The 72,089-nt window shown below is 41.1% G+C and overlaps 1 protein-coding gene and 1 non-coding gene across 2 annotated transcripts; one reads left to right on the top strand and one right to left on the bottom strand.

Moving 5' to 3' along the window:
* The first annotated feature begins 1,184 nt into the window (after positions 1-1,184).
* Positions 1,185-57,502, top strand: dpysl5b (dihydropyrimidinase like 5b). Its single transcript, XM_078213736.1, has 12 exons — positions 1,185-1,647; positions 12,340-12,498; positions 21,860-22,039; positions 22,328-22,396; positions 26,103-26,147; positions 26,246-26,321; positions 30,622-30,778; positions 34,209-34,350; positions 39,189-39,331; positions 44,289-44,496; positions 56,126-56,288; positions 57,010-57,502. Exons 1-12 carry the CDS (start codon positions 1,387-1,389, stop codon positions 57,093-57,095), a joined length of 1,689 nt encoding a protein of 562 aa, XP_078069862.1. The 5' UTR covers positions 1,185-1,386; the 3' UTR covers positions 57,096-57,502.
* LOC144494544 (U2 spliceosomal RNA) lies at positions 38,072-38,271 on the bottom strand. The gene has a single exon (XR_013498095.1). It is a non-coding gene; the product is annotated as a U2 spliceosomal RNA (small nuclear RNA).
* Positions 57,503-72,089: the final 14,587 nt, after the last annotated feature.

Raw genomic sequence — 72,089 nt, forward strand, 5'->3', positions numbered from 1 at the left:
CGACACATTTTAATATCTGCAAGACCTTAAGGAATGGATGGATTTTGGGTCTAATTCCCATGGTCTTTACCTGAGCCTAGCCAGGATAGCCACCCACAGTTCCAGGTTGGATTTAGTCTGCGACATGGTTGTCCCAGCTGTCTTCCTCTCTTTTTAGCTTTGTCCATACCTGTTGACCCTGAAGGAGGAGTACACAATGTCCATCTGAATGCTTGACGTTTTCCGCAGTGGGTACTACAGGCGTTGGAGTGTGTATAGTTGACTTGGTGGAAACATAATTTGTTAAGTTTCATTTGACTATGATTTACATTGTGCCGTTCCAGAAAGCGTTCACTTTTCTTACATTTTCGCGTGTGAGTGACACTGAAGCAACCCAGTGTATATTTATGGGTGGGTTCGAAAAAGCAATGAGGAATAAAGCTCAGCACAGTCAACTTGGTGGTGAGCGGGGGTGGAGATGAGATGGACGGGATGACGCGAAATGAGGATGTGCAATCCAAGGTACACGGATCAGCGACACATTTTAATATCTGCAAGACCTTAAGGAATGGATGGATTTTGGGTCTAATTCCCATGGTTTATAGATATTGTATGTGACAGTCCACTTCAATTGCACCTTAAATAGGAAAAAGCAACAACCCTCCTTAATCGTGATATCCTGTAAGGAGGATTTATATTCAAAAATGTCTCCCTTAGAGTATATGTGAGAAGCAGCTGAACTCAGAAACATGGACAACTGAAAACTGTTGGTGTGCGAGTCGAGGGATCGTAATGTATTTCAATTGAGAATGCATTTCAATTTAAAGTTGCATTAAACATAATTTTTAAAAATACAAAGTTTTCCTGTTGGCAGGATTATTTGGCAATTGATCTGTGCAATATTGCAAACAGCAAAAAAATGAAAGCGGTCAGCGTTGCTGTAGCAGAATGGGTGAAGCTGAAACAATGCTGTGCGATGCTCGCTCTAGCGCTTTCCCTGGACCTGATTCCAGGACCACGCCAATGTGGCGCGAGGCGAGCTGGGTGCTGGAGTCCGCTGGCCCGGTCTGTCTCTGTGTGTCGGGAGGGGCGAGGACTACAGCTCCCGGAGTGCACCGCGCGGCGCTGTCCGCTGGCTCCCTCCATGCGGATTGGCTGACTGGCGACAATCGCGCGATCCGGGCGGCGGGGGGCGCGCGGTCGCCACTTGCCAACGGTCGCCGAGACGAGAGGACGGAGAGGGAGCGATCGGGGCTTTCGTCCAGCTCAAATATTAATTAGGAGAAGGGAAGCCTCCCCCCCCCCGACATCCCCACACAACCGAATTGTCATTAGCCGGGTTAGCGGGCAGGAGCTAGTGTTTCGCGGTGTGAGTTTGAGGGGGGGGGGAAGCTTTGTTGGAGAACAATGCACGCGAGCGCCAGCGCCCTGCGGACCCTCATCAAGGGGGGCCGGGTGGTCAACGATGACTGCACCCAGGAGGCCGACGTCTACATCGAGAACGGAGTCATCCAGCTGGTCGGCCGGGAGCTCATGATCCCCGGCGGGGCCAAAGTCATCGACGCCACCGGCAAGCTGGTCATGCCGGGTGGCATCGATACGAGCACCCACTTCCAGGAGACCTTCATGAACGTGACCTCGGTGGACGACTACTACCACGGCACCAAGGTAAGAGGAGGAGGCAGTGAAGGAAGCCCCGAGTATTGTATCCAAAAAAAAACACCCCCACAAGGAAACTTCGGGAACCGTGGGGGGGAGGAGGACCTGCCAACTCCACCGTTAGTTCGCCCGATATTAATTCGAAGCTCTCGGTTCGCCCCCTCGCCACTTTTGAGCTTTTGTTGACCAGCTCGCCGCCGATTTCACCGGCTTGCTGGGTGGAGCCGTCCACAGTTCATCTGACAATGATAGTGGGGGGAGGGGGCTGAAGGAGAGCAGGTGGATTGAGTGGGAGAAGGATCGCATTGGCAAAGGAAGTGAATGCAGTGCTGTGGGGAAATGTGGTTGGATTTGAGGATGCAACCAATCTTATGCGGTAAGAGGAGGCGTGAGCAATGGTTTTTACTTCCACCGCCTCCCCCCCCCCCCCCCAAATTTTGAGTGGGGAAGCAAGTTCCCACTTTCGATGGTGCTGAGCACAAGGGATGCAATGTTGTGTCGTGGAGAGAGGTTCATTTATGCTGTGCCATTTTGTATCAATGTGATCATGTAACTGCAGTCTTATATAAAGAAGGGTATGCATATTGTATTTTCATAAGTTACATTGATTTAGATGCTTTAAAAGGCACACATTACACGTCGATTTTTGAAGATTTACGAGGAGCCAATTGTCAGGAATTACATTGCTTATGTGATCAGTTTGCATTTGGGAAGATATGGTGTATTTCTTTGCTCTGCGAAAGCCTTTGTTCTATTTCTTGGACCAGTTCATAAATGGTGCAAGTGAACCTTCATAGATTTTTTTAAAAATTGCTCTTGGATGGATGAACTAAGATGGGCATCTGTGATGATCTTGTGATGGAAAAGATCACAATTCAGAACATTATTTACACGTTTTAAGCAATTTTATCTGCAGGGTCATTTCTTTCAGCCAATAATGGATGTTGGAACCCTTGAATTGGACTATTGTTAATACTGATGAGGTATAAACTATTCATTTGAACGTGACTTACTTTGAAAAAGTCCATAACATTCGAAGAAACTTCAGATTATAACATGACCACCAACGACAATGTTGAATCCCAAAAAAAAGAACTGATCTAAATGAGTTCACCTGGGTGGCACAGTCACACAGTGGTTGGCACTGCTGCCTCACAGCGCCAGGGACCCAGGTTTGATTCCTGGCTTGGGTCACTGTCTGTGCGGAGTCTGCATGTTCTCTCCGTGTCTGTGTGGGTTTCCCCCGAGTGCTCCAGTTTCCTCCCACAGTTTGAAAGACATGCTGGTTAGGTGCATTGGCCATGCTAAATTCTCCCTCAGTGTACCTGAACAAGCGCCGGAGTGTGGCAACTAGGGGATGTTCACAGTTGCGGTGTTAATGTAAGCCTACCTGTGACACTAAGAAATACATTTTAAACAGACTGATTCCTGGGGTGACACGATTGTATGAGGAGAGGTTGGGTCAGCTAGGTGGTATTCACTGGAATTTAGAAGAATGAGAGCGGGTCTCATTGCAACAAATACAATTCTGACAGGGCTGGACAGACTGGATGGAGGGATGTTGTTTCCTCTCTCAGGGAGAGAGGTCTAGAACCAACAATTCAACATTGATCAGCTGAGCTGTTAATGGGAGGTCACGTCTGACCAACTTGATTGAATTTTTCAATTGGTGACCAGGTGTGTCAATGAGGGCAATGCAATTGGCGTAGTCAACTTGGACTTCAGCACGGCTTTTGATAAAGTCCCACATGGAGACTGATAGAGAAGGTAAGAGTCCATGGAATCCAAGGAAATTTGGCAAATTGGATTCAGAATTGGCTGAGTGACAGGAAGCAGAGGGTGATGGTCGAGGGGTGGTTTTCAGTCTGGAAGCCTGTGTCTAGTGGGGTCCTACAGGGATCAGTGCTTGGGCCCTTGCGGTTATGTAAATGATTTAGACTTGAATGTAGGGGAGTTGATCAGTAAGTTCATGGATGATACGAAAATAGGTGGGGTGCTAAATAGTGAAGAACTTAGCCTTAGAATACAGGAAGATATAGATGGACTGGTCAGATGGGCTGATAGGTGGCAAATAGAATTCAATCCAGATTTGGCAGGACAAACAAGGCAAGGGAATACATGATGAATGGAAGCATCGGAGATACCGTGGTGTGCATGTACACCAACCCCTTAAGATAGCAGGACAGGTGGATAAAGTGGTTTAGAAGGCATATAGTATACTTGCCTTTATTAGCTGAGGTATAGAGTTTATGAGCAGGAAGGTTATGCTAGAATTGTATAAAATATTGGTTAAGCCACAGCTAGAGTGTTGAGTGCAGTTCTGGAATCCACATTATAGGAAGGATGTGATAGCACTGGAAAGGGTGTAGAAGAGATTTGTCAGGATGTTGTCTGGGCTGGAGAGTTTTAATTATGAAGAGAGATTGGATAGACTGGGGTTGTTTTCCTTGGAACAGAGGAGACTGAAGTGTTTAAAATTGAGAGGCATAGATAGAGTAGACAGGAAGAAACATTTCCCCTTGGTGGAGGGATCAATGACTGAGGACATAGATTTAAGGTGAGGGGCAGAAGATTTAGACTGGATGTGAGGAAAAACTTTTTCGCTCTGTGGGTGGTGGGAGTCTGGAACTCACTACTAGAAAGGGTGGTGGAGGCAGAGACCCTCATGACATTAAAGCAGTATTTAGATATGCACTTGCAATACCAAGGCATACAAGACTATAGGCCAAGTGCTGGAAAATGGAATTGGAATAATTAGGTGGTTGTTTCGACTGATGCAGATATGATGGGCCAAAGGGCCTTTTCTGTGCTCTAGATCTCTATGACTCAGAGACATACTTGTTAGCTAATATAAATGTGCCTTTTCATAGCAAATTGAGAAGCTGCCTTCTCTTGGACCTGAGTCACTAAATACTGATGGTGTTTTAAATTATTTATTCTCCAAGCCTGAAAGTTTTTCTCATGTGTCGCGCAGCCGTCAAATACATAGCTCAGATATTCAGGATCTAATTGTAAATTCAGTCTTTCTGGTGCCAAGTAACAAAGTTATTGCATCAAAACAGTGGGAAAAACTTTCGACTTAAGACAGGAAATGGGCAGCTCATATATACCCCATCCAATTTTCCATCCAGTGAAGTAAGTAGCAGGGAAGTTAGGCAGATTATATAACAATGACCTTTACGCTGCTGGCAGGTATGCAATTGTTAATCTGGAGAATAAATCACGAAAATGTTTTAATTGGAATTGATTTTCATACTGTTGAATATCAAACCGTTGATAAATTTATGAAAGTTTTACCATGTAACCACTGCACTTCGGTTTATTTTTAATAATGAGGAGGATTAGAGAGGCAGTTAAGTATTTGACTGGGATGTACTGCTCACATAGATGAGCTGGAAGTCATCTTGTATATGACTATCATCGACATCCTTTAAAGAATTACTGAACTGATAATGTTTCTGAAAGGGATCAGGCAAAGGGGCAGCTCCATCTGCCATATTCTACCCTAGAATTAACTGACACTTGACTGTGATGTGCCTAGCAATGCTATTGTGTCAAGATACAATATTTCAAAGGGTTCAATATGAGTAAAACTTATGAAACACTGATCTTATTTATTTTATGTGTATTTTGACTTTTTAAAAATTCATTTTGGTGGTGATGTTTGTTTAGATCATCAAAGGTTGTGGCTCATCAGTCTACATATTAGAGTACTCCAATGGTGGTAAATATGATCTTTCCTAATTGAATCTTCCTAGTCCTATTTCTATTCAGTAAAATACTTCAAAAAAAGCTGTTTAATCAAGAACATTGTTTCAGTCCATAAAATGGCCACGAGGTTCGCATTGTTTATGCTGCTTGGAATGCCTGGCATGTTCATTCTTGTTGCTGGTAGAGGGCAGAAACTGTAGGATGTACAGTTACTGAAATATCAGAAACAATAAATATAGTGTAATTGTATCTGCTATGTGTTCTCAAAAGAATCATTTTCAACAAACTGATTTGATATGCATTGGTTGATCTGAGGGGGATAGAAATCAGCCAACTGTTTTCTTTTGTCAGAGTTGAGTAGCTTGGCCAGGATATATCTGCCACCCAGAGCATGAAAATCCCCAGCCAAATGCTGTATTGGCATAACCAAGTGGATAGGATTGGGGTAAACATGATTTACAACTCATTCTCATTTAATGGTATCGATATTGATTTGAGCTCATCATTGATGTTAAAATTATAGATCGGTTCCTGAAAATGTCTTGTGGGCACATCACCCAATTCTAATAGTTTAATTTCTGCTTTAAAAGAAGCTGTCAGAAATTAAAATGAATGTTGAGCAGGGCTGCAGAGCCATCTTGAGTGGTTTATGATGTCGTCATGATGCAGTTTACCCGTGCTCTTTAGCCTACTTTGCCTCTACCTAATTGCTCTAAGGATTGGAAATGTACCAATTTTACTCAATTGTTAATCTCTAAGATCAGTAGTGAGCATGTGAATTTTTCATTTGTTCGTTTAATACTAATTCTGCAGGTCAGAAATAAAACTTCAGGCAGGGATGATCCAGAAAAGTCTGGCATGAAGGCGACAGCAGCAGTGTTGAAAAAATATTGACCAATAAATAGATCAAAGGAAAGAAGGTTAAAGTAAATGAAAGTTTAAAAAATGCATTTGTTTCTCATTTGTGACCAGTAAGCTGAGAGATTTTCATAATGGGAAATATTCCTCTGTTTTTACCTGCTTGTTCTCAGCATTCCTGGTCCACTAGTACTACAGTGATGCAGAATTTAACTTGCTGTACTCTGCCCTAAACAATTAGTTTTAACTCCAAATTCATCCCTGATGGTGTAATACTGCTGGGATCCTTGGACCTGCGTGGGAGATTGCCCATAATTCTGCACAAAAAGACAGTCTTTTGATGTCGCTCTGTATGCAGTCTAAATGGGTTTAAAATGGTCAAACTTGAAGAGACAAAAAACAGACTTCACTTGAATCTGTTTGAACACAGTCCCAGAGATCTGAAGCCCCTGTGCAAATCCATTGTTATCCAGTAGTAGTGTATTTGAACATTCATTGAAGGTTAGCTCTTATGGTAAGATATGCTATCTATGATCATTCAAATACATTATAGTTTGACATGCTCTGACAGTTTTATTTTGTTTCCACTTGAGAGATTTTCTGTTCCCTTTTTCTGGCCCTGATGCATGAGGGAAGATGATTTGCCTTTCTCTTCCTGCACCTGCAAGCCACTAACAGTTTTCTAGCAAAGTCCCCCCTCCCCATCTTCCAGTGGGGAAAGAACTGAGCTCTTCGTGATGCTACTTATCATAATGGTATTTTTTGACATTCGCTTTCACTACGTCATGGCTGTCTTTGCTCCAGTGTATGTACTGAGTTTTATTTTGGTTTATTTGCCATTAGGAAATTGAAGATGCAGTTGCAAGTCACTTCAGCTTATATTTGATATACCTTTTTACACAGGCCCAATTGTATAGTGCAACATTTTGTGATAATGTACAAGCTTGTCTCTAGTTTTTGTTTCACCAGGAGAAGGGAGTGAAAAAATGGGGTAATTTGTCACTTTCCAATGAAATTATTATGGACTGAGAAACAAAACCTCTCTAGAAATGTTGTTTTGTTGTTAGCAGATTGGACAGAGGAGAGAGATCATTTTTAAACAGACAAGAGAATTCTGTTCTACTTTGATAGCAATCCGGCTGTCTTTTAACAAAGGTTCACTTCTATTCTGGTGATTAAATAGCTGTCAGCTGCCTTCTATTGTAAGAGGGGCAGTACTTCAATGAATGGAGAGGTTGATGACAGCTAAGTTTAAAAAAAAATAAGGGCTTCACCTCCTTATTTTTGTATAAGTTGATCTGGTTTTCTGGTGAACCTTAGTCATGTTAATTAAAAATATGCGTAATTTATTAATTTGGTTTTCTTGTGCTATGTAATATTGGCTGGAAACCTGAAACCGTCTGAGCTTGTTTTCAAGCTAACTTGAACTGCTTACCTTAAAACAATAATGGTGATGATACAGTTAGCAGCATATTAGTGGTTCAGTTATCGGTGACATCCTAAAATATAGTTTGTGTTTTCCATTGCAAACATCTCACCTGTGATATGTATTAGATTGTAGAACATTTTGTTAATGACAAATCAGCGCTTTGGTCATTCAATATTCTTTTTAATCTGTAAAGTTTTGAAAGTTACACAAGGTTCTTCAGTAGGATACCTTTTTGCTTATTAAAATTAAATATTACTGAAAAAAGACATGCTGTTGAAGCTTTTCTTCTTGCACTATCAGCAAAGATGCAAGAATACTAAATCTAAAAGGAAACAATTTATACTGCCGAGAAAAAAGGGGCACTGAATGGTTGGCAAGTATGTTCATTTTGGTCAACATGTTGCCACGCAAGGAGCTATTCCTCCCATGCTTTTGCTTTTTTTTAAAAAAGGTGCACTGTCCTTTTCTTTGCAGAGGACAGGTCCCTACATAAGAATATATGTAGCTTCTCGCAAGTGTAAATGTGCTACATCGCAAGTTTGACTGATAATAATTTGATTGTTAGTGTAATTCTTGGCGCACTCTGGATGGTCAGCAAGTGCTATCCACTCGCAGAATCACATCCAACATTAGACACGTATCAACAGACTCAAGAACAGCTTCTTCTCTGCTGTCATCAGACTTTTGAATGGTCCTATCATATTAAGATGATCTTTCTCTTCACCCTATCTGAAACTGCAACACTATATTCTGCATCCTGTCCTTTCCTTTTCCCTTATGTACTCTATGAACAGTATGTTTTCCCTATATAGCGCAAGAAACAATACTTTTCACTGCATCCCAGTACATGTGACAATAATAAATCAAAACATTATGTTCTGAGTTTTGCAAGCACGGGTTGGTTGAATACGGTTAACACTCTTCCTATTACAAACATCTCAAGGGATGTGCTGTTTGAGACGCTCCACCAGTCATTGGGATGCTCAACCTACGTACCTGACATCACACTTGCATGAAAATTAATTTACCACTTTACTTATTTGTGTGGTAGATTGCATGTCTTCTTGGCTTGAAGGCAGCATCCTGTTAGTGGAAAACACCACTTGTGTTGCCACTGCATAGTAGCAGTGTGAAATCTGTTTCACTTATTGCTCAAATTTACGTATGAGGCTAAGGAGTAAATGTGGGGTGCATAGAGGGGGCATGAGGAATATGAAGTGGCATGGGGGTATGGAGGCAGAAGATGAGTTGGGAATATTAGGGGACTTGAGATGGGAGTGAGATTTTGAGGTTCTGACATTCATCAGTAAAATTGGGCCAATGTCAAGGCAGGCGTCCCAGCCTGCAAGCATAGCCATCTACCTGCCTGTGTTGTCACCTTGGGCCTGCCTCTATTGTCGGTGGGTCCAACTCCATCCTGCCCAACGTCCCCAGAATGAAAAAAGGCAGACTGGAGACTTTTTAAAGGAAACAAACCGATCTGCCGGGTTGAGAGCTTTCCTGACTTAACCTTACCGCCAACTCTATGAAAATCCATCCCAAAATTTTGATTTTGGTGTTTCAGCACTATAGGGTGTTCACGCATCTCACCTTCAAGGCAATCGTGCTGTTCACTATGAATTACTTAATTTTGTTTTGCTACTTAATTGGTCACTTGAATTTTCTTCATGAAATGTCAGTCTTCCATTGTTACTTTAAATTCTATTTTTAACCAAATTAATGCTCTCTCTCAGTTGAGGCCTGATTTGCTGGAAAGGTTGAGCCACAGAACTCTGAAGTGGTTGGCATGGCAGTTTTAAAAGGAATGGCGGCACGGTAGCACAGTGGTTAGCACTGCTGCTTCACAGCTCCAGGGTCCCGGGTTCGATTCCCGGCTCGGGTCACTGTCTGTGTGGAGTTTGCACATTCTCCTCGTGTCTGCGGTTTCCTCCGGGTGCTCCAGTTTCCTCCCACAGTCCAAAGATGTGCAGGTTAGGTTGATTGGCCATGCTAAAATTGCCCCTTAGTGTCCCGGGATGCGTAGGTTAGAGGGATTAGTGGGTAAATATGTGGGGGTAGGGCCTGGGTGGGATTGTGGTCGGTGCAGACTTGATGGGCCGAATGGCCTCCTTCTGCACTGTAGGGTTTCTATGTTTTAAAAGGAAACCTAATTCTGTGATTTTGTTGAAAGTGCAGTAAAGCTGAGAGCTGTTCATTAAGCAGTGCTGAAATGTGTGCACATTAACTGTGGGCAGATGCAATTTACGACTCTCCTGGGATAACATGGCTGGATTTTCATGTTTTAGGTGGAGCCATAAATTAAAGTGAAAGACTTTGTGCATGGAATCCAACCCAAAGTGTAATTTCATGTTGTGCTTTTTGAGGTGTTCTGTCTAAATTTTGTGTAGCTGCACTAACTAGTAAAAATGTTATTTTGCAATTTTGTTACGTGCTTATTTATTCATTCAAGAGATGTGGACTTTGCTGGCTGGGCCAGCATTTGTTTCCCTCCCTAATTGCCCTTGAGAAGGTAGTGGTGAGCTACCTTCTTGAACCACTGCAGTCCATGCGATGTAGGTACACCCAAATTGCTGTCCCTGGATTTTAATCCAAGATTTTGTTTACATAACCTTTTCGTTAGCTTTTTGTGAACAGATGTTTTTAAAAAAGCATATGAGTCTGACAAAGCTTAAGTTCTTGAATTTTAACAGCCAAGAGCGACAGATATAAATAGAATATGTCACTACCAACAATTCAGTTGTAGATTTGATTTTCATAGATTGCTAAGATTGTTGCTTCTGGCTTGTAAAGTCTACGTATTAGTGTCTTATCTGGTGCAGGAGAAATGGAGATAATGATTTCAAATTCAGATTAAGATATAAGGCACAAATAGCTTTCTGTGTTTATTTTTATTTGTGAACAGTCAGGCATTAGGCTTTTTATCTTTTTGAAATGTTGGAAGAATTTGAGCACCATAACACACTACTGGAGCAATTAAAATGCTTTGTTAAATGAACAACATTTGAGATCACTGACTATTCTTGCATAAGTAAAAGCTGCTGTGTAACAGTGAAGTTCCACAAATCAATCAGATAAATTCCTAGTTCATCTGTTGTTTTATGTGATGACAATGGTTGAGAGAGGAATGTTGGCCAAGGCTCCGAGAGAAAATGTAGTGTGAATAGTAACATCACACTATAGGGACGTCTGTTTAATGTCAAGCTTTATGCAAATTATAAGTGATGTGTATATAATCTGCGTTTTAGCGTGTTTGACAGAACAGCAAATGTTGAGCAAAAGCGCAGTTAAATTATGTTGGTGCAGATTCAGCTTTAATGTGTTTTGATAATACAGATCTTAATATTTTTCCAATTTTGGAGTGCTGTCTAATGCAGATCTTAATTTAGTTATGAATCCTAATTCACTTCTGAGTCTAAGAATATTAGCCTTTCTTGTTTGCTTTTGTACTGCATACAGAATTGTGTATCTGGATTGTTTGTAGATTTTTGTTGTGGTTTGTGTAAACCATGTTTCTAGAAGTGGTGATGGCAGGGAGGGAAATGTCTCGTCCATTTCAATTGCAAGTGCCCTGCTGCCTCTTCATAGATATCAAAATAATTTCTGGGGAAATAGGAAGGAGAATGTGTAACATGTAAAAAGCAATATTCTCCAGATATCCGAGGTGGCACACAGCCAACTAAATTTGTCAAACTGCATTTTTGTGTAAGTGTAACAAAGCCTCTTTTTAAAAAAAAAACAAGTGACCAGTTTAGCTCCGACAGGAGTTGGTCAGAAAAAAAGACATTTGAAAGAGGAAAGTTAAATAATTTTGTTCTTGCCCAAAATTACTTAGTTTATTTTTTCAAATTATCTTCCCAATTGCTGCTCTTTATTAATGTAATAGTGACTAGTCCTGTAGACAAAGAAGGTAATAATGATTTAGTCTTGTCATTGTCAAAGGAAATTTAACAGAGCTTTGAAAGCTATATACCTGAATCATTAATATAATGGTCTTTTTAGGATTTGCATGAAGAAACAAACCAATCTGTAAACCTAGACAGCTACACATTACGCACAATTAGTGTACTGTGTAAAATATTTTCTGTTTTACTCCTGGCATGTAGGCATAGCTGTCAATGCTGGAATTTATTGCCCATTTTTAGTGGTTTACTGGCCACTTTTGACAGTCCACCATATTGGTGTGGTACTTTAGTTATATGTAGGTCAAACCAGGTTTTTTTGTGTGTGCGCGCACGTACATGTGTGCATGCGTCACAAATTTCACACCAACAGTAAATGCTGAATGAAGTCAGGCTTGTTTTCTCATATCACATTGATACAAAATTTGCGCAGAGCCAGAGTGCAAAGTGTTGAGTGCGTTTGCAGACTGGAAGGAAGTGTGCTTGGCAGTAGTAGAGCTGTCCATAAGTGCCCGATCCTCCTCCATGTCATAACTCAACAGGCATATCATAAACAAAAAAAAAAAATTCTTCAAAGCCTCTGTTAAAGATGATGAAATAGAACCAGTGGAAAACCAGGAACCTCCATTAATAACTAATAGAAATTTATGATTATTAAATATTTGGATTTCCTCTTTGGACTATGCATTTTATTGTAAATGTTAAGATGTCTGCCTTAAATGCATGAAGTATATTGGTTTTATTGTCCTAAATATGCCCTCATTATTAAATGACACAATATTAAAAGCTTCTCTTTTTCTTTAGGCTGCTCTGGTTGGAGGAACAACAATGATAATTGGTTATGCATTGCCTGAAAAAGAGATTTCACTTCTGGAGGCTTATAAAAAGTGTAGGAATCTAGCAGATCCTAAGGTCTGCTGTGACTACTGCCTTCATGTTGGTGTAACTTGGTGGGGACCACAGGTAGGGGTGCATTTTACAGTCTCTATTGTTTTGCTTTTGAAAAAATGTTTTTGCCTGTTTGTTTATTTAGCTGTCCTTCATTTTGGGAAGCAAAGCTAATGCTGGAAATTAGCATCAGAATATGAAGATGGACTTCATTCAGTGAACAAATGAGAGTATGTGACATGATTAATAAGGAAGTTGAATCAATTAAAAGTAAAAGCTGAAGTGGGTTTGAGTCTGTTAATGTAATTAAGTCTTTCCTCTTGACTTGGGATGTAGCAAGAGGCAGCCAACATCTTGGCTTGGTAACAGTATTTCAGATATTTGTTTTGGGTTCAGTGATTTAAACTCGCGTATCCATATTTCTTTGCATGTTATCTGGGTAATTTGTAGTAAGCTGAGGTACCGAACAGAAAGCTTATTAGTTCTTTCATACGCATTTAGGTTAACTTAGAAATCCAGTAAAGACTGGCTTATAGCTGGATATAAGAGACTTAAGAAATGGGAAGTGACAGATACCAAGAATTAGTCAGACACTGGAAATCCTGCTAGATAGAAAGAAAACCTACATGCAATCCATTTAAAAACAAAAATCACAAAACAGATTCAAGCGATGACGGACCTAGTTTTTCTTTAATACCTAGCAAAATAACGGAGTCAATTATCAGACATAAACTTCAGGATTACCAATACAATCTCAATAACCATAGAAGTTTGCAGTACACAATGAAACCATTCAACCCACGGTGTCTGTATTAGCCCTTTGTTATAGCAATCCAAAAGTAACATCACTGCCCTTTGTTCTCCCCATATTATTATATATTCTCAATTCAAGATGATCGTCCCAATTTCTTTTAAAAGATGGAGTAGTCTCTTCCTGAGCTGTTTCCTTTTACAAAACATTACTTGAAATCTTAAACCCACCTGGTTTTCTTATTAAAATTTTAAATTGACATATCCCAATGAAAGAAAATAGTGACCACGATTCTCCCATTGCGACCCGCAACTTTTCTGGCGGGTCGCGGTGGGAGATCCACGTCACCGGCCTTGTTCCAGGATTTGTGCATGCACCAGGAAAGCATGCGCATCTCCCAGAGCCAGCGAACAGTCGCCACGTTGGAAACCGGCAGGAAGGCAAGTAAGTCATTTGAACCTTTTTTTAATATGTTTTAAATGTATTTTAAATCTAATTATCAGGAACTTTCCGGTCCTGATTGAATCTCCCACCCCGCCAGGAGTAACTTCATTCCGGCGGGGTTTAGACTAGCTCACCACATTCAGGGAACTAACCGGAGACCCCACTGGAATGAAGGGGGGGCAATCGGGGCCCTCCAGAGGTTTGGGTGGGGGGGGGGGAGGGGGAGGGTGGTGGTGCCCCCTGGGCATGGGCACCCTGGCAGTGCCAGCCTATGCCCCCAGCACTGACCAAGGGGCAAGGTGCCCACGCCCAGGGCCTAGGAGCGATCGGTGGGGGTGGGTGGTCCAACTGCCACTCTGCACACAGGATCGGTCTGGGATGGAGGGAAGGCACGATTTGTTGGTGGGGGGGGGGGGGGCGGGGGTGGAGGCTGGACATCGGGGCGCTCCAGGAGGGGGGATTCAAGACTGGCCTGGGAGTTGCTGTGGGGGTCGTGTTCAGGCTGCGGAGCACACCTGGAGGGACAGCCCTGCAGGGGTCCCGGGCTGGCCAGCTCAATCGTTGGCCAGCAAACGGGGAGTCTGACAGATCGGGGCCACTGTGCATGTGCAGAGTTCCAGAGCTGTCAGACTCTGGCACGAATAGGCCCCGCCCTCCTGGGTTTTTAATGATATTCACGATTGTGACCTCTGCAGTGCACAGAGTGGGGAGATTCGGGTGAGAAGCTGAACTAAGAAAACAGTCGGGATCTAGAACAGTTTTCCCGCCAATTCAGCGCTTTTGGGAGAATCGTGGCCAGTATTTCCATATTGACTGTAATAAAGCCTGTGCTAGTTTTGAAATTTCCTCATAACCATTTCTATTCAAGTGGAGAGAGTCCCAGTATCTTGTGCCTCTTATAACAATTGTAAACATAGTATTGAAAGAAATATCCTGCCTGGTCAATCTATTTTCACAAATTCTCATTCTAAGGCAAAAAGTTTTGTAGTGCAATGTATCTAGACTTTCAAAAAACCTTAGCAAAGTTCAGAAGGAAAAATTGTTACTCGAATTTAAGGGAAAAATCTAGAAGTAGAGAAGAAATTGACTGAAGAGTGGCAAGTTTGCTTGCTGGTTAGCAAACTGATGACAGGAAAGTGAAGAAAAAGGGTTCCGTGGATCTGTTTTTGGAATCTTACTATTTCAAATTAATTTCAACAACTTGTTTGGAATGCATTGAAAGCTGGCTAAATTTTCTGATGGTGCCAAAATGATGGCAAGGAAAATGAAATGTGGAAAATCAGTCATAGTACTATTGGGTGGTAATTCCATGCAGATTCTCACACACACCAGCTGTGTTTAGCAGAGGAGGCCTGCCATTGGCCAACTTGGGCTCTTGCGATCCAGCTGCTGTCAATGCAGGGGGGGGTCGGCAGTGGCGGCGGGACCAGATAATCCTGCCCATTGTTTGAGGTAGCTGAATTCTATGTTGGCTGGTGAATAACATGTGAGGTTCAGTACAAATGAAATTAAAATGAAGACCACCAACATGCAGATTAAAGTTAATAGCAGACCTAAACCAATTTAAGAACAAAAGATACCTATTCATAAGCTGTCATGCTAAAATTCCTGGTACCGCAAACTCATTTTGATCTTTTTAAAGCACTTGCATTTTTTCCAGACAGCTCTGGGATTAATCTGCATTGTTTTGCTTCATGATCAAAAGTGTGCCTGCAATGCATCTGAGTCTTGGTGGGACAGGCTGGCAGCAAGGATATTGGATGTCACAGAGCAGGGCATTGTTCAAATTGCCCTTGGCTTGCCACAAATTTCATCCCTCTCCTCATTTGCTGTCCAGAGCCGACCCAGATTGATTCCAGACCTGTGTGCTGTTTTAAACTGGAGCCGAAATTCATAACCATCTTGAAGATCATAGGCCTTGCCAAATCTCTTGCCTCCATATAACTATACAAATACTTTAATTCTTTGTCCCCTATTCTCCACTATTCATAAATTCAAAATACTTCAGGCTGTATTTGTTCCCTCTCAACCATGAACCCTGTTGTCCCTGACCTACTCTGACTACCATCCCCAAAATATCTAATTTAGCACACAGCTCTTTAAATCCCTGCACCTCTTGCCTCCACTGTAGTAAGTAGCACAAAGTTCTGCTTGACAGAGCACTTAGTTGACTTGGGTAATTTGACAAGTGAGGGAATCCAGTACAGAGAAGGACAAGGTGCTCTTTTGGTCTTTTGCAAAATCGAGTGGTCTGAGAGAGGGATTGGGTGACAAATAGGACCTGAGAACTGAAATGCAGAGGCACTAAATTAAGTTAGCAGGTAATTAGTTGGTGAATTTTATTTTTCTCTAAACTTGGCCTGTAATTTAAACTAGGATTGGGAAAGTATAAGTACTGTATTATTAAAAACGATTAGAATTATAGCTTAACTAGTTAAACTGCTAAATGAAACATTATACTGTTCTTTGGTGTCTCGTGGTTAGGATTCGGCGCTTTCGCCACCATGGCCCAGATTTGATTTCCGGTCAGGAAAGTGTAATCTTGTTACACCAGCTTTGTAGAAGTGTCATACAAATAATAATCGAGTAAAGACTTTAATTAATTGAATAAATACAATAAGGCAAGTCAGAGATGCAGACCAGGTTGTATGTCTGAACTGCAGAATTTATGGGTTGGACGATGATATTGTCCTGAGTGAATACATCTGCAGGAGATGTCTCCATCTCAAATCCCTTTGGTTCAGAATCATTGAACTCAAGTGCAAGTTGGAGACACTCTGAAATATAAGGGAAGGAATTTCTGGACAGTTTTCTCCTGAATGCGCTCTCACCCCAGAGGAAAGCAAGTCCAGGAAAGATTGGATGTGACTGATAGAGAGCCAGAATTGAGGATTTAGGAGAGGTTTCAAAGGAGGCCAAGCCTCCTGAAGTCTGCTCCTGTCCAACAAATAGAATGTATTTGCTATCTCTGAGGTGAAGGAAAAAGCCTGCAGAGAGGACAGTCGCAATGCAAACCATGGCATGCGGACTCAGAAGGGGAGAAGAGCAAAATAAATATATGGTAGTAATATGGGTCTCTATAATTTGGAGGAGAGGTAGTGTCCTCTGCCGCCAAGAATGAGAATCCTAAAGGCTGTGTTGTCTAACCAGTGCCAGGGCAAAGGATATCTCTTGGTGGTTGGAGAAAAACTTGGAAATAGATGGATTAAATCCAGTTGTCATGGTCAATGTTGAAACAAATGACATAGGTATGAACAGAGGGGAGGTCCTACTGTAAGGGTATCATGAGTTTGGATCTAATTTAAAAAGCAGGTCCTTGAACATAATTGCTGGATTATTTCCCAAAATACTTACAAATTGGCATAAGAGCAGACAAATCAGGAGAGATAACACAGCTCAAGGGCTAGTGTGGGAAAGAGGGGCCAATTTTCATGGGATGCTGGCACCAGCTCTGGGATAGGAAGGAACTCTATCAATTCAGGGTGCACCTGAGGCAGGATGGAACCCGTGTCCTAGCAAAAAAGGTAAATAGGGCAAAGGCTTTAGTAAAATGACAGGAGGGACTTGAAAGAAATGTAAGCAGTTTAAATTTAAACAAACCAGGACAAAAAGCAAAGGAAATAATGAAAATATTGATGGCATGGCAATAAATAGAGTTCTGGAACAGGAGTTAGATGGTTAGACATGAAATGTGAGGAAGTCCTATTAAACATTTGTTAAAATGTCTATGCAACAATGCACTCATTGTCCTTAAAACTTAATTGCTAGAGGCAATTCTACATTGGGACGAGTTAGATATAGTAGGGATTACTGAGACCATAGCTACAGTGGTCATTTGCAGGGCATAACATTTAGAAAAGAGAGGGGGAAAGTGGAGTAGCTGTACTTTTAAAGGATAACAATGGCAGTAGACAAAGATACAGCTATTAGCAAGAAAAAAATAATATCCATACAGATAGAGATAAAGCCTAATGAAGAATCAGTTACACTGATAGGTGTAGTCTTCAGGGCACTTCATAATGGAAGGGAGATGTAGGAAGTAACATGGAGACAGATTAGGGAATTGCATAAAAAACATGCGGTGGAATTTTCCCTGAATTGCAATAACCACAGTAGCGAGTGGGGAAATCAGTGCTGATTCTGCCGGCTGCAATGGCAGTTTTTCGTGGCAAATCGCCCCTGCCCCACCTCATTATGCATTCCCATGAAACCTGCTGGATCACTTGTGGGTCAGCCTCAGGTTCACTGGCCCTGATGTGACCTCACTGCTTCCTCAATGTGGGTGCCATATTTAAAAGAGCCAGTGGCATAGAAGTTGAGTGCTGCTTCAACTTCACAGGTACTGATAAAGAATGTCCTCCGAGTCCATGTGGCACCAATTCATCCAGAATGTGGCAAATGTGAGTTACCAGATCCCTGGACTTGCTGCGGCGTTGGTTCTCAGCCATCTGCAGATAAGACAAGTGACATTGGTACGCCCTCGGTATAGTGAGGTACCCACACATGATCTTTTGGTTTCCCTGAACCTCTGTATCCAGAGGGAGCACAGCTGGGCCTTGGTCTTCAGAGTTTTGCTTCCTGCCTTTGACAAGCCGGCATCCTCCTTCAAAATTGCCTCCTCTTCTCATTTCTGTATGCAGTTATGCAGGCAGCAATGGATTCAGGCTCCACCTGCCTGAAAGCTCCTCTGCAGTATAAATGAGAGAGGCACAGGAATCAGAACTCCTCTGTAATACTAATCTTGATGTCAATGACTTGAGTGATTGTGGCTTAATGATCCTAGTTCCGTGTCACCAAATGCTCACCACATAAACTATCAACACTGATGTGCGTACCCACGTGAACCACCTCTGCAGATCATGAACTACTGAGATGAGACAGCTTTGGTCAGGTGCCTGGATGTTCTGCCATCTGTCCAAGTGCTGGAACCCTCACATAGCGCTGTAAGACGAGTGTCTAGAGTATACATGAGCGTCAATTTTTAAACAGACTGCAAGATGTGAAGGGTGGCCTGAGGCTTGCCTTCTTGGAACCGTCCGATACCAATAATGCAACACAACCATAAAATCTCATCTGAGTGTTCATAGAATCCCTATCGTGCAGAAGAAGCCATTTGGCCCATCGAGTCTGCACCGACTCTCTGACAGAGTAACTTACCCAGACCCTCTCCCCCACCCTATCCCTGTAACCCCAAACATTTACCATGCTTAATCCATCTAACCTACTCATTTTAGGACACTAAGGGGCAATTTAGCATGGCCGATCCACCCAACCTACACATCTTTGGACTGAGGGAGTAAACCAGAGCACCCGGAGTAAACCCACCTGGACACAAGGAAAATGTGCAAACTGCACAGATAGTGACCCAAGACTGGAATTGAACCGGGATCCCTGGAGCTCTGAAGCAGCTGTGCTAATCACTGTACCATCGTGCACAGTCATTTAGGTGGTGCTTTAATCGCACCTGCACCACATTAGTCAGCTGATGTTCAAAGCCCTCAGCAGCAAAGTTTGGTCTCATGGTACTTTTCATCTGCGCAGTCATGACTGGTAGCAGAATGGTGGTGACCCTTCATTGTCGGACCAGCTTGGACATTCCCTATGCGAGAACAGAAACCCCTTCACCCTTCATCACCAAGGATATGAATGTTAATATTACTCTACTGCATAGACTTCTCACTCTTTCCCCTGTATCCCTTGATTCCCTTGCTCTTGTGGTGCTTATCCGTCAGTTAACTCATGAACATTCTGAGGTGGAAGGGCCTATGTCCCATGTTCACTTCAGCCCTCAACATTATGAGGCCACTTGAACTGTTAAATATGCAGCCCCATCCCTGTGACATATTGGCATTCCCACCTTTCACCAAGTGCTCGAAGCCATTTCCCTCTTCGTCCACCCTGCAGCCTCCGAACTTGCCCAAGACTACTTCCTCCCATGCCCCTCTTCAAGCCAGCCTTCACCCTGCAGCCACTAAGAAGACAATCCCATCTTGCTGCTGGTCTGGTGGGATCGGACTTACAAGATAGCACCCCTGAAACCGATGCTGCCAATGAAGCCTGACACTGAATTGTGTGTGCTGCCCAAAACAAGGTAGGAGAACAGTCCTCGAATGGAGGAGTGAAGTGCAGGTTGCCAGGTGCACATCACTTATGTACTGGTGTGAAATATGTTGGCGTGATTGAGTGCCAAAATGGCCTCATGATCCAAGTGAACAGAAATTGCATCCACAAAAATTTAACTTTTATATTAATCCAGCATGATCCAGGTCAAACTAACAACTTTGTATCACTATTTAAAATATTCATCTTATAAGTATATGGCACAACTTATATATGTTAATAGTTTGATAAAACCCATCTTCATATTTTTCCCTTTTAATATTTAAAATAATTTTCCAAACTAATAAAATGGTTATTTTGGAGAGTTCCATTTAGCAATACCAATTTCTCAGATTATCTCCAACTACAACTTGTATGCTATCCATTCCTATGTCAGCTAATGGTACAAATATCTAATCATTGTGTTGAGAGAGTGAGGAATAAAGTATGGTCTGAAAGGCAATAACCTAATCGTAAATTGTGATGTAATCAGCTGATTGCGGGTTCAAGTCCTACTACATGGTTACCTGGCAGGGGTGTGCTTCTCAGCCCTTTGGCTAAGATCAAGCATCCAAGATCGAGTGTAATGGGGTAAAATTTTAAAAAAAGAAACCACAATCAAGAGCATCAGTTTTTTTTAAATTAAAGGTGAGAGACTGAAAAACTAGTAAATGTAGGCTCCTGGAGGAATTTGGCTGTCTTATACGTGAATTAATAGAATCCCTACAATACAGAAGGAGGCCATTTGGCTCATTGAGCCTGCACCAGCAACAATCCCACCCAGCCCCTATCCGCATAATTCCATGCATTTACCCTGCTAATCCCCCTAACCTACACATCTTGGGACACTAAGGGGCAATTTAGCATGGCCAATCAACCTAACCCGCACATCTTTGGACTGTGGGAGGAAACCGGAGCACCTGGAGGAAACCCATGTAGACACAAGGAGAATGTGCAAACTCCACACAGTCACCCAAGGCCGGAATTGAACCCGGGTCCCTGGCACTGTGAGGCAACAGTGCTGACCACTGTGCCACCGTGCCACTCTCAAAAAGTTAACTTGCTGGTACAACAGACAATTAGGAAAGTTTATATTAGGTTATCCTTTTTTGTTAGGGGACTGGAGTACAGAAAATGTAGGAACAGAAGAAGACCATATAGCCCCTTGAGCCTGTTCCACCATTCATTGAGATCTTGGCTAAACTGTAACTTTACTCCATATATTTGCTGTTTCCCCACATCCTTTCATGTCATTGGTTAAAAATTAACAATTGATCTAGTATTGGGGTGCCATTTTAAGAAGAGAGTTCATAACTTCTCCCACCCTTCACATGTAGAGGTCTTTCCTAACTTCTCCTGATTAGTCCAGGTTGTTTAGACTATGCCCTTGTCCTAGACTCTCCAACAGGCAGAAATAGTTTATTTCAATCTACCCTATGTCTTGTCCTTATATCTTGAAAGATTCAATCAAATCATCCTTTAATTTTCTAGCTTCCAGAGTTTGTAAAAGTAAGAAAATCTTACTGCATTTAAGAGGTTTTGGCGAGACCACATCACCAGTACACTGCATAGTTTTGGTCTCCTTACCTAAGGAAGAATATACTTATTGCAGTAAGGCTGTGGCAAAGGCTTGCTGGATTGAATCCTGAGATGAGAGGATTGACCTATGAAAAGAGATTGAGTAGAATGGACCTATGTTCTTTGGACTTTAGATTCAAGTGTATAATTGTTAGAATCTGTCCTGTTAAGCCCTCTGAGTGGCATTTTACCCTGACTGGAGAGTCTAAAACTAGGGGTCCCAGGATAGAGGATTGTCCATTTAAAACTGAGATGGGGGAGAAATTTCCTCACTCGGGTTGTTGGGAATTTTTGGAATTGTCCACCCCAGAGGGCTCTGTCATTGAGTATACTCAGGACTGTGATCAATAGATTCTTGGATACTAGGTGATTATAGACAATGGGCAGAAAGACAATGTGGAAATTAAGCCAAAACCTTATTGAATGACAGAGCAGGCTCAAATGACCCTCTATTGTTCTCATGCTCCTATTTCTTTTGCTCTTAATGCTATTGATGAGTTTTAAATAAATATTAATAAAATTAAATACATTTTAAGTCAATTCTTCCATTTTTAAATTATTCAGGTGCAACTTGAAATGGAGGAACTAGTGAAGGAGCACGGAGTGAATTCATTCCAGGCATACATGAGCTATAAGGACCAATACATGCTGCGGGACAATGAGCTTTACCAAGCTTTTCGTGCTTGCAAAAGCCTTGGTGCCATACCTTGTGTCCATGCTGAAAATGGAGAGCTAGTAGCAGAGGTAAATGTTCACATTTAAAACAATTGCCATGACAACAATGAAGAATGTTTGAAAATGTACATGAGTAGTGTTTGAAGGAATCTCTCAGTTGTATTTCAGACAAAGGCCAACAGAATTTTAGATTGCATTGAAAGCTTTAATTAACCCAATGTTGTGTGTATTCTATGCAGCTGGACTTTTAGTAGTATTAAAATTAATGCAAGTGAATGAATTGGAATTAAGTATTCTTTCATCTAATTTAGTTCTGAAGTGAGGATTGTGTATAACAATATTTCTTTTGTGTTTCAGGGCGCAAAAGAAGCTCTTGAACTGGGAATCACTGGGCCTGAGGGACTAGACATCAGCAGACCTGAGGAGGTTTGTCCTATCCAAAATGGTTAAGGCACATTAAGTGTCTGTTTAAAATGAACTGAAATGATGGGCCTGAATCTCCCAAAAAAATTCGAAGTGCTGAATTGGCGACAAAACTGGTGGAAATCACGGTTGTTTTTTTTCAGTGGGAGTTCAGACTCGAATCTCCCACACTTTGTGCAATGCAGAGGTCACAATCGTGAATATCATTAAAAGTTCAGGGGCGGGGCCTATTCATGCCGAGTCTGACTGTTCTGGGCCTCTGCGCGTGTGCAGTGGCCTCAATCTGTGAGCCTCTGGTTTGCTGGCCAGCTCGATCGATCCCCGTGCAGACTGGCAGCGGAACTCCCCACCCCCACCGATTGCCCTCTTGGCCCCGCCCACAATAGGCCCTGGCCCCGCCCCCTTGGCACTGCCCAATGCCTGGTGGGCAGTGCTTGGCACTGCCCAATGCCTGGTGGGCAGTGCCCCTGAGCATATGTACTTTTCCCCATGGGCAGTGCCAGGGGGCACAGACTGGCACTGCCAGGGTGCCCATGCCCAGGGGGTGCCACCCTGCTGCCCGGTTTTGCCCATGCCCTGATTTCCCCCCCTTCAATCCAGCAAGGTCTCCCACTAGTTCTCTGCAAGTGGGGAGCTAATCTAAATCCCCGCTGGAATGAAATACTCCTGGTCGGATGGGAGAAGCCTTCGGGCCCAGAGAATTCGGGAAATAAATGAGATTTAGAATACATGAAAAACAGATTTAAATGACTTGCCTCACTTCCCGCCGATTTCCAGTGCGGTCCCGACTGCGCCTGCTCTCCGGCTGTGGGAGACGTGCATGCATCGGGAACGCATGTGCGAACACCGCGAAATGGCTGACATGCAATTCTCCCATCCCAGCACGCCAAAAAACATGTGCGTGGGATGGGAGAATCGGGCCCGATGTTTACAATAAACCTTGTGTGCAGGTTACTTGAATTTCAGGTAACTAGAAGCCCGTTCCATAAAACAGTAAGCTTAATAGTGAAAATGTACAGTGATGAAAACAAATAGTCCATGAGGAAGCAATACTGTTGATAAGTTTGAATGGTTTATTCCATTCACTGTTTAGGGATTTCTGTCATGTGCCCCTGTTTTATAACCATTGGTAATTCATGTAGAGAAAAGCAAGCCTTTGATTGCTTTGGGATCTGAGGGTGCAGGAAAGATCACAGGTTGAAGTCAGTTGTTTTACTCACCCCCTCCTCCACCCAGCAACAAGTATGAGGAGTTCATGGACTTTGTGGTCACTAAAATTGAGACCATCCAATTAGTTGACTGTACCATTTCCTGTCCTCCTCCTAGTTTATCAGGCCAAACTTGTGCCTCTGCCCTGGTTATGAAGTTTGATCTCTGTTTTCTCTCCTGTCTTACCTAATGGCCTCTTCAAGCTGATCTTGTCTATGAGATCCACCTCTTGTTCCTATGACCCTATTTCCACTAAACCGCCAGCCACCCAACCCCTCCTATCCCCCATGCTAGCTAATTCCGTTAATGGTTCTCACTCCTCAATTACTGACCCCATGCCCATTAAGTCTGCAGCTTTCACTGTCCTCAAAAAAAACCTTCCACCCCTCTATCTGCGTCTCCAGCCTCCCTTTGCTCTCCAAAATCCTTGAACATTTCACCTCTCAAATCTTTCCTTGAATTCAATGTTTGAATCCTTCCAATGAGGTTTTCACCCTGCCACAGGATGTCATCTGTGATGTTAATACGACCTGATATGGTACTATGTGTCTGTGACAAAAGTAAATAACCTCAATCTGTCTGCAGCCTCCGACATGGTTGATCTCACAGCTCCAATTCCGACTGGTTCCATTCTGACTCATCCTGTTGCAGCCAGAGAATCAGCTATAGTAATTTCTCTTCCTGCTTCCATACTGTTGCCTCCCGTGTGCCCTCAGGATCTATCCTTTGACATCTCATATTTCCCATCTACATGCTGTTCTTTGGAGACATCCAGTCTGCTTGAAACCTTGGTTTCATATTTGGCCCCAAGGTGAGCTTCCAACCACATGTCCATGCCATCACTAACACCACCTCTGTAACATAGCCCCGCCTTAGTTCATCTGCTGCTGAAGCTATCTTCCATGCTTTTACTGCCTCCAGAATTGATTATTTCAACTTGACTGTTTTTCCACATTCTATCCTTTGTAAACTTGGGGTCATGCAAAATGCTCTAACTCACACCAAGCCTCATTCACCCATATCACCCCTAATTCACACCAAGTCCTACTCATCCATGTCACCCTTTTGCTGCATTGGCTCCCAATTAAGCAACACTACCATTTTAAAATTCTCGTTCTTGTTTATGAAATTGTGTATGGCCCTATCTCAGCTCCATGACCATCCAAGATATCCATGTGATTCCAATTCTAGAACTCTATCCCTGAACTCTTGACAACCATCCCCCCCATGCAAAGTACTTACCTTTCTGTCATGGGCCCGGCCCCTCAGGCTCTGACCCAGGTGGGCAGTGCCAGGATGCCAGGCTGGCACTGCCAAGGGGCATTACCCGGCCTGACTACTGGGGGGCTTCAATGTCCTCCAGCCCCACCGACGAGGCCATCACGTTAGGTCCCCTTTGGTGGGGACCATACATGATTCTCGCCGGTGAGGATCTCAAACGGCAAGGACAAGTGAGCCCGAACAATAGCGGCCGGGCCTTATTAATGATATTTAAATATGGTCATAAATATTGAAATCGCATTGCGTCCTTTATGGGCACGAAGCCAATTTCACTGGCAATTCAGTGCTGGTAACATGAGAGGCAAAAAACTGGGTGCGTACACAATTTATCGCCTCTTCCCCGATCTTACCGGCTTACCATGCTGATCAACTGACAAGGGGACAAGCTGGCAAGATCACCCCCCTACATCTTTGCTCAGGTTTTTGCTTATCTGGCCATGGGGTCAGGATCCAGTCCTGAAAAGTTCCTTGGGACATTTTATATGCTAATGGTGTCAGATAAATGCGAGTTGTTCTCTTGTTTAGGTTTGCTGACATTTTACCCTCTCGCTACGTAAGGGGTTTCTCGAAGTCCTCCTAATGGCGAGGGCAGCTTCCTTTCTCACGTCATCATCGGGTCCCTTCCTAAAATTGGATTACATTGTACAAACCGGGCTTTGTGTACATAGTCCGTAGTTCTGTATAATGTTGGTGATTATGTGCACATGGTTTCTAATGATTTCAAGGCAAGTTTCAAAATGGATTTAGCAAGTTTGTAACTGTTTTGTTATGGAAATGGAAATTGTTACGTTTTGAACTGGAATGCTAACGAAAACCACAAGAAGCTGAATAATCAGAATGGTGCTGCTTCAGTAAGTTCACAATACAGATTTTCAATTAAAATATTTTTTTTTGTCTCTCCAAATTTTGGAAATTTAAGTGAAGCAGACGATTTTAAATGGGCATTCTGTTAAATCATGTTGCTAGGTTCCAAAGAACATTCTTCTGAAAAGTGCACAGGAAAATATTGTTCTCTAGAATTGTGTTACAGCATATATTGTGAGATGCTGCAAAGGTTCAGTAAAGCTTTTATGTTCAATCATCATATCTCGCCTGTGAGACCCTGTGCTATACTTAAACACATTGGGAATTTGGAGGAGCAGGACTGATTTATTTTCGACTAAGTACTTTTGTTTCTGTATGAAAAATGTTTAAAATACTCCTTGCTTTCTTCATTCAGCTTGAAGCAGAAGCAACACATCGTGCCATCACAATTGCTAATCGTGTGAGTTTTTCTGTTAAACAGTTATGTTTTAAGTATATATTCTTCAGTGTTTCAGCTGAGCTCCATACCTAACTGTTCCTGTTATTTCCCAATTTCAGACCCATTGTCCGTTATATTTGGTTAATGTCTCAAGCAGATCTGCAGGTGATGTCATTGCTTCTGCAAGGATGCAAGGTAAGGTTGGTTACTAGAGTATGGAAAAATTAAATCCAGTGCATTTGTATTCTGACATTATAGACAAGGACTGGAATGTTCCAGCCATTCATGCCTGTGGGAACTCCTGGTCCCACCAATGGCACAGTCCCTATGTGGGTTTCCCAGTGGCCAGGCGTGCATTCAGTGAAAAACCCCATTGACAACGATGGGACCCTGCCATTGAGGATCCCATTGCCGCAAAACATGCGACAGGTTGCATTGAAAATCCCACCCGATTGTTGTTGATGATGAGATTCTACTTTCAATGATAAAGATGCAATAGCATTCAAGAAGTTTGCGTTATGTACACTTCCGTTTATGCAGTTCTATCTTGTAAGAGTGAAGCAAAGAGCCAGATGTCTGATAACTAGGCCAAAGAAGAAGTTAGATCTCAAATGATGAGTCATTTCTTCACCAAAGCAAGTAATTTTTAAGAAGCCTTGAATCTTTTTTCAACAAGTTGTAAACAACTTTTTGATGCATTATATCTTCCAAGTAGACTAGGCAAATACTGTTGACTTTTGAAAAGCAGAAGCATGTATTGTTGTTTTCTAAGTGACTATATCTTTTCTTAAAGTGAAAGCCTTGTATCGCTTCTTATTTTACAAGCTTGAGGGTAAAGGCCAACCTTCTGAATCTTGTTGAGTGATAAAGAAAAGGCAAGCTCTTGATTGTCAAACGGAAGCAGCTTGTATGTATTCATCCCATAGACACTCAGAACAACATTCAGAGGGAATCTCATCAAATAATAGCTAAAGCTTTCATTTTAAATTCTCAGTACCTGCTATCCAGTCTACCATTCGAAAGAAAAGTTATAGTGCAGAAATATATCATAATTTGAAATCGAACTTAGCACCTATTTCCATCACAAATACTACTTCTTCAGGAAAGGAACTAAGAGAGTTCATTTATGTTGTCCTAACTCATTCTACATAGAAACAAAGAAGATAAGAGCAGGAGGAGGCCATTTGGCCCTTTGAGCCTGCTCCACCATTCATCACGATCATACCCAATTCAATAACCTAATCCTGCTTTCTACCCATAACCTTTGATCCCATTCACCCCAAGTGTTATATCTAGCCACCTCTTGAATACATTCAATGTTTTGGCATCAACTACTTCCTGTGGTAATGAATTCCACAGGTTCACCACTCTTTGGGTGAAGAAATGTCTCCTCATCTCTGTCCTAAATGGTCTACCCCGAATCCTCAAGACTGTGACCCCTGGTTCTGGATTCCCCCCACCATCGGGAACATCCTCCCTGTATCTACCCTGTCTAGTCTTGTTAGAATTTCATAAGTCTCTATGAGATTCCCCCCCCTCATTCCTCTGAACTCCAGCGAAAACAATCCTAACCTCGTCAATCTCTCCTCATACATCAATCCCACCATCCCCGGAATCAGCTTGGTAAACCTTCGCTGCACTCCTCGAGAGCAAGAACATCCTTCCTCAGAAAGGGAGACCAAAACTGCACATAATGCTCTAGGTGTGGCCTCACCAAGGCTCTGAATAATTGCAACAGCACATCCCTGCTCCTGTACTCTAAACCTCTCGCAATGAAGGCCACTATACCATTTGCTTTCTTTACCGCCTGATGCACCTGCATGCTTACCTTCAGCGACTGGTGCACAAGGACACACAGGTCCCGCTGCACTCTCCCCTCTCCCAATTCACAGCCATTCAGGTAGTAATCTGCCGCCTTGCTTTTGCTTCCAAAATGAATAACCTCACACTTATCCAAGTTATACTGCATCTGCCATTGATTTGCCAACTCACCCAACCTGTCCAGGTCATGCTAAAGGATCTCTGCATCCTTGTCACAGTTCACCCTCCTACCCAACTTGGTATCATCTGCAAACTTTGAGATGTTACATTTTGTTCCCTCGTCCAGATCATTAATATATATTGTAAATAGCTGGGTCCCAGCACTGATCCATGTGGCACCTCGCTAGTTACTGCCTGCCAATTTGAAAGGCACCCATTGATTCCTACTCTTTGTTTCCTCTCTGCCAACTAGTTTTCTATCCATCTCAATACACTTCCCCCAATCCCATGCGTTTTGATCTTGCATGATAATCTCTTATCGAGGACGTTATCAAACGCTTTCTAAAAATGCAAATATACCACATCGACTGGCTCCCCCTTGTCAACTCTACTAGTTACATCTTCAAAGAATTCCAACAGATTTGTCAAGTATGATTTCCCCTTAGACCCATGCTGACTCTGTCTGATCCTGCCACTGCTTTCTAAATGCTCCGCTACAAAATCCTTGATAATGGATTCAAGAATTTTCCCCACTACTAATGTTAGGCTTACTGGTCTATAATTCCCTGTGTTCTCTCTCTCTTCCTTTTTGAATACTGGAGTGACATTAACTACCCTCCAATCTGGGGGGACTGTTCTAGAGTCTATAGAATCCTGGGAGATGACCACCAATGCATCCATTATTTCTAGAGCCACTTCCTTAAGTACTCTGGGATGTAAATTATCAGGCCCTGGGGATTTATCCGTCTTCAATCCCATCAATTTTCCCAGTACCATTTCTCTACTAGTATTGATCTCCCTCAGTTCTTCCCTTTCACCAAATCTTGCATTCTCCAACATTTCTGGTACCTGATTTGTGTCTTCTTTCTCTGTGCTTTGAACCTATCATTTGGTGGCTTTAACGTCATGGTTGTGACAATTCCTTTCTTTGCTTTGTTTCAGTAGGTCAAGTCATCGCTATGATCAGGCCCATCTTAAATCTTTTCACTGATTTTAGATTTTATTTTTTGTGTTCTATCACTGTCAAATGACTAGCTTATCCACATTCTTCTCACCATTTCAGCCCTCATATCAAATTCAGAATTTGTAGGGTAGTTTTATTTGGATCTCTCAACTCTATTGCTCCTTTCCTTAGTAAATGCACACTCTGGGTGGAAGTTTCAATTTTTGAGATGAAGTGTGGTGGCAGGCGGGTGTTGCAGTGCATTTCCTACCAGGTGGTGGAGAAAAATGAAAGACCCATAAAACAGATGCATAAAGGAGAAAAAATATCCTTGAGTTACTATAAACATCACCATGAAAAATCCACTGCCCTGTAATATATTAAAAATATTGTATCCATGTGAACTTATTGGCCAAAAACCTCACTTTCTATTTTCATGTATTGTCACACTTCTGTATCGACTTTTGTCAATACAAATTCCTATTTGCGTATTTATGAAAGAAAATGCTAATTTAGACTTGTCACACTATAATTATACCTTTCTGCCAGTAATGGATGTGTGGTATTTCAGTTTTGCAACTCTGAATTCCTTAAACTGTATTACGGATAAATTGTGTTATTTAACCAAAGGTAATGTAAAAATTTGAATATTATGCATAATTTGTTATTTTAAAAGGGGAACTGAATTGCCTCAATGCACCCTGGTCCAGTTATCATGTATGCCTAGTTTTGTTTAACCTGTAGACTCCTCTTGGTTTTGTAGACTCCATTTGGTCTCCTTTCCCATATGCAGCATGACAACTGATCAATTTATGCATATATGATATTATTTAACAGTTACTTTGACAGGTAAGGACTGTCCTCCACTTTCTTTAAAACGAGTACGGGTGTCACCATTTGGTTGAGTCTTTTAAAGTGGTGAACGGTCAAATTGTCAAGATCCTGGAGGCAATTGCTGATTGGTTTCAGCTATAAATTTACAATTGGAAAGCAAATCAAAGAATCTCCCACACCTGTCTCCAGTTTTGTGGGTGAAAAAAATATCTTCAAGAGAATTTCTTGCCAAGATGGGAACTTTTAGATTTTCCACCTAAATAATTCTGTGATGTTAGCAATGTTTAGGTTCAACTACGTGCCACCCTATAATGCGATTTCTCTGTTTTGAATCGCTTGAGTACTTAAATTGTTATTTAAGTACTCACTGCAATACTCCTCATCAATAATGTCTGAGTACCTGACTAAATAATTTGCACTTGGTAAAGCTATTAATCAAAATTCCATGAGTGTTTACTTTGCAAAAAAATGCTTTTATAACAATCATTTCCTCAAACTGATTCTCTCTTTAATATACCAAAATGTATGTGGATTTAAAAACTAAAATTTGTGTGCATTCAGATTAACCCAAACTTTAAAAAATGCTTCATAGAAGTAAAAATACAAACCTCTGACATGAAGAGAATGAAAATTGCTTCAAGTATCTGTGTATACATGTATATTTAATTGGTAAGTTTTAATTAGGTGAATGAGGTATACAATATACAGTTTTTAAATTGTTAATTCAATTTTTTTAAGGTAAAATCATATATGGGGAAACAACCCTAGCGCACACAACTCTGAATGGATCAAGCTATTACCATCCAGACTGGTCTCATGCTGCTGCTCACGTTACTGCGCCTCCTCTCCGACTGGATGCTAGCACTCCCAACTACCTCATGAGCTTGCTAGCCAAGTGAGTTTCTGTAACAAGCTGAAACCATTCTTTTTCTTTAAGCTGTCTGCCCAAACTTTGAAAACTATTTTCGACTTAAGCTTTAGTCAGATATATCAGAAGATTGCAGGTGCATATCATAATTTATTCTACCTGAGTGATTTCACTATTATTAATTCACAAATTGGCAAATGCATTTTTAAAGTTATGATTATTCCATAATTATAACATGGATTAGAATTGAGGTTACATTTACAGGTATAAATGTGGATAGGAGCAAAAACAGTGCCAATGGCCAAAAACCAAGCAGTCAGATCCCGAAGCTCCGAGTTAGAAAATCAGAAGAAGTCATATATTAGTATCATATTTTCATCATGTTTTTGGCTATGGTTTTCTAAATCATTACATTCAAACATGTATGTAGCAAGGAATGATTTTGATAACATGACACTCAAGCTGCTTGGATAATGAAGCAGTCTGTGCCTGCATGCAGCAAACATTGGGGTAACATTCACATTAGGGCTAGTAAGTGTCAAATTAGTTTCATGCCATACGTGTGCCCACTAATGAGAGTCTAACCACAGCCGGTTAACATTCAGTGGTGCTATCATTGTCAAATCCTCCACCGTCAACCTCTTGGGGCCACCATTAACCAGAAGCCTTACTGGACCAGCTACATTAATGCTGTGGCTACAAGGTCAGAAGCTGGAAATTCTGTGATTAGTGACAAACCTTTTGGCTCCCCAAAGCCTTTCCAATATCCAAAGAGCACAAATCTTGAGTGCAATGCCATCAATACTCAAAAATACTCAACGCCATTAAGGGCAAGGCAATCTGCTTGATTAGCACTCCTTAGAATCACCTGAGACATTCATTGCTCTCAGCACACAGTGTCTTGAAAGATGTAGAACAAAGAAAAGTACAGCACCGAAACAGGCCCTTCAGCCTCCAAGCCTGTGCTGACACATGATGCCCTAACTAAACTTAAAAAAAACCTTCTGCCTTTACTTGGTCTGTATCCCTCTATTCCCTCCCTATCCATGTACTCATCCAGATGCCTCTTAAATGTTGCAAATGTGCTTGCTTCCACCACCAGCTCTGACAGCACATTCTAGGCACCCACCACTCTTCTGTGTGAAAAACTTCCCCTGCATATCTCCCTTAAACTTCCCCCTCTCGTCTTGAATCTGTGCCCCCTTGTAATTGACGCTTCCATCCTGAGAAAAAACCTCTGACTATTCACCCTTTCTATGCCTCTCATAATTTTGTAGACCACTTATCGGGTCTCTCCTCAGCCTCTGTCTTTCCAGTGAAAACAATCCTAATTTATTCAACCTCTCCTCATAGTCAACACCCTAGTGAACCTTCTTTGCACTCTCTCCAAAGCTTCCACTTCATTTTGTAGTGTGGTGACCAGAACTGCAGGCAATACTCCAAATGCGGCCTAACCAAGATTTTATGTAGCTGCAACATGATTTCGCAACTCTTGTACTCAATGCCCCGGCCGATGAAGCCAAGCAAGCCAAATGCCTTCTAATTCACCTTGGCCACCTGTGTTGCCACTTTTAGGGAACTGTGGACCTGCATGCCCAGATCCTTCTGTATGTTAATGTTCCTAAGGGTTCTGCTATTTACAGTATAATTCACACCTAAATTCGATCCTCCAAAATGCATCACCTCGCATTTGTCCGGATTAAACTCCATCTGCCATTTCTGTGCCCAAGTCTCCAATCTATTTATATATCCTGTTGCATCCTCTGACAATCCCCGGCACTATCAGCAAACTCCGCCAATCATCATGTCATCTGCAAACTTACTAATCAGACCACCCCACATTTCTTTCCAGGTCATTTATGTATACTACAAATAACAGAGGTCCCAGCACTGATCCCTGCAGAACACCACTGGCTACAGATCTCCATTCTGAAAACATCCTTCCGCCACTATCCTCTTATCTTCTATGACCAAGCCAGTTCTCTGTCCATCTAGCCAGTCCACCCCGAATCCCATGTGATTTTAGTTTTTGTACTAGTCTGCCATGTGGGATCTTGCCAAACACCTTCCTAAAGTCCATAAAAACTACATCCACAACCCTTCCCTCATCAATTATCTTTGTCACCTCTTCAAAAAATTCAGTCAAGTTGGTGAAACATGACCTTCCCCGTACAAAACCATGCTGCCTTCACTCACGAGTCTATTTTCTTCTAAATGTGCATATATCCTGTCCCTCGGTATGTTCTCCAAAAACTTCCCCACCACTGATGTGTGGCTCATTAGTCTATAATTTCCTGGATTATCTGTTTCCTTTCTTAAACAAGATGCACTGCAGTTTGCTAAAGTTTCCTCAGCATCACTTGCTAATCTGATGATCTTTAACACTTAAAGGGGCAAGAGCAGCCGGTGCATGGGAAAAGCACCAGCTCCAAATTTCCTCTCCAAGTCATGCACCATCTTGACTCAAAGAGACATTGCTGCTGTTCATTATCAGTGGGTCAAAATTCTGGAAGGCCATGCCTAAAAGTATCATTCGAGTACCTATGCCTCACAGACTGCAGCAATTCAAGAAGGGTGGTGCACAGCACCTTCTCACGGGGAATTATGGATGGACAATAAATATTGGTCTTGCCTGTGATGTCCAGGTCATGTAATTGAATTAAAAAATAAACAAAACATATCAAAAAGCTTTAATAGAAAATTGTGCAATTTGGAAATTACTGCGCTTGATTTAAGGAATATGTGAAAAATGCCTGTTAAGTGCTTCAGACCTGCCTTTTTGTCTGGACACGAGGGCTTTAGGAGGTAATTGGCTTGAGCTAGGGATTTTCAGGTGCTTTGCCAAATTCTGAGAGAGGCAAATGCATCAAGGACAGCTGTAAAAGTTTGCTCTGCTCCTGTGAACGTAGAAGTACTCAGTGGGTTCATTTTGGCAAATTAGCTCAAGCACACCAAGCAGAAAATCTGCAAGTAACTGAAGTGCAAGCAGTAGTAAGTAACTAATCTTCTCAGTATTGTGTGGAGTAAGTCATTGTGATTATTTTTAGCTAATGCTGTTGTTGGGAATGATAGCATAGATGTTTTAATCAGGTTATATGTTTAAGAATTTTTGCAATGTCTTACATCAGCACAAACATGAGGGAGTCAACCGCTAGCCAGACCTAGCCTGTACCAAGTGATCATTTGTTTAGGGGACAGTTTTTGTAGTGGAAAAGTCCCTGAGAGTTGTTTTATGTGAACAGCTTCAACGAAAACCATAAATCTACGGTGGAAAGTCAGGGCAGAAAAATACATATTGCGCAACACAGCTGTGAAAATCTTTTCTGTCATAATTAACCTTAAATTGAAATGACCAAAACATGAATCCGATATTAAATCTGTCATGGCATGGTACCAAATATCATGACTCCAGCTGGACACTCATTAAAATTTATTTCTGTTCTTATATTTTTCCTAGTGATACCATTAATGTTGTTTCTTCGGATCATCGCCCATTTAGTACCAAGCAAAAAGCTATAGGAAAGGAGGATTTTACCAAAATTCCTCACGGTGTTACTGGAGTGCAGGACAGAATGACTGTTATCTGGGAGAAAGGAGTGGTATGTTTGACATTACTAGGATATTTTTAATGTTGATTACTATTACGTCTGCATTAGGGATTCAAACAAATTTTAACAATAGCATTTTGATTTATAAACTATAAATTATGGAATATTATCAAACCTTTCAACCCTATTTCAACTATTGTAGTTACTTTATTTCCTTAACTTGTTTTTATAAATTTGTTTCCCTCAGAATGTGAGGTTGCCAACAGTGGAATAGAATGATGTTTTATTTTTCCCATTCTACATTTTCTTATACCAGTCTAACAATAACAGAAATTAGATGTGATTGCACTCACCTAAATTGTCAAGTAAGGCCCCTTATAAAATATGAGAAAAGCAGCCCTGCTACCTTTGTGTGTTTTATACTTTTCACATTCTTTTAGAATTTCTGAAGATGGTCATGAGTCTTGCTAAGTTTATAGGCACTTTTCTGTTACAAGTTGATTTTTCACTAGAAACCTGAACGAAACTATGCAAAGACAATTAATTTAGTACATTTAGAGAAAAAGACTTCAGCCCACCTCAAATCAGTTTGTGTTTGATTCAAACATATATCTATGCATACAAAAACTGTGTTCTGTTATCTGGTTTCCTTTCCATGCTGTTGAAAACACTTCACAGTGAAGTTTCAGTTTAAACAAAAAATGATTTCTATGAGTTCTACCATTTCCTTAACATTTTATTGCAGGGTAGCACAGTGGTTAGCGCTGCTGCTTCACAGTGCCAGGGACCTGGGTTCGATTCCTGGCTTGGGTCACTGTGTGGGTTTCCTCTGGATGCTCTGGTTTCCTCCCACATTCTGAAAGACGTGCCGGTTAGGTGCATTGACCCAAACAGGTGCCGGACTGTGGCGACTAGGGGAATTTCACAGTAACTTCATTGCAGTGTTAATGTAAGCCTTACTTGTGACAAATAAATAAACTTTAACTTTACTTTATTATGTACTTTGCCTTCCAAAAAGGACAGCTTTACTTATTACTAAATGTTTTTTTCTACTATTTTGGTTTATTCAATTGAGGGAAGATGAATAATTTCTTTATCCTAACATTCTGATATGATGCCAAAACTTCTTTAGTTTGCTTTTAGCAATTTAATTGATAACTCTTACCATTAGAGGTAAGCAATTGAAAACATTATTTTGTTATAGCTAAATATGAGTTATTTTCTGAAGTTGCGAGTATGAATATTGGACAGGTTACACTTTGTCAGCCTTCACGTTATGATCCTCATAAGGAGAAAAAATAATTTTAGAGTGTTACCCCATTGAAAGATTTGCACCAGGCTGCCTATGCTCAAAGTATATTCTAGGTCAACTAACCTCACCATTTTCTACATCATTTCTATTGACTCTTTTTGGAACAGATTTCCCTGTCTTGCAGCTGGGCACATTGAATTACCTGTAGAGAAAAATTAAAGAAAGAAGATCACACACAACAAGGCTTTCCAGCCCTCATGTCTGTTTTGCCATTCTATTAAATATTGGTTGATTTATATCTCAATTCCAATTATACACTTTAGCTCCTCTTACCTTGATAGCTCTACCGAACATAATTCTCTACCTCAAGCACAAATTAATCCACTGACTATGGCCTCTTCCCTCCCAACTGAAAGGAATGAAAGCCAATTTTATGCAATTTATCATGGTAATTTAGTTTGCTGCTCTGTGACACCATTCTGGTCAATCTGTGCTGCAATCCCTCCCAAGGATCAGTATACGTGAGGTGCGGTGCCCAGTGTTAAACATCATTATATAATTAGATGATGGAAGAATTGCGTTGAAGTTGGTATTGGTGCAGTTGAGCAATGTGTTGTGGGATTGTTTGCCTCTTAAGGCTTCTTTCTGATCACGTGCGCTCACACACACTATCTCTCTAGGTCCCTGAACAATTCTATAGCACTAACTTCTCTGCCAGCAAGCATATTCTATACGAGTAAACGTAAATTTGTGGAGGCTAATTATACCACTCCACAAAATAGCTTCCAATCAGCACTTGTGTGCTAAACGTAGGAGCATCCATTTTAGCACTTGCAGAAAGATAAAATAATTGAAATAATCAATTCACCCCAAATGTACATGCTAAATTTTAAACAGGCATGTCTTATAAGTGTAACATCGAGTTAGTGCCTGCTTTCACCAAAATACTCTCCCTCCTAAATCCCAACCAATTTCCAGCAGAAATGAAAAGGCTTATAACTTTTCACTTTTGCCAACAATCTTTTAAATGGAACTTCAGCAAATTCCCTCCAAGTTTATGTCGATAAGATGCATCGGAGAGCAGTTGTGATTCATGCCATTCTGCTGTCACACCGCCATGGGTGGATTTTCTAACGGGAGGACAATGGTTCTGACATAGAGGCCTGATAAGCATATATTAATTTATTATTATGATGTTCCTGATGTTGACCATCAGAAAAAGTGCTCTGCCACTGACGGGGAAGGGGACAATTGCATGCGTTTACGCCGACATATCACCCGACTTTGCAGTTCTTGCAATATTTTCTTCTTTTGTCACCTGATGCAAACAGGAGCCAAAAATCCCAGCCATTGGATTTGGGATTGAAAAATAAATGTAATTGACATGCCAACCTAAATCTTTCCAATATCAATTTTGTCTTCATAATTATAAAACAATCTCTAAGCATGTTGCATATACTTCAATTGACCCAACATCCATACTTGCATTTGGTGGAGGGAAGAGAGTTCCAATTTCCACTACTTTGTATGGAAGAAGTACTTTCTGATCTCACTCCAAAATGGCCCAGTTTTATTCCAACAGAGAATACTTTCTCTTATCTAGCTCAATGACTTATAATCGTTTTGAAGACCTCAATTAGATCAGTTCTCAACTGTCTAAATTTAACGAAATGCAAACTCAGTTTATTCAACATGTTCTTATAATTTAATTGTTTTAAGCTGACTCTGCTGAAAAGTTTATTTATGTAGATACTAGGTGAAGATAGCAAAGCATTCTGCAGTCTGCTATTATTTGCCATCAAGGATGGCTTAATGGGACAGAGGGTTGTCAGTCCCTGTGAAACCATACCTATGATGTGGAGATACGACAGCGCAGAGTCGCTGAGCAGAAACTGATAGCCAGGTTCCGCACACATGAGGACGGCCTAAACCGGGATGTTGGATTTATGTCACATTATCAGTAACCCCCACAGCTTGCCCCCTGGACTTGCAGAATCTCACTAGCTGTTCTGTCTGGAGACAATACACATCTCTTTAACCTGTGTTTAAAATGCTCCCTCCACCCACATTGTCTGTACCTTTAAGACCTGGCTGGCTGTAGGGATTCGCATTCTAATTAGTATTCTGTAACTTGATTTCTGTGTCTGTGCACTGTTTGAGAGCACATTTCCACTCCATCTGACGAAGGAGCAGGGCTCCGAAAGCTTATGGTATTTGCTACCAAATAAACCTGTTGGACTTTAACCTGGTGTTATGAGACTTCTTACTGAAACCATACCTAAGCATGTTGGAACCTGCAGAAGATGGTGGGAATAAAAGAGGGAAAATTCATCTATTTTTGCTTCTACTCTTGTTTTCAATGAATTGAAGCAAGATCAAAGCTAAGAACTGAGGATATTTCTTTTTGTTTATATATCCAATTCAATCCAATCAAAGTCCATTTCAGAGTCTCATCAAGTGAGACATTCCCGATCCAAGCTGACAAGATAGGGCTCTCACTTCCTGTCTTGGGCTTGATCTTCATGATCCAAGCTGATTGGAGTAGGCATTGCATCTCCTCCAAGGCTTGATCTCATTTTCTCATTTGCATCTTAGCCAAAAGGCCGAGATGCCGCTTTTAAAAATTGCTTCAAATGAAGCCACAATGTAACCTTATGACTTCAACCAAGTACAGCATGTCGATACTACACTTGATCTTAGCCAAAAGGCCGAGAACTGAGGATATATTGTAGTAAATAACTGCCAAGGACGGAAGTCATCTGTGAAATTGTTATATCTTAAGCACACTATGTTCCCAGCACTTTTGGACTATTCCCCCAACCACGACCACCACCCACCCCCCCACCCCCCCATTCCCCTGCCACCAATTATAAACTTAACACATTGGCTGGATCAAGCATTTTGTTATATGTAAAGAGCCAATTAATAGTTTGTGTTGCCCTAAAGAACAGTTGTTGGCCTCCATTTAAAAAAAAAATCAACCCTCTCTTCTGGGCTGTCTGTTGTTGAACAAAGTGTCCCAAAAATCAATGCTGCCTTATCATTTTGTTTTACATAAAAGTTTCCCCTCTGCTGCCCCTTCCCCCCTACCATCCTTTGTGTCATTTGTCTAGTTTTCAAGTTTAAATATACAAAAAAGCATGGAAGTCATTAAATTATTTTTCACCAATCTTTTTTGTATAGCCTTATTCATTTAAAAAAAAAATTTGTTCTTAAGATTTGTGTCATATTGTTTACAATATTTTGTTCATTCCCAAATTGTGTCTCTGTGCAATTTGTCTTTCTAGTTAATTTGGATTTTTGACAGTTCCTTTCTGCTCTTTTTGTAATTTGACTTTCTACCTGGTTTGCATTGCTGCAAGGTGATGATCCGTGCTATGTTTCCAGGCTTCGACAGTAACTGGGAGAAAGGAAAACGTTGGAAAGATTAGTCATATTGAAACATTCTCCTTTCCCTGCAACTAGTTATTCCAGTGAAGATTGACAAGTACTTGCATGCAGGTTCCTTGTTAAACTAGTTGCTGGAAAATTATATTACATGTCAGTAGATTGAAGAGGGTGATATAAATTTAATGCAATATAAAAACAAAAAGTCTTAATTCTCCAAGCAATTATCATTACTTTTGGATCTTTACAGATTGGTGGAAAAATGGATGAAAACTGTTTTGTTGCTGTGACTAGTTCAAATGCTGCAAAAATTTTCAATCTGTATCCCAAGAAAGGAAGAATTGTTCCAGGAGCTGATGCTGATATTGTTGTGTGGGATCCAGAAGCTACAAGGTATGTATTCTGAACCATGTGAGTTTTGATCAAAATGTAATTAAGACTTTTGTAGACTACCATAGAGGAAGGAGGTCAGCTCCTATGTTTGTACCCTTGATTGGAAGACAAATGTGCTCCATAACACTATTACTCCTAATCTCAAGTGACTTTGATAATTTCAGCTGATTCAGGGAGTAAATATTTGTGGATATAGAAATTGGGATTATCATTTCCATAGAAGGCCACTAACTGAAGATATACAGGGATTCTCAAGACCAGAACTTTACTCATCTCTGTCTCAGTGGGCTTAGAGTAGGCCTCATCTGAGGTGCCAAATCAGCATTATGGCCTGCAGTGCGAAAGAAAATAGTTGCAATGTAGATATAGTAGAGCAGCTGGGGTACTTTTAAGTTCTGATGAAGGGAAGGGAGCTGCCCTCTTGGAATTGGCAATGTACACCAGATGTTTTTGCATGCTGGTGGCAGATGGATTGCCCCGGAAGTCATGTGCAAAAGGGGGATCAATGTCAACCCTATGAATTTGGTGCAGAGTCAGGAGTAAAGGCGTGGGTGGATGTGTTCCAACTAGGTTGACCCATTTCCCCCATCCCCTTGTGTGGATTTTTGGCCTCATTATGAGCTAAACTTTCACCAAGACGGAATGACTTGGAAGCCCTTTAAAAATATCCGCCAGGTCCTAATTACAGAATTCTGGCCCTCTTCCTGAACAGTGATTTTCAGGAGTTCCTTTAAAGGGTGCATGCTGGTTCCTGACAAAAGTCGGGACCTGGTGCTCCCAAACTAGCTGTCTCCATTGCAGAGATGAGCATGTTTTACTTCTCCACAATTTACGTGGAGTCAGACCAGGTTTTTGAAGGAGTCTTGGTTCACAGCCCCTCAAAGAAGCGTGATCCCTGGTTTTCATGATGGGACCTTTTAAAAGGTGAATCCTGGAAAATTTCCTTATGCCAAACTATGCCCCTCTACCCATATCATGGCCCTTCATACCTCTGTGACAAGCTTTACTCCTCCACCTATCCCCTATGCTAAGTAAGTTCCTCCACCCAACCACTAGGCTTCTCATACACCTATGCCAAGCTGTGCCCCTCCGTCGCCTCCTTGCAGCCTTTCTAATCCCTATGCCAAGCTATGGTTCTTCTGCACCTGTTGACCCACTATAAATTGTGTAGAACCAATGCATCCTATAGTGACAATAGAATGTATAAAAACATTTAACAAAAGTAATTTATTCATAACTTTCCACTTTAAAAAAAAGTAATTTCACTGCAAGGCAATAGAGGGTCCCTGTAATTGACACTTTTAAAATATCAATAGTAAAAATGACAAGCCCTTGAAACCACTTAACCCTGTGTTAATAACTATTATGAAATTGGCACAGTAAGTCGTCTTACAACACCAGGTTAAAGCCCAACAGGTTTATTTGGTAGTGCAAGCTCTCGGAGCACTGCCCCGTCCTGATGAAAGGGCAGCGCTCAGAAAGCTCGTGCTACCAAATAAACCTGTTGGACTTTAAGTAGTCTCACAACACCAGGTTAAAGTCCAACAGGTTTATTTGGTAGCACAAGCTTTCTGAGTGCTGCCCCTTCATCAGGAAGGGGCAGTGCTCCGAGAGCTTGCACTACCAAATAAACCTGTTGGACTTTAACCTGGTGTTATGAGACTACTTACTGTGTCTATCCCAGTCCAACGCCAGCAATTCCACATCATATTATGAAATTGACAGCAGGGATCAGAGAGTCTGAGCTATCAAGCAAGCAATCCATTCTCTAAGGTGCAACTACTTGCACAAAGATAATGATTTTGGGCTTTAAAGCATTTTTTACACACCCTACTGTCACTATAGGTTTCATTACTTTTGTGCAGTGTCATAGTCACAGAGGTTTACAGCAAGGAAACAGGCCTTTTGGCCCAACTTGTCCATGCCGCCCTTTTTGTTTAAACCCCTAAGCTAGTCCCAATTGTCCACATTTGGCCCATATCCCTCTATACCCATCTTACCCATGTAACCGTCTAAATGCTTTTTAAAAGACAAAATTGTACCCGCCTCTACTACTACCTCTGGCAGCTTGTTCCAGACACTCACCACCCTCTATGTGAAAAAAATTGTCCCTCTGAACACTTTTGTATCTCTCCCCTCTCACCTTAAACCTATGCCCTTTAGTTTTAGACTCCTAATGTACACTGGGTAAATGCGCATAGAAGTGCCATAGCCTGGCATAGTGGGCATGACGGGGCATGGGGTTTGTGGAAGGGGCACAGCTTGATGAGGTGGCATGGATGATGCATGGGTAGTTTGTGAGGTGGAGTGAAGCAGGGTGAGGGTTGGAGGGACTTTTGTGTTTCTATTTTAACCAGGACAAAGTGCCACTGCATCAAGGTGATTCCTTTAAACGGGCTGACTCGGCACCCAGCAGCCCCTGTGGCTGCCTCCAAACTCTTTCTTGGGTCAGCTGCCTCGACTCCTGTACCCAACACTGTGCCCCCTCACCCACTGTGGCAATGAAGACCCCCACTTTGCAGGCAATTTCTCCTGAAGTGGGAAAGTCACAGCTCCCGCTCCCCGCCTCGAGGATGTAATTCAGGTCAATATTTGGAAAAATAGGATTTATTTTTTTTCATAATAAATAGGATTAGGATTGAAGGATAATAAATAGGATGAGGATAGAATAGAATTAGGATTGGAGAAATGGGATTTCTTGCATCTACTTTTCTTCATCATCTTCCTATTCTTCCTTACCCCCAGAGACAGTAGAGACAGTAACATCCTTTGGCAGTGAGCCTTATATCCCTTACAAAATATAAATATATACTTCAAATAAACTTTTGCATCATGCCATTTTCTTCCCACACACCAAAAATAAGTATGAGCAAGACCTGCACCACAACCACAACGGTACCAGTATCCTGGAGGTTACTGTTGACCAGAGACTGAACGGGACTGGCCATATAAAACTGTGGCTGTAAAAGCAGATCAGAGGCTAGGAATCCTGCAGTGACTACCTCACCTCCTGACTCCCCATAGTCTGTCCACTATCTACAAGGCACAAGTCAGGAGTGTGATGGAATACTCTCCACTCATGAAGCTTGGAACCATCCAGAACAAAGCAACCCACTGACACACCACCCACAAACATTCACTCCCTCTACCTCCGTCGCACAATGACAGTAGTGTGTACATCTGCAAGATGCACTGCAGTTTGTTCTTTATTATTAGACACAAGTAGGCTTACATTAACACTGCAATGAAGTTAGTGAAGATTCCCTAGTCGCCACACTCTGGCGCTTGTTCGGGTACACTGAGAGCAAATTTAGCATGGACAATGCACCTAACCAGCACGTCTTTTAGACTGTGGGAGGAAACCCACGCAGACACGGGGAGAACGTACAGACTGCGCACAGACAGTGACCCAAGTCGAGAATGAAACCCAGGTCCTGGGTGCTGTGAGGCAGCAGTGCTAACCACTGTGCTACCGTGTCGCCCCAAAATGGATATTGGGCAAGAATTCACTATGGCTCATTAGACAGCATCTTCCAATCCTATGTTGTGCCACTGTCCATTCGCATGCCAGCCCCAACTCCCCTCCCATCTCGGAACACCCTGATCTCCAGCCCCAAACCCCAGGCTGACCATTCCCCCCCTCTGCCCCGCAGGCTGCCCCAATCATTGGCCTCTCTCCAACCCCGACCGATCCCCACATAGAGTGGCAGTGGGAACCCCCATCCTCATGGATCACCCCCTTGGCACTGCCCCATGTCCGGTGGGCAGTGCCAAGGTGTCCCTGGGCATGGGCACTTTGCCCCTGGGCAGTGCCAGAAGGCACAAGCTGGCACTGCTAGGGCGCCCATGCCCAGGGACCATCACCCTCTGCTGCCAACCCCACGCGGGGGGCCCCCGATTGCGCCCCCCCACTCCCCCCCACCCTTCACTCCAGTGGGGTCAGGCCACTAGTTCCCTGAAGGTGAGGAGCTAATCTGAACCGCGCTGGAGTGAAATACTCCTGTCGGGGTGGGAGATGCTAGTGGGCCTAGAAAATTCAGTCTCGGGCCCCTACTTACATTTCAATTGTATTTTAAAGGCAATTTAAATATTAGCCCGTCTCCCAGCCGATTTCCGGAGCTGCGCAAACGCCACTGGAAATCCGAGCCTGGGAGGTGCAATTGTGGCGTGAATGCTTGCAGGAATCCCGTAAATCGGCTGACACGCGATTCTCCCGGCCCACCGTGTTAAAAAATTAGTATGGCAGGATGTGAGAATCGCCCCCCCATGTATTTAAAAAGCACCTCATGTCCTCAGAGCATCCCAAACTACTTCATAGATTACCAATTACTTAGGAAATGCAGTCACTGTGTTGTAAGCAAATGTTACAGCCAATTGCATGCAGAAAGTTTTCACAAAGAGTAGTGAATTGCATGACTAGTTAATCTGTCTTGTTCGTGTTGGATAAGAGATGAATATTGGCCAGGGCACTGGGCTCTTCAAATATATAGGACAGGATCTTCTACCTTCGAATGCTTAGTGAAATAGGATCTTGGTTTAATTTGTCATCTGAAGACAGTGGTCATCCCTTAGTTCTGTAATTTAGGTGCTACCTAAATTGAGTTTGAAATCCTCAAGCACTTGAATCCACAATCTTCTGACTCAGTGACCTTTAGAAAACAATGCAAGTGTGTCAGCTCTTCTACTAATTGAACCAAGCTAATATTATTTCTCATTTAGATTTCTTGAACTATTATCTAACTAAGATGCAATTAGCCTACTCAAGGTTCTATGTAGTCCTGCAACAAAATAGAGTCATTTAAATTAACAACCAAAATTGCCTCCAAACTTTAAAGTATGTCAGTCCATATTTTATTCAGAGAATATCGGTTTGAAATTTAACACTTGTGTTTTAATCTGTGATATATTTCAACAGTTTATCTCTTTGTGTGTAGTAAGAATTAAATGATTGTTTCAGAACAATATCTGTGAGCACACAAGTACAGGGTGGTGATGTAAACCTTCATGAGAACGTACGATGCCATGGCGTTCCACTGGTGACAATCAGCCGTGGGCGAGTTGTCTATGAAGATGGCATCTTTACTTGTGCTGAGGGGACAGGAAAGTTCTGTCCACTTCGACCCTTTTCGGAGTTTGTGTACAAGAAGCTGATCCAGAGAGAAAAGGTAAAGTTGATTATAGTTATGTATGTTCTTCTCCACTGGCCTGTAGAAATGTACAACATGTTTTCATATGCTTGGTTTTAATCCTTGGTTTAAAATCAAAAGGCATTTGGAGGTGAGGAAAATGAGCAGTGTCTACTGCTATTTTATGATTTTGATTTGGCATGCAAGGTAACCGAATGTTGACTTTGATACCCTTGTTGTATGCTTTGAATAATAGAGTAGTTCTACAATCAATCATAAATTATTAAAGAATGATTAATCCTGCTTGGGTACATTAAAGCCGTCATATCCATCATGTCCTATAGTTTTCTCCTTCGACTGAGTGATCTTACCAGTTATATTCCATCTAATGCTGCCTTCATTATCTATCTGAATGTTTAACCTTTTTATCGACTCTGTTGAGTTTGATAGCTTGCTTAGAAGGCATGAATGTGTGGAGCAAGAGGAAGGAGCAAAAAGCTTTAGTTTTGCAAGTTCAGGCAGTCTGTATTGATTAAATGTGTTATAGTTTAAAAAACAGTAACTTCCTGGAAGTGGTGGACAAATCTTTAAGAAAAGCCTTGACTAATATTGAAAATATTGTTCTTGGTTCTTTCTAACAGATTTATTTGGAATCCTGAACTTTCGGAGCGCTGCTCCCTCATCAGATGAGTGAGCAGCGCTCTGAAAGCTCATGATTCCAAATAAACCTGTTGGACTTTAACCTGGTGTTGTGAGACTTCTTACTGTGCCCACCCCAGTCCAATGCCGGCATCTCTACATCAAAGAACAAAGAAAATTACAGCATAGGAACAGATCCTTCGGCCCTCCAAGCCTGCACTGACCATGTTGCCTGACTTAACTAAAACCCCCTACCCTTCCGGGGACCATATCACTCTATTCCCATCCTATTCATGTACTTGTCAAGACGCCCCTTAAAAGTCACTACCATATCCGCTTCCACTACCTCCCCCGGCAACGGGTTCCAGGCACCCACTACTCTCTGTGTAAAACATCTGCCTCGTACATCTCCTTTAAACCTTGTCCCTCGCACCATAAACCTATGCTCCCCAGTAATTGTCTCTTCCACTCTGCGGGAAAAAGCTTCTGACTATCCACTCTGTCCATGCCTCTCATAATCTTGTAGACTTCTATCAGGTCTCCCCTCAACCTCCATCGCTCCAGTGAGAACAAACCAAGTTTCTCCAACCACTCCTCATAGCTAATGCCCTCCATACCAGGCAACATCCTGGTAAATCTTTTCTGTACCCTCTCCAAAGCCTCCGCATCCTTCTGGTAGTGTGGCGACCAGAATTGAACACTATATTCCAAGTGCAGCCCAGCTAAGGTTCTATAAAGCTGCAACATGACTTGCCAATTTTTAAACTCAATACCCTGGCTGATGAAGGCAAACATGCCGTATGCCTTCTTATCTACCTTCTCCACCTGCATTGCCATGTACTGCACAGCTCCAGGACTGGCTGGAGATGATACACATCTCTTTAACCTGTGCTTAACCCTCTCTCCACTCACATTGTCTGTACCTTTAAGACTTGATTACCTGTAAAGACTCGCATTCCAAACATTATTTTGTAAATTGAGTTTGTGTCTTTATATGCCCTGTCTGTGAACAGAACTCCCACTCACCTGATGAAGGAACAGCGCTCTGAAAGCTTGTGGCTTGTGCTACCAAATAAACCTGTTGGACTTTAACCTGGTGTTGTGAGACTTCTTACTCTTTTGATAACAATAGAAATACTAAATAACGAATCACAGAATTTTATTGCAAAGGTGGAGGCCATTTGACCTGTTGCTCCTTTGCTGCCTCTGAAAGTGCTCTCTGCTTACTTTGATACCATCACACCCATTTTTTAAAATGTTTTTTTAATATTTGACCATTGCTTTTATGCTTATGGATTTTGCTGTCATCCCTGTTTCTGTTGGGCAATCCATGTCCTAAGAACTCTGTTGAGAAAATTATTTTAATGTCTCATTTGTTGAATGTTAAGAAAGTAAAGAGTAAAATTTAAATATTAGAGTAATTTTAAGAAAAATACTCCACTGACTTGGAAATAAAACACATAGCAAACTGTGAGACAGTAGTGGTGCTGAACCTGAATTACTTTTATGAGGTATTGCTCAGCATTCAAGAGTTTCAAACAAATCATATAACTCTTTCTCTGTTTTGTTGAACTTAAATTATTTGTGTTGCTCTATTCAACTTTTTCTTCCATCATTTTTGTGTGTATATTTATTTTGTTATTTTTCTTTCAAGCTTCCATTTGCTGGCTCACATTTTGTCTTTTGCTGGCTCACCATGTTCCACTCATTCCACTGCTCTTTTCTTGTATATGAATTGAGCAACCTACAAGCATTAATTGGGATCACAAAATAATTACACCAACTGCACAAGTAGCAGTCTCAGAGCCAAACTCAAGCATAAGTTACTTAACAGAGGTTAGACTTGCACCCCTACTCCAATACCTGCCTCCAGATCTCCGCAGCAAAATTTTGATGCATTTCATAGAATCATAGAAACCCTACAGTGCAGAAAGAGGCCATTCGGCCCATCGAATCTGCACCGACCACAATCCCACCCAGGCCCTACCCCCATATCCCTACATATTTTACCCACTAATCCCTCTAACCTACCCACCTCAGGACACTATTTTAGCATGGCCAATCAACCTAATCCGCACATCTTTGGACTGTGGGAGGAAACCGAAGCACCCGGAGGAAACCCACACAGACACGAGGAGAACGTGCAAACTCCACACAGACAGTGACCCAAGCCGGGAATCGAACCCAGATTAGATGCAACAGCAGTTGGGCAATATTATACAGTTTGTTTTACGAAACATACAATTTATAATAAAGCATTAAATTAAATTATTTAACATGGCCGTAGTAGGCCAAAATGTTCCAAGGATCTTCTAAAAGATTTAGTCGTTTTGCCTTATTGGTCTTTATTTAGCCTTGCTTTAATCTAACGTTACTTCATTGGAATTTTAACTAATTGCGAGTTTGTTACATGTGTGTTCAGTTGTGATTTGTCAACATTCATCTCAACTTGGTAAATCAGGTCAGGGAGAGTACATACTTAGCATCAAGTGTCTGCATGCATGAAATGTTTAACACATGATAGACAAAACACATACCCAACATGTTTGTGTGTCTGTTGATAGTGGAGAAACAGCCTTGCAGCGTGCTGGAACTCATTGAATAATCAAATGCATTTTTATGCCTATGATTTTACGTATGGTGAGCTCCTGATTTTAATTGCAGTCATGTGCAATTGAAAGCCTGCTATTTGTGCACATGTGGAGAAATAGTACGAGTATTGACAGTGCAAGCAGCAGTCTCGTGCTAGTGATTAGTTAAATAATACAATTTAGAAGCAGCTTCGACTCTTGGCTTTGATGAAGACATAGCATAAAATTCCAGTGAGTATAAAATGCACTTTAAAACACAGAGTGAGTCTTGCTCATTGCCCATTCAGTGAGTTGATAATCTCCGTTTAGTAATGGGAAAGACATTGAGTAAGGCCAAGAGTTTTAAAAGGTGAGATAATCCAGGCGGTTGTTCTGTTTCTCCGAAGCAACTTTTTCGAATGCATCTTTGGAAGAGATTTTCAGTCTGGCTCTATGGAAGGAAAGAGAGACTCGTATTGAAATAGCACCTTTCATGACCACAGGATATCTCAGAGCACTTTACTGCCAATGAAGTATATTTTTGAAGTGTAGTTACTGTTGCAGTGAAGGCAAGGCAGCGAAATCATGCACAGCAAGCTCCTACAAACAGAAATGTGAAAATAGCCAGATTATATGGGGTAGCAGGGCATTTGGGACCTTGAGGTGGTTGTCCCTGCCCTTTTGTGAGTAGCCTCAGGCCCAGAAAGGATCCCGAGAAGGAGGAAGCTACAAAATATCAGGAGAGAAATTGGAAAAAATACCTGAACGTTATTTGTTTGACAGAAGTAAGATGGAAAGATTCTGGTGATCTTGAAAGTGATGGTGTAAGAGCTATTTATGCTGATGGAGAATTAAGCCAAAGAGATAATAGAATGACAAAATGTGTGGTCAGAATTAATTTAAAAGACTGTTGAAGGTGGTTTTCCAGTGCATGTAGTTATTATAACAGTGTTCACCAGAGCACTCAGATGAAGAGTAAAGACAGAGTATTAGAAACTGCAAGAACTGATAGGAAAGGAAAAAGGAAACGACTTCTTGGTGGTCATGGGAGACTGGTATGCTATAGTCAGTGAAAGTAGAAAAGGAAATAAAACTAAAAGCCACAGACTGGATGTCAAGCAACAGGGGAGAGTTGAGTTCTGTAGGAGATTGAAGCTGAGCAATACCAACATCTGGTTTAAGCATCACCAGAGGCAAGAGTGTACTTAGAAGTCACCTGGGGATCTGAAGCGGTACCAAATTGATTACACCCTTGTCAAGCAGAGATATTAACAGCATATCTCTCTACCCAAATGTGCACACTGAGTATAATCTTAGAAAAACACCTGAATAGAATTATGAAGAGAATTCAAAACCTTAGGTGGGATAGAAAAAAGTTGCAAGATTCTGAGGGAGTTAAATTTTGTGAAGCAGTGGGGAAAAAGTTAGAACCTGGGGAAGTAAAGAATAGATGGAAAGATTGCATTAAAGACCTGTAGATCAAAGATGGCAAGCCATATATATACTTCAGCAAGTAACCCAACCCCTGACTCCCCAAAGCCTGTCCACCATCTACAAGGCCCAAGTCAGAAGTGTGATGGAATACACTGCACTTGCCTGGATGAGTGCAGCTCCAACAGCACTCAAGAAGCTCGACACCATCCAAGACAAAGCGGCTCGCTTGATTGCTACCCCTTCCACAGATATTTACTCCCTCCACCACTGACGAACAATGGTAGCAGTATGTACCATCTACAAAATGCATTGTAAGAGCTCATCAGGGTTCCTTAAGCAGCACCTTCCAAACCCACGACCACTACCATGTAGGACAAGAGCAGCAGATGCCTGGGAACACCACCACCTGGAGATTTGCCTCCAAGCCACTCACCATCCTAACTTGGATGTGGCTGGGACAAAATACTGGAATTCCCTCCCTAACAGCACTGTAGGTGTTACTACAACTCGGGGATTGCAGCAGTTCGAGAAGTTCACCGACACCTTCTGAAGGGCAACTAGGGATGGACAGTAAATGCTGGCATAGTCAGCAACACCCACATCTTGTGAAATGAAGAAAGAACTAGAGCCAGGGAAAGAAGAAGACATTTCCCAGGAGGATTTAGAACTTGATCTTCTGGAGTGAAATATTTAGAGCTATAGAAAAACTGAAACCAGGAACGACAGAAGGATATGATGAAATCCCTTCAGAACTGGGATTCTGGAGAGACGGTAACAAGAGAATTGATTAATCTGGTTGGGAGATGTACAAGGGAGAATGACCAGAAGCTGTTTTGAGGAGCACAATTTTCCCATTGGAGAAGAAGGCAAATGCAGATAATAAAGAAGGCAAAAAAGAATGTTGCACCATAATTTTGATTACCCATGCACCCAAGGTAGTATGATCCTAGAAAATAGATTAGAAACCTAAGCAAGCCATTACATTTGCTTCAGTTTAGTTTTCATAAGGGTTGCGGAACTAGAGAGGTTATAGCAGTGATGAGTGTTACATGAAAGAAGCATAAAATACCATCAAGAAGTGTACATCTTTGTGGATTATGAAAAAGCTTTTGACCAGGTGAACTGGCAAAAGCTGTTGAAAGTACTTGCAGACAGCCAGACTGTAGGGCGAACACAGCAGAAGATTTGCAAATATTAATGAAAGTTTATCCAGAAAAGGCAAAAATCATGAGGTTTGAAAGAAGCATTATGGGAAAATCGATCGTGAGAAACAAATGGTCAAAATCTGGAAAAGATATCACAATTCAAGACTTTCTGAAAGATTATTAAAATGATTCTGAAATGTAACAATATCTCTTGCTAGTTTTCCAACCAAGCTACAATGGTAATGACATTTCCTCAGTCATGGAGATGCTTAAATTAATAAGCAGACATATTGTTGGAAATCTGGCATTTGATATAGCAGCATTTAACATTTGTATGTATACCATTAGGTGACACTGTAATAAAAGCTGTCAATTGATCTGAATGTCTGAAGTGAAATATTTATGTTGGTAACAAAAACCATGTGCGCTGGAAATGTTCAGAAGGCCTAGCAGCATCTGGAGAGAGAAATAGAGTTATGTCGAATATTACTCTTCTTCGGAAGAAGAGCTTCTCTCTTACTGAGAGACCTGCTGAGTATTTCCAGCACTCATCCAGTATCCGCAGTATTTTGCTTTTATTGATGTTTGTAACTAATTTTTCCTTCCTGCACACTCTGCTCATGATCTCCCCACCCCCATTTGCTTCTGCCTTCAATTTTCTTTCTAGCTGTTCAAATATATTAACACAACAAGAAAGTGTAGAAGAGGTTCACTAAGATTTGCCAGGTTTGAAAGGTTTTAATTTGACATGAGATCAGAGAAACTGGGGCTCTTTTTATTCTAACAAAGAAGGTTAAGTATAGGTGTGATAGAAGTGCTCAAGATTGAGAAGTGTTGCTGAGGAAAATATGAAAAAATTACTCTCACTATTGGTGATTAGAAAATGTAAATTTAAAATAATCACTAAACTGTAAAGGTAGACGTTAGGAAAATCATGATTGTACAGAGGGTTAAGATAACAGTGCCCTACCAGAAATAAAGAAAGGTAAGTAGATAATATTTGCAAAAGAACACTTCAAAAAAGTAGACCATAGGGATAATGGGCCGAAATGACCTCTTCCTTTGCTGTCATATTTTATAAATTGTAATGAAATGCTGCTTTTTTCTGTTCTCAGTATCTCCACAGGAGATTCAGGAAGGACTTTTAAAAGGCTGTGAATGCCTTAATTCTTATGTGACGATCGTCTTTTTCCTGGCTAGAATGTCATTCAGTAGCTGGGGTTACTTTAATGACTCATCAAAACACACTGCAGTTGTCTGCGGACACTGCTGTCGGATTCTGCCTTTGCAGAGAATTTCAGTTTCATTAAAGTGCTAGAGTTGTGCTCGGAGAGAATTTTTCTTTCTATGAACCCAGTATTTAGGGTTCACTGTGCTTCTGTGCCACTTGTGGGCAATTGCAGCAGTATGAGAGAAAACGTATTTGGCTAGAACACCTTGGGGCAAACAACTCAAGTGGTGCATACAGTTGTTTCAATGAGATCAACTCATTCTTCTAAACTTCACACAATATAGGCCTATTTTACTTGATTTCTCCTGATGGAACAGTTATGGAACAGCCCTTTCATGCCAGGAATCAATCAAATGAACCGTTGTTTCTCCCCCTTTAAGGCAAGTTTATCCTTCAGTGTTAGGAGACCAAAATTGCAAGCAGTCTTTGTCCATTCAGTGTGACAGCCAGGTTTTTTTCACTTTCATAAAGGTTTATTACTGTTATCACTGCTGCAAAGAATCCTTAAATTCTTTCTTCCAATACTGGTATCATATGAATACACTAAAGCTTTGCATTGTTTTTGTAACTTTACAGTCATAATTTAACAGCTTTTGATTTATGTATTCTTTCCTTTATCAATAAAAGCTTATTTAGAAATCACTTTAAACCAAGTTTGCTATTTATGATCTCTTTGTAGGATATATGAATTTGATGAAACAATTAATTAGGTTTGAAACCAAATGAGAAAATGCTGGAAAATCTCAGCAGATCTGGCAGCATCTGGAAGGAGAGAAAAGAGCTGAGATTTTCCAATATTTTTTCTTTTGGTTTCAGATTCCAGTATCCACAGTAATTTGCTTTTATTTTAATTAATTAGATTTGTCTGGCAGCATCTGTAAGGAGAGAAAAGAGCTGACGTTTTGAGTCCAGATGACCCTTTGTTGAAGCTAAAGGCGTAGAAAGTGGGAGATATTTATACTGCAGGGTGAGGGAATGAAAGATGAGTCATAACCATAGAAACCAGGGGAAAAGACTAATAGCTGTCCACAGAGAGAATAAAGGGTGTCAATGGCCAAACGGCAGTGAAGCTGTAAGCTGTGACAGATGAAGATGTTGGGAGGGGGGAGATAGGACAGAGGTAGCATGTAGAAAAAGGAAAGCGGGGGGGGGGGGGAGAAAAGGTAAAGGAAGGGGGATAAAGTAGGGAAGAAAAATGAAGAAAGACAATCAAGAAACAAAAGACAGAGAACAGTAAAAAATAAAATAAAATGAAAACAAAGCGGGCCGAGGTGGGGTAGAGCAAATCATCTGAAGTTGTTGAATTTGATGTTGAGACCGGAAGACTGTAAAGTGCCTGGCCGGAAGATGAGATACTGTTCCTCCAATTTGCGTTGAGCTTCACTGGAACATTGCAGCAAGCCAAGGACAGACATGTGGGCATGGGAGCAGGATCGTGTGTTAAAATAGCAAGCAACTGGCAGGTCAGGGTCCTGATTGCGCACAGACCGAAGGCGCTCAGCAAAGCGATCACCCAGTCTACGCTTGATCTCTCCGATGTAGAGGAGACCACATTGGGAGCAGCTAATGCAATAGACCAAATTGAAAGAGGTGCAAGTGAAACACTGCTTAACCTGGAATGAATGTTTTGGACCTTGGATGGTCAGCATGGAAGAGGTAAAGGGACAGGTGTGACACCAGCGATTGCGTGGGAAGGTGCCATGAGTGACGGGAGAGGTGTTGGGTATAGTGGAGGAGTAGACTAGGTTATCCTGGAGGGAACAGTCTCTATGGAATGCTGACAGAAGGAGTGAAGGGAAGAAGTGTTTCCCTCACTTGACCTTTCTGTCTCCATTTCCGGCAACAGACTACCAATATCCATTACAAGCCCACTGACTCCCACAGCTATCTGAATACAGCTGTTCACACCCCACATCCTGTAAGGACTCCACTCCTTTCTCTCAGCTCCTTCACCTCCGTCGCATTTGTTCCGATGATTCCACTTTCCAAAGTGGTGTTTCTAATATGTGTTCCTTTTTCCTCAACCGTGGATTCCTATCTACAAATGTCGACAGGGCCTTCAACAGTGTGCAGTCCATCTCCTGCGCCATGACCTCCTCACCCACTCCACCCTCACCCCCTCTCCTCCCTCCCAGAACAAGGATAGAGTCCCTCTTCTCACATTTCACCCTAACAGCCTCCGCATGCGAAGCATAATCCTCCGCCATTTTCACCAACTGCAGCATGATGCCACCACCAAACGCATCTTCCCTTCACTCCCTCTGTCAGCATTCCACAGAGACCGTTCCTTCCGGGATAACCTAGTCCACTCCTCCACTATACCCAACACCTCTCCCGTCACTCATGGCACCTTCCCATGCAATCGCAGAAGGTGTAACACCTGCCCCTTTACCTCTTCCATGCTCACCATCCAAGGCCCAAAACATTCATTCCAGCTTAAGCAGCGTTTCACTTGCGCCTCTTTCAATTTGGTCTATTGCATTCGCTGCTCCCAATGTGGTCTCCTCTACATCGGAGAGATCAAGCATAGACTGAGTGATCGCTTTGTTGAGCACCTTCGGTCTGTGCGCAATCAGGACCCTGACCTTCCGGTTGCTTGTTATTTTAACACACGATCCTGCTCCCATGCTCACATGTCTGTCCTTGGCTTGCTGCAATTTTCCAGTAAAGCTCAACGCAAACTGGAGGAACAGCATCTCATCTTCCGGCTACGCACTTTACAACCTTCCGGTCTCAACATCGAATTCAACTTCAGATGATTTGCTCCACCCCACCTCGACCTCTTTGTTTTCATTCTATTTTATTTTATTTTTTACTGTTCTCTACCTTTTATTTCTTTATTGTCTTTCTTAATTTTTCTTCCCCCCGCCCCCCCCCCAAATCTTCATCTGTCACAGCTTACAGTTTCTCTGCCGTTTGGCCATTCACACCCTTTATTCTTTCTGTAGACAGCTATTAGCAGTCTTTTCCCTTGGTTTCTAGGGCTATGACTCATCTTTCATTCCCTCACCCTGCAGTATAAATATCTCCCGCTTTTTATGCCTTTTAGCTTTGACAAAGGGTCATCTGGACTCGAAACGCAGCTTTTTTTCACTCCATACAGATGCTGCCAGACCTGCTGAGATTTTCCAGTGTTTTCTCTTTTTTGGTTTCAGATTCCAACATCCGCAGTAATTTGCTTTTATTTAATTAATTAGACTTGCCATTCTAAAGTAAACTAAACACGTTATATCACTTCGTCCAGTCTGATTTTCTCTGATATGCCAATTTTTTTTGTGGGTTGATTGTAAAGCCTGGTTGCACTTGAAAAATCTTTGAAGTACCTATTTAGCATGAAATAAACTTTTAGCTACGTGATTAAGTTAAACTTTGATTTAGATATGGTAACTTTGCAGATAAACTGACCGAATACATAACTAATTTTTGAGAAAATGCAATTGTGAAGAACAAATATACATGTTTTATGTAAGCAATGTGGGCACATAAGGAAGGTCAAGGTGGTAAATTGTGCACACTGTCCTCATAAATTTAGTTCTGTATTTTGACTTTGCTGCAACAAAAGTTGGAGGAAGTTGGTTGCTTTCCAATAGGGGAAAAAAAGAGGAAGAATGCAAAAGCTGGTCTCCATCCCAGGTTGAGCTCCTGTCTGTCCTGACAGGTATAAAACTGTATCTGTGATCCAAGAATAGATTATCTTGTTGCCCTCTTGCCAATAAATTAATGGGGAGGATAAAGTCGATTTTGAAGTTGTCCAAATCCAGTAAAGAATGTGTAACAGAAACAACAGCAACAATATCTTGCATCTGTATAGTATGTTTAATGTAAAATACTCATGCTCCTCCACAAAAGGAGGTTCCAGGACAGGTGACTAAAGGCTTAATCAAAGTGTTAGGTTTTTAATGAACGTCTTAAGGGAGTTGAGAGAGATTTAGAGGGAATCCCAGAGCTTAGCTGAAAGCATAGACTCCACTAGTGGAGCCATTAAAATGCAGGATGTGTAAAACACCAGAATTCTTGGAGCGCAGAGGTTACTGGAGAAAGGTAAAGATTTAAGGAGGAGTGAGGTCATGGAGGAATTTGAAAACAATTTTAGAATTGAGCTAATCTTAGACTGGAATAAATATGACAGAGCAGGAGGTAAGCCTCATGGACACAATGAGCTCAGTGAGGACATGAGGGAAGAAATACTCATGGGGAATGGAAGTTGAGGATTAAGGTCGAGTGGTGTCTCAAGGGGGTTGGTAAAGAACGTGAACAGCTGATCAGATGGGCTTTATCTTGGTGACAAAGTAGCCCATGAGCTCCTCGCATTTTTATGAAATGAGGATGGAGGAAGAGAATGATTCAAGCATCTGTGTCCAGTGGATAAGAGAAAGTCTGGTGTTATCTTTGCATTCCAGGATAATCTTGGGATGGTGGGCAATTTTGGCAGAAGAGATGGTGCTTTACGTGGTCCAGCTAGATTTGTAATGTATGGTAAATCAGTTGTCTGCCATAAATCTTCAAGTCTGCGAGTCAAAGCTTAAGTGAATGGAGATGAGAGCCATATGAGGATGCATGACCTAAGAGGCATTCCAGCCTACTTTCCTATTGCGATCTTAAATGATAAATGTAACCCAGTATTAAGGCATTATTATACTTGTCTTTAGAATTTGACTGCAAAGCCTGTGGATCGTGCCCCATATGTGGGTGATGTGGCGATGGTGCTTAATGCAGGAAAAGAAATTCCAGCTCACCCAGAAATCCAATCCCGCTCTGCGACACGCCACAGTGGAGTGAGGGATTTGCATGAATCCAGCTTCAGTTTATCAGGTAAAATCTAACTATATCTTAAGCAAATCTCTTTTTTTAACTATAGATAACATTTATTAAACTATTGTTGCCATGTATTTTTGAAATTCTTGGTTATCAAAATTTAATGTGTTGAGGAATTGGAAGTAATGACCAACTTCTACAGGGAAGTATCTGTAGATGTCATTGGTCATAAGAAATGGCGTTGGTGGAGGTCAGAAAGAAAGTTGTCCACCCACTTATTTTTAAATGGGACTCAAACATAAATTATTTTGCTATTTCCCATTGTCACAGCTTTAACAATATTCTTGGTTACTTGCCTTTTACTTGCAACAGTTCCGGAAATATGCATAATAATTATGCACCAGAAAACACCAAACTAAGATTTATGGATATTCATTGGTTCAAAGTTCCATGGATCTTTCTAATGTGTTGATCTGTTATAATTTGCTTCTACTTAAGAATATGGGCTACTCCTGAAGTTATGTTGGTTAAGCATAACTACATTTTTTTCTGAATTGAATATGTAGTAATCATAATATACTTTCTCAAACTGTATCACAAATCCATTTGTGGATTTATGTGGCCCTCTGGATAATAGGAAAAATAATGGGTAATTCTTTGATTTTACATAATATTGCCCTGGCTGTATGTGGTAATATTTTAACATTGTCAATGTTGATAGTCTTACTTTGTTGGGAAAGGTGGTTTCTTACATTGTTGTGCATTCTGTTCTTTGCAGGATCTCAAGTTGATGATCACCTGCCAAAGCGGCCTGTATCCAGAGTTCTGGCTCCACCTGGCGGCCACTCTAATGGCATCTGGTAAAAGAATAACAGTGTATCTCAGTACTGCCAACTCTCACCATCAAATGAAAACAGAATAAGAATGACTTAGACCCATGACACACTGGAATTTACTACATTGGCCTCAGCAACGCCATATCTTTATCAAATGAATGAACAGACAAGCCACCTTTTGGTTATTTTAAGACTTTTGTAAAATGTATGAGAATGTTACATCACCAAAACAAGATGTTGGTCATAGTGAAAGTAGACTATTATTAAAAAATGTAGATCCATTATTATAATTATAGTTCGGCTCTGCTGCTGCAAGTGCAGAATCTTCATAATTCTGCCACAATAAATTGTACACAAGTGAGTGAAATGTTTTGTAGTCTGTGCATGATGCGAACTGACTTCATACACCCCAAAAAAAATTTAACTGCTCACCTCAAAAAAAATTTACCACTTTAAAAGATAATCATAATAAATTTAAAAAATCACACACTTACTAATTTCTAACACTTGCACACAAATTGCACAATAATTTATTTCAACACACTCAGGTTGTTTATATACTTAGTGCTTCATGCTGCTGCCAGAACAAAATTATTCCTTTGTGTGTGAACTGATAACTGGTACATCCTATTGCTTTTACCTTATGCTGATTTTGGGAAGTTCCACTGTGCAAGATCTCAATAGTCCTGGAAAGGTTGTGAAAAATTGGAGCAAAACCAAATTAAATTCTTTAACAAGTTGAAGTTATTTATTACATAAGTGCATGCCATTTATGAGCTGTGCAGTTGTCACCACTTGGTTTACTTCGGATAAGTTGCCAAACCCTGGTGAGCCTTTGTGGAAATTGTGTTTGACCTTTTGAGCAATTTAGAATGGGATCACACAGCAGTTTCCTTTTTTCCAGAACTGGTCCTTTGAAGTTTTTTACATTTTGCTGTGTAAAGTTAAAGTATGGAGTAGTTGACATGAATAGTATAGCATTCAAAGGAAAGCTACAGAAGTGCATGAAGGAGAAAGGAATAGAAGGATCTGTTGATATGGTGAGATGGAGTAAGTGGAAGGAGATTCATGTCGAACATAAACACCAACATGGATCCATCGGACTTCGTGGCCTTGTTAATTGCCATAAAACTTGGTGTAACCAAAGTCCCTATATACATCAGTGAGGCAATCAAGTACATTGTGATGTTTTGTAACATACAAATTCCTGAGAAGGAATTGCATTGAGTGTTAGCCTTTGATCTTCCTGAGATGTAATTAATGTGCATGTGCTGATGTAGGAAGCATGCATATACAGTGATAGTGTCTTCTCATTTCAAAAGTCCAGCAATATGCAAGATTATGAATCTCATTTAACATGTATGTAGTGTCTTTTTAGAAATGCTGTTCAATTTGAAAATTGGCGATTTCAAGTAATGTGTAATATTTTTAGCTATTAAACATCTAAGAAAAATGGTGCCCCGTCATGTAACCTAAGCAAATTCCAGAAATAATTGTAAACAATTATGGTATTATGACCAACAGTAATTTATTACACTTGTATTTAATGTTGATTCCAAACCACCAGAAGTGTAGATTTTCTGAAGCGCACAAATTAATAAGATTAGTGTACTTTAAAGGAACCTGCTGAAATTTATTTAGAAGTACATTTTTATTTCTGTCAAAGCAGCAGATTTTATTATAATTTCAGCAATACTTCAATTAAAGGTAGCACCACATAAAACAAGACTTTACAGTTACTAAGCATTTGCAGTATTTAAAAAGCTTATATTTTGCATTCATTTTTGTCCCTGCTCAGCCCATCTCTCCAATTCCTTTTTCAGGATTGCATGCAGCTGATTTTTCATTTGATGAAAGTAAATAGGAGATGTACAACAAATGGTCCATCTAACTAGTATTCTAAGTTTGAAGTCGTCTAAAATATAAGTATTTGAAAATCTGATCTGTACATTACAGTATTTCAGGCACTTTCTGTATTTAGTTTGAATTAAATTATGCTCAGATTTTTCCATTTTTTTACATTTCATTTCAAGTTTTACCTGCCATTCGCTTGCCTATCCTATTGGATATTTCAGCAGTTTTCAGTGATTGGATAATGGGTAGAGAAAGCATAATAATAATTTCTAGTATTTAGTTTATCTAATTGATAGCACACACCATGATGAAGGAATCGCATAGTTTCGCTAGAAACTATGCATTTATCTCTTAATTCCTAGAGCATGCAGTGCCTACAACACTTCAAACTCACAATAGTTAACTATTATTTTTTGTATAATATAACAGATTTTCTGTTAAAAGCTGATCAGAGATCAACAGTACCAACTTTTCCTCTTGTGTCTTAAATACACTGGATTAGAATGTTTCCTGTCTCCAGGATGTGATGTAACCAGAATTTGAAGAAATCTCAGTGATGATATCTTTCATATTAATAAAAAAAATTGAATTCAAGTTATAGATTTTTAAACTAAGCTATTACTAGTGTAGAAAAACCCGCTTTGAATTTTTTTTTTTGTAAATGATAGTGTGCATTGCTGGAAGCAATATGAGGCTGGAAATTTTATTTTAAATCCATGCTAAAAAATACAAACATTGCAGCAAGTGAGCAATTTTTTATTGATGACATTTTTCCATGGGCTTTGTCAATAAGGGATTGTGACAAATGGGTGTTCAAAAAATTTCCACTGCTGCGTTGTTAGGGTTTTCAGTTGGCAAGTTGTTAAAATTTAGGTATTTATTCCCTCTAGTACACACTTACAATTTAATCGACAACAATATGCTCTTATTAATCCTTTTTTCTTGGGTATGATCTCCTTTCCCGAAATCCCATGTTATTTATTTTTCCCTACAGCAATATGATTTTTTCCAATCCCTATGAAGGATCCTATAAAACTCTGATTTGTCTTCTAGAATAGTTGCTCAGAAACATGACAATTGTTACAGTTGTGAACAAGAGTTCTTGTGTATTTTATGCATACATTAGGTTCAATGTCTGAGATCAAGTTTGGTAGCTAATATTGTCTTGGTATATTGTGGTGTTATGTGTTTTATAGGCACTCATAGTGAGGCCTGTGAGTGTATGTGTGTTATTTGTAATGGGCACTGTTAATTACCACAACATCAACATTGATTAAATTTGTCATTATCGAACATTTGCAAATAGTAACTTGGTCTTAAATTGAGACTGTTTAAACATGGAAAGATTTTAATTGTGGCATTGGAATGCTTTAGTCATTGTGCTAATGGTCATTGCTTTAGTGCATTGCTGATATATATGGACAAAGCATATAGACTGCACATCTATGTTGTGCCCACTCAAAGGAAGGAAATGTCATTTTATACAGGCCTCACTATAGTCTGTTACTGATCAGCAATTAATGTACAATGTGGGGGAAGAAGAGCAGAAGAACTTTCATCTGTTTATTTTAGTTCAAATTTAAATTAGGCCAGTGGTACTTTCCACTTGATTGTACAAAAGGAAAAAAATTTCAAACACCAGAAGTGCAAGATTTGTATTTTATCTTAATGCTGCGAATTGTCCATGGAATTGTACAGGACCAGAAAAGACTATTAATATCTACTTGGCTAGTCGCAATGTTCTGGAACTATCATTTTCCATGATATTGCCCCAGGTATTATCCAATTTTCTGTTGCATATTTCTCAAACTTTACTTCAGCATTTAGAGCTTGAAATTTTGAGCAAATTATTCATTGATTAAAACTGAAAAGAAACTTTAGTCTTTAAGTTTTTTTTCAAAAGCAACAAGAAAAGTATTTGTTCCCATATGACCCAATTTTTACTTGGGATGTGCTTGGTTTATGTTTTTTAGATAGCCATATTTTGCCACACATTTACTTGTAACAATGGCAAACACCAGACATGTTTGTGTTTTTCTGGTTGAAGCAGTTTAATTTTTGTGAAACTCCTTGAAATTGGTGCTTGCATTGGATGGCATATAAAATGACTGTTCTCTATAAAGTAATCCTGATTGTACGCTGGAAAACATTAGAGCATGAATATAGCTGCAGATGATATCTGAATTCTCATTAGGCAGTAACATGATAGAAACATGAAGTTTTGATTTTGAGTATGCATGTTTTTACTTTTCTGTATCAACAGCTGCCTAATTCAATAAGTAGGGGCTGCTTCTAAGTCAAAGAAAATTTGCTAATGTGGGTGCTGTGAGATTAAAAATGGCAAATAAAGCAATAAAATTTAATGGAACCTTTGTGCGATTTCAACAAGCCTTAAAATTATCAGGGTCACTTCTTCACTTTATTACTAGTTGTTTTGGTTTAGGACATCAAGCTCAGTATTAATCATCTAGATTGAAACAGCAGCCATAATAATCAGTACAAGTGACCACTAAATTTACATGACAATTTTGATGTCAGTTTGAAGAGGCTTCCTTATGCTGAAAATTTAATTTGCAGTTGAAGTTGAAGCCTTCCCTGACTCCAGGGGCAATGGTGGGAGATTCCCTGCAGGCTACAATTTGACACCGTATGTGGTAAACAGCATGGTATCAAAAAGGTTTTAAGAGAGTGCCCTTGGGATCCATTAGACCTCCTGAATACTTTTTTAAAACCTATCTTAAGATAACATGACTGTTCAAAGATCGTGGAAACTGATACTGCTCGCTTTCTAACGATTTAAAATGCAGCTTCCAGGAAAAAAGCATCTCTGCAGGTATTCCTAAACATGGCGGCAGATTATTTTTCCTGGGCAGAAGAATCAGAGTTTCAGTTGGGCTCTTTCTGGTTCGAACGCCTAATGCAGCACGGATAATTAATGTAAATTAATTACATTAATTTAAATGCGTTTTACATGCAGGTAATATACCTTGATTTTTTTTTTGCTGAAGGGAGAAGGATGTCCAACTCCATTACAGTCACAGTAGAAAAAAACACATTTCTGTGTCTTGGTGTAATTTGTATGAAAAATTAAATACATGTTTTAAAGGCATTTAAAATGTTGATTATTTTTAAAATGCTTATTCCACACTAAATAATTAAGGGCTATTTCTATGACATTGATGTTTTAGCAAATTGAGCATTACCTGCTTTTCTTCCATTTGTATTTGCAACATGCTTTATCACTGTACAGTATTTTTCCCACAAATTAATTTTTTAAGTTTTTCTTCGAGCAAGACTGATTTTTCTGACTTCCAGAGCTACAGTTTTAGGTTAAGATGTGGTGCTGTATTTACCCAATTCTTAATAGCCATATGCTGTCACCTGTATGCCTTGAAGATTTTCTTTCTCATTCATTGTTTATTCCTAATGTTACTAAGACCATAAGACATAGGAGCAGAATTAGGCCACTCGGCCCATCGAGTCTGCTCCGCCATTCAATCATGCCTGATATTTTTCTCATCCCCATTCTCCTGCCTTTTCCCCATAACCCTGATCCCCTTATTAATCAAAAATCTATCTATCTCTGTCTTAAAGACACTCAATGACCTAACCTCCACAGCCTTCTGCAGCAGAGTTCCATAAATTTACCACTCTCTGGCTGAAGAAATTCCTCCTCATCTCTGTTTTAAAGGATCGTCCCTTTAGCCTGAGGTTGTGCCCTCTGGTTCTAGTTTTTCCTACTAGTGGAAACATCCTCTCCACGTCCACTATTTATTTATTGAATACACAGAGAAAATTAAACAAGTCTTAAGTAGCAATAAAGCGGTAATTTTGATGGCTGTTTAAAATGAAACTTGGTGGCAGGACCATAAATTCCCATCCAAAGTCAATGGACCCTTTAACTGTCAGTCAATTTTTCTGTCTCACCTTGGGTGAGCAGGACTGGAAAATCCCCCGTTAGAATGTAGCCTAATCATTACTCTCAAAGAATATGAAATTATAAATCTTCCATTTTGCAGCACAATTATTTAGGAGGAGCATAGGATTATGGATAGACTATTTAGCTCCTTGAATCTGTTCTGCCATGGTTGATCTGACCCTCAACGCCATATATCAGCCTATGCTCTATATCCCTTGATACCTTTATCTAATAAAATTATATCAATCTCAGTCTTGAAAATGTTGATGGATTCAGTATTCAGTCTTTTGGGGGAGGGCACTCCAGATTTCTACTAGCCTTAGTGAAAAAGCGCTCCATGATTTCACTATAAATTCCGTTCCAATTCTTTTCCTGCACTTAATGGTGCACTAAGACAGACTTTTGTCCATTTCCATAGCTAATAATTCCTGGAACAGATCACCAGTCTATTGCAAGAGCTTATAGTTTGAGGGGGTGCCAATCCACATCAAGTGTGGCTGACCAGAAGTGTCTCCTGCTCTTACCACCAGCCATTTGTGTATTGGGAGGATTTGCAGATTGGCATTCAACCTGTTTGGCTGCATTATGAATGCATCTTCCTTGGCCAAGTTCTGGAGCAAGACTTAAACCCAGAGCTTTCTGACTCAGAGGCAGGGATGCTACCCACTCTGCCACAAGAATTCTTTCGCTATAAATAGCCTCCCTCTAATTTGAAGATTTTGGGTGGAATTTTACAACCACATTGCACCGTTTTCGGGTGCGATGCAGTCATAAAGTGGGGCATGAAGCGATTAGCTCAATTGGCGCTGGTTTTCGTGATTGGCACGATTTTACATTGATAGGATTTCCAGCACGGTCAGCCTCTTGCTGGAGGTGCGTGAGAGGCTGGTTAATTTATTTAAATTTATTGAAATATCAATTTCAATGCGCTCAATCATCCAGGCTCATTTGCCTTTATGGCATCGCTGGGAGAGGTTCTTGTGGCGAGGAATACACCTGCTTCCCATAGGGAGCAGTCGTGTTGGCCTCGCCGGTGGAACTGGAGGCAATTGAGGCCCCCCAGGGAGGCCAAGGGAAACACAAGGGTGTTTGGAGCGCCTTGTGCTTGTGCCAAATTGGCACTGTGCCAGTGCTGTCCTGGCACCTTGGCAATGCCCACTGGGCAGTCAGTGGGTGGAGCCAATGGCGATGGGGCCTGTAGGGGCAGTGCCAACGGGAGGCATTGCCGATGGGGGGGCCCCACTGCCACTCTGCATGCGACTGGTGGGGGGAGGGTGGCGGGTTCGTGATCGGTGGGGGAAAGGGAGGGGAGTCCGCGATCAGTGTTGTTGGCGGGAGCTGCATCTCGGGCCGCAGGCTCCCACGATTGCAGGGGGCGGGGAGCTGCTTCAGGCTGCCTGCAGTAGCAGGGGCCTGACATTTCTCTGTCTGTCAGACCCCTGCTACTGTTAATGTGCATGTGCAGCATCAGAGGGCAGATGCACTACCTTCCCCTACAGGCTTTCGGGCATGTTGAGCCCTGCCCACAGGCTTCTGCAATGAGAAATGGACTCACTCACTCAAAATTTTGCAGCCAGAGTGCGTATGGGGGAGAGAGTGCCTGAGAACCACGCAAACAACGGATCTGGAACTCGCCCAGTTCCACACCCGCCCGACACATAGGGTAACATTTTATGACTTTTTGTCTATGTCTCCTATCTCAGGATCCCTCCCCTGTTTACTTGTAACTACCCTATCAAATCTCTATCATTTTAAAAACCTCAATTAGATAACCGTTCAACCTTTAAAGTCAAGGAATACAAGTTTATTCAACCTGACACCATATTTAAATTTTTAAGCTCTGATATAATGATGGTAATTTGTTGTCGCATCCTATTCAAGGCTTAGGCACAAGCTAAATGATGGAAAAAGATAGGATAGAAACAATATGGTGATCCTCTCATCCACATTCCAGCAGCATTGGTAGACGGACTGGCAACAGATTGGCCTCTTGGTTGGGACAGTTGCATGTGCCAAGAAAAGGGGGAGGGTAATTTTTGAAGTGATTATTTTCATTTAGGTATTTTTGTTCTTTAAAAAATATTGCAATTCTGATATTTCATTAGGACTTGGGTTATACATTTACCAAGAACTTGTGTCATGGACTCCTTCAATTCATCTGTGATAAATATGATTTTCCAGTTTGGAAAAATTATTTAATGTGCATCACAAATGCTGTGTTGGATTGGGAGCAAAGTGATTGAGCTGCAGGAATAAAACTCAAATAATTTTTTAAAAACCATGTTTTTCCATTCCTAATGAAACATCACAGAGAGTCTCTTGCTACGAACCCTCCCTCACCCCACTGGTGAAGAAACATTACTCCAGGTGCAGGTTCCATTCAAATTCTTCACAGATATTTATCAATATGATGAGAAAAGTTTACATGGTACTACTTATAGGACTTAACTTGCAAATGGTGGAAGAATATTGCTGTAAAGAGAGACATGTTACCAAAGTTTTTTGTCTTTCACTTGTCAGGACAAACGCAAACAGCCACAACAATTTATAATGTCAGAGAAAAAGGTGCTGTTTGGTTGGTAAGTTGATGTTGCCATGGAGAAAGTTTTATTGAGGAACTATAGGCTCCCCAAGTAATTTGAAAAAGGCACATGGCTTGAATGTATTTCCTTAGTTTGCAGAGAAAGGGGCCCTGTCTATGAATGTATGTCACTCCTAATAAGCGCAAATGTGCCATTTTGCAAGCTTGACTGATTATCTTAAATTGATAGTGTAGTGCACTCAGGATTGTTCAGCAAGCACTGCCCAATCATGGAATACCCCGAACAGTAGATGTTTTGTTTCGGGTTTGAAATTTGGCATTCTTGTGTTTTGTCCTGATGACTGCCAGGCAGAAAGTTTCAACAACATATCTCCTTTCAGCAATATTCAAGTTCTGTCCTACCAAGCAACTGTTATTGCAAGAATGTTGCACGAAATGTCTATTATTTTTGATTAATTGCAGCATTAGCAGCAACAAGTTTTACATAGCTATGAAAAACACATTGACCTTTGCTTTATTCTTTTACTACTAACTGGACAAGGGGGGCATTGCTGTTAGTAAAGAAGACAGAACTTGTGTAAGTATCAGAAAGTTATGAGTGGTCAGATCTCTTTCTTGGCTCTAAGGTTAATTGTTTTTGTAAATTACTTTCTGATAACTTTCATACATGTTTGATGGAACAGTGGTTAGCACTGCTGCCTCACAACGCCAGGGACCCGGGTTCAATTCCCAGCTTGGGTCACTGTGCAGAGTCTGCACATTCTCCCCGTGTCTGCATGGGTTTCGTCCGAGTGCTCCAGTTTCCTCCCACAGTCCAAACAACGTGCTAGTCAGGTGCACTGGCCATGCTAAATTCTCACTCAATGTACCCAAGCAGGCACCGGAATGTGGTGACTGGGGGATTTTCACAGTACCTTCATTGCAGTGTTAATGTAAGCCTACTTGTGACATTAATAAATAAACTTAATTTTTAGTGATTCTTACTTCCCAGTAGGAGTATCGTGACCTTGTCACATGCCCTTTGTTTTACATTACAGCAGACCCAGCAGTTTCCTAAATTAATTCCCATTTGGTCAAATTCTCAACTTTTAAATTTGGCTGTTCTGATGAACATTTGAGTAGGAGGAATCCACTTTAGATCATGCCAGCTTTATAACGACTTGGAAAATTAGAAATCCTGATTCAGAAATTCTGCGTACTTGTTGACTTTGTTGAGAAGATATCTGCAAATCATGGAACCATAGAAGCATAAATTTTAAGTATTAGAAAGAGTCCATTTGACTCATCTTTTCTGTGCCTACTCTGCACTAAAATAATTTATAACCTTGCATCTCTTCCCATAGATTTGAAGCATTGGAAAAAACAAAACTATGTGCAAAATACACAATTGTCTCTTTGCTATTGTCAAATTATTCCATGCTGCAAACTATTTCCATAAATACATTGCACTTTAATATCTCCCTGCATACTCTGATTGAAAATTTTAAATGGATCAATATTTCCACTGATTTCCCTTGGCTGTGTGTGACCTTTTTTTTTTGCATTGTGCAGTTTCAAGGTTATCACGCACATCTTAAATAAACAACCTCTGCTCTTTGTGGCACATTGCTGATGGCTGCGCAGTCATGCCCTGCATCCAGCTTAGAGTTAATGGCCCTTCATCACTAACTGCCCAACCAGTAGAAACGGTGGCCACGATTCTCCCATTGCAACCTGCAACTTTTCTGGCAGGTCGAGGTGGGAGATGCGCGTCTTGTACCGGGATTTGCGCATGCATCAGGAACGCATGCGCATCTTTCGGGCGGAGTTCAGACTAGCTCCCCATGTTCGGGGAACTAACGGGAGACCTCACCGGAATGAAGGGGAAGCAATTGGGGCCTCGCGGAGGGTCAGGCAGCAGGGGCACCCTGGCAGTGCCAGCCTGTGCCCCCTGGCACTGCCCAAGGGGCAACATGCCCATACCCAGGGGGCATCTTGGCACTGCCCATTGGGCAATGCCAAGGGGGCAACCAGCACCTATTGTGAGCGGGGCCTAGGGCCGATCAGTGGGGGGGTCGCGCTACCACTCTGCAGACAGATCGGTCTGGGATGGGGAGGGTAGTGATTGGGGGAGGGGGGTCAGGACTGGCTCGGGAATTATGTGGGGGCCGCAATTGGGGTGGGGGGGGCTGGAGGGGCAACACTGCTGGGGGCCCCGAGCTAGCCAGCGATTGAGCTGGCCAGCAAACGCATGCGCAGAGTTCCAGAACTGTCAGACACTGGCGTTAATAGGCCCCGCCCCCCTGGGTTTTTAATGATATTCACGACTGGGACCTCTGCAATGCACAGAGTGCAGAGATTCAGGTGAGAAGCTGAACTGACATAACAGTGGGGATTTAGAACAGTTTTCCCGCCAATTCAGCACTTTTGGGAGAATCGCCTCCGGTATTTTCTTGTTTATCCTATAAAACTCTCTATCAATTAATCTTTTTAGCCTGCTCTACTCAGTTGAAAATAGTTTCAGTATCACAAGTCCCTCCTCATAAGTATTTTCTCCCACTGTATATGAATACTGCATTTTCCCTAACAATTACTGGCATTCATAGTTTAGCCTGAAATGCATTATTACTTTTGGAACCATTGTTAGAATAATTTATAGGTTGATTTACTTTAAACAGCTTTGTTTCAAGTTAATTATAACAAAATACGGTTTCTAAGGTCCATATGATTCTTAAGACAATATAATTTATTAAAAGTTTCTGCTCAGAAACTTTTACCTGTTCTAACAGAATCAATACTTGTAATGGGTGAAAAAGTAGACATGAAATAGGTAGAGGAGCCTAAAGGAAATATTCAGGCAAATTCTTTATTGATGAAGTATTCAAAACCATACCAGAACCTTCACTTGCATGCATGAACACCATACCATTGAACTTATACTTGTTGCTGAAATACACCTGCCCTCTTTATCAAGTCCATCCTGAAAGCTCATTTGTAAAGACAGCCAGTTTCTCCCTTTGTTTTAAATAATTGGTTAGATCTTTAAATGAAGGCTGAAATGGGGTAGGCACAATGTTACTTATATACCTGGCACTGATAAAATCATGTGTTAAGTAATAATCATAATTAGATAATGGACTTCTAGTTCCATTGTATTTAAGTTGAGCTGATATTGACACCAAACCAACTTTTGTAAAAACTTCGTTTATTTTTCTAATATCATTTGAATTTCACATCAGTCCTATGCTAAAATGACATGTCAAGGATATCTTGATGTTGACTCATAAACTACTTTGATTTTACAATATAAATTTTATGGTGTAAGCATTTGAAATTGAGATAATTAATTTTGTAGGTATTTTCATTCTATACACTAAGTCCATGAAGAATAAGAAAAATTTGTAATTCCATAATCCAATTTACAGAATGTCTGTTTGTTTAAATCATAATTACATTAAATGGGAGGCTTTGGCATCCAAAAAGATGTCAAATTAGATGGAAGTCAGTCTGCACTTTCCAAATGGAAACACATCCATAGTATGTACTCTATCTGTATCACTGAAACGGATTTCTAACCCTAAATGTTATATGAAGTAGTTCATTCTATACTTAAATGATTTCTGTACATGTAATGAATACTGAAATTGACATAAGAATGTAGTCAGCATGAACTAAATGAAGTGGAGATAGAATGTACTTTCTCAGTTTCCAATGGTAATCTTGATTATAACAATAACTTGAGTGCAAACAGATATATTCCAGTGACAGCCCAGCTACTGTGGTTACAGTGAAGTTACTGCAGAATTGTTTGAGGCTTGATAAGACTATGTGGTTTTGTTCTGTAAATGGATGTTAAAATTGGCTAAATATGAATGATGTTTGAATTCATGCTGATTAATTGCCTAGGTTTGCTTATGAACGTTTATCTTTTAGATTTTCTTGAACAGCAAGAACAAGATGGTCAGCTAGCTCTTCAGAGCAAGCTTAATAATTTTAAACCATTACAGTGTTATATCTAACATAATATGCTACTCTAGATCCTTCGATAGAACTTGTTTGTCTGTACATTTTTCTGACCTTTTTCAAATAAGCCTAACCTTCGTATTTCTGCTACGCTTCAAAAATGTTCCACCCCTAATGCAATAATCAATGATATACAGTCTCCCCCATCGACAGTTATATTTCAGCAATGTTGAACTTTAAAAGCCAGATTATTTGAAGCATGTATTGTATTGTTTTAGTGAACTGTTACTCATGGTTCTCGTGAAGAAAATGTGAAGAGCTGTACATCACCTGTAGGATTATTTCAATGATGACAAATATGAGATGTGTAGATTTTGGGAAAAAAGTTGCAATTTTGTAGTGTGATGTTGTGTAGAAATATAACTTTGAAACTCTGTGGTTTGTTTAGAAAGCAAATAAATTGCTGTCAGTGTTGGAAAGGAAAATGGTTTCAATTTGGAGAAAATGAATTACAGTCAGTTTTATTATTTTTTGCTATAATGATCAAGCTATTTCATTGTGTTTGTGTGTGTGTGTATATATATGCATATATATAAAATTTGTGATAATTTATGCAAGACAGCATTAAACCTGTTTTGGAGTGCATGTTTGTTTGCAAATCAAATTTGTGTGTGATTCCTTCATAGTAGGACTATTTATTTCCAACAGAAGAATTACATTATTGTTGCATGTAGAATAAAAGAATAATGCTCATTTTTTGTTTTGTTATGTTGCTAGAGTTTGAGGCATTTTACACACCAAAGGGCATCAATTGACATAGCTTTAGTCCAATACAGATTTTAAAACCCAACAAGTATTCTATAAGTACTTGGCGATGGCCTAGTGCTATTATCACTAGACTATTAATCCAGGAACTCAGTTAATGTTCTGGGGACCCATGTTCGAATCCCGCATCGGCAGATGGTGGAATTTGAATTCAATAAAAAAAATCTGGAATTAAGAATCTACTGATGGCCATTGTCAATTGTTGGAAAAACCCATCTGGTTCACTGATGTCCTTTAGGGAAGGAAATCACCAGCTTTCTCTGAACCACAACAAACCTCATCTTGCCCAAGTGACCTACCTCCTGCTAGCTTTACACTGTTCTCAGCTCCTGACCAGAGTTTCCCTTCCAGACATCAATCCTGACATTGTATATGATCCCTTCTCATGCCCCCCACCTTTGGAAACCACTGTCATCACCAACTTTCTTTCACTTCTCACTTTTTGCATATTATGACCCTATCTCTAACCTTCCCTTCCTCTTCAACATCCCTGAAGATGTTCTTGCCTCCAAAACTGTGCACATCTTGACAACAATTACTCTCATCAGGTTTCTGCTCTTCTCAAAATAACTACAGCCACAAACAATATTCTGACTGGTGCATTTTTCTTTCTTTACATCTTTGTTGCTTTTTGCACATTTGTCAATTCAAGCCTCCGGCATAGATAACTGATGGGACTTCTCTCACTTGATTCTCCTCCTAATATCCAGCCAATGCCAGAATCTCTCCAGCAGCAAGTTGTTTATCTTCCATCCCTTGCACTTTAAGATGCTACAGTTTCCCCCAACAACTATTTTGCCCAAAAGTGGTTTGAAGTCATAGTCAACTTTCAGGTGCTGAGAGGCTGTTTCCTTGATACAATGGGAAGGATTTTTCAGATGGTTGGGTTTCTCACAATGCCACTGAAAGTCCCACCAATTATGGCAGGCCTGCAGCCATTTAACTCTCCACAGAATGTTAATTAGCTGTCATGGAACTTACACTCCTCGGTTTGGCGCAAGTCCTGCTTCAGCTGTCGACAAATCAAATTGGCCAGCAGCTTTGTAGTGCCAACAGCAGAGGAGGCCAGGAATGATACTACATCCAGTTCCCATATTCCACATCCTGGAATACAGGCCCAGCTAAGGGCAATGAGTCTCATGGTAGGGAGGGGAGGAATTGGGGTGAGAATGGCGGTGTGGGTCCTGATGGAGAGGCTGGGAGGAAGAGGGGGAGCACCCATGCAAATCTGACCCGAGGTGGGGGGGGCACTGATTTGGAAAGGGGATGGTCGAGAGAGGTGCTTCCCCCACCCCACCCAAGGTGTTAGAAGGGTGACCTCCTGGGCTTCGCCACCTGCCCCCCTCCCCCCTCTTTCCCCTTCCCCTCTCTCCCTCTCTTCCCCTCCACGCCCCTCCCCCTCTCCCCCCCTCTCCCCTCCCCCCTCTCTCTCCTCTCCCCTCCTCCCTCTCTCTCCTCTCCTCCCCCCTCTCTCTCCTCCCCTCCCCCCTCTCTCTCCCCTCCCTCCCTCCCCCCTCCGGGGAGCTATATAGCACATCTGCAACCCACTAGTGGTGGTCCATAATATTCAGCCCAATGAGTTCTCCCACTACCATTTCCATCCTTGTAGGTTAATGCTATGTTGGAAATAAGAAATATCAAAGTTATTCACTTCACATGGTGGAAATGACAACTAATACATTGAATTAAAGAAAAGGCACTTAAAGTCTTAGAACCCCAGTATTAACTGGGATAGTTTAGTGTGAAAGGAATGGAGGGAACACAATTTTTCAGGTATATTCAGTAGAACACTTTTGGCTCGCATGTTGCAAGTCCAACAAGAGAGGGCACGGTTCTGGATTTAGTTTTAGGAAATTCAGCTAGGCAAATGGAAGGAGTGGCAGTTTGGTAGTATTGATCATAATTCAGTTAGTTTCACCATAATTATGGGAAAGACAAAG

The sequence above is a fragment of the Mustelus asterias genome, chromosome 5, assembly GCF_964213995.1.
Source record: "Mustelus asterias chromosome 5, sMusAst1.hap1.1, whole genome shotgun sequence".
In the NCBI taxonomy this organism is placed as follows: domain Eukaryota; kingdom Metazoa; phylum Chordata; class Chondrichthyes; order Carcharhiniformes; family Triakidae; genus Mustelus; species Mustelus asterias.

Bases quoted from the DNA above. Each gene is read 5' to 3' on its own strand.
- dpysl5b (XM_078213736.1), top strand. From the start codon at position 1,387: ATGCACGCGAGCGCCAGCGCCCTGCGGACCCTCATCAAGGGGGGCCGG. The intron at 44,497-56,125 runs GTAAAGTTGATT...ACTTGTCTTTAG, and splicing joins AGCTGATCCAGAGAGAAAAG to AATTTGACTGCAAAGCCTGT. The intron at 56,289-57,009 runs GTAAAATCTAAC...TGTTCTTTGCAG, and splicing joins ATCCAGCTTCAGTTTATCAG to GATCTCAAGTTGATGATCAC.